Raw genomic sequence first — 61,200 nt, forward strand, 5'->3', positions numbered from 1 at the left:
AAAATTTAAAATAAATTTAAAGTTTATTTTGTACTTCCCTGTGTGTGTTTATGTGTGTATCTCAGCATGCATGTGGAGGTCAGAGGACAGCACGTGGGAGTAAGTTTTCTTCTTCAGAGACAGATCAGGCTGTCTGGGTGTCAGCAGGTGCTTTACTCACTGAGTCATCTCTCCAGCCCCCTATCTATTCTTAATGTTGAACAACCTCTCCATCATTCAGATTAAACACATCTTTCTTCACACCTTCTCCATGTTCTTACATCACTTCCTTTAAAATCAAATTATACAGACTGACTAAGAAGGTGTTATTTGTCTGGTTCTTTATGTCAGATACTTAGAAAAATACTTTAACATAAGAGCTATAAGAATAACATGAGCAATGAATGTTACCTACAGACAAGTCACATTTACAGCAGAAAGACTAGGAAGTGGAGGGATGGTGAAGAGACTTGCTTCTCTTTCAGAGAACCCTGCTTCATTTCCCAATATCTACATTATAGGACACAAGTAGCTCAAGCTTCTTGGGACCTAAAAATCTCTTCAGGCCTGTATGGGTGCCTGTACAAATGAGCCATACATTCACACAGACACATACTCATACTCATATTCATAAATAAAATTAAATCTTCATATTGGCAAAACAAGCTTTTTAGTAAGCTAAAGCACAATACAATATACATCGCTTAAATATTTTGTAAATACAGTGCAACCATTCAAAAATAAATACCTATTAATCGTAGTAAAATAGATCCATGATGGAACCAAAATGTTATAGGGGTTTCAGTTTCAGTCATGTATGAAATATGTTTTTTTTTGTAATTGTATAAATCTATCTCTAACAATTCAACAATGTCATATTCAGTGATTATATCATAAGTAGTTTTCAGAATATACCCATCAGATTCTCAGAATCATGTCAATAGCTTACTGTACGGAACAAATATAAGAAATTAAGCACTGAATCCTTTATTGAACTGAATGTAGAGGCAGATCCTTTTGCTGTTCTTTGGTGACACAGAGCTGCACGGTGCTGTGCAGAGCACCTGGCAGTAACAAAGGGCAGCTGCAAACAATCCTTGCTCGGCTTCAGTCATACTTATTGATTCATTTTGGAAAAGACAAATGCACATTTCAAAATCAACCTAGACATACAAACAGATATAAAATAGAACTTTACTGTGTGCTTCTTATCTAGTTTATGCTATATTTCCAGTCTACTCCTGCAGAGAACATTCATGAATATAACACCAATGAAATGTTTCCAGGCATTTAAGTTCTGTGACTGCTGCATTGGGCTTCTGTTGACTAACTACATGGTACATATCATTCTTTCACAATTCTAGAAATTCTTTTCCATAGATTAATTCTTACAGACACTTTGAATAACCACAAAACAGCCTCATGGTGCTAACTTTTAGCAAAGACAGTGTCAGTACAAATAAGGACTTCTTGGAATACGATGATCAAACCAGTATGAATTTTGAAAAATTTACGAAATTCCTTTGCATGTTTCCAGTCATGGTAGTAATAAAACTAGTCTTACAAATTGTAATTAAAGCGTATTTCTCAGAGCTGGAGTGGTACCTCAGTGATTACAATTACTTTTAGTGGTCTAAGATTTGATTTCTAGGAACCATATTCTGGTTTAGAACCATCTGTCTAACTTCACTCAGTGACAGGGAATTTGATGGTCTCTTCCATCATCCACAGGCTTCAGGCATGCACATGCTAAACAGTACAGGCAAAGTCTTCATAAACAATAAATCTATGCAAATATAAAAAATTGTTAAGTTCCTTCAAAAGAGTGACTGTAATTAGGTATGGTTTCTCTTGCTCACGGCTGTAAGTCACCAAGATTATTCTCTAAAAATAAACACACAATGAAGCTGCAGTGTGGGATTTTTTTCTTACCTACACATTGCCAAACTGAGTTCTTTCTTGCTTATTGAAAAGATAGACGAGAGAGAGAGAGAGAGACATTTTCTCAATGTCTCCCACTGAGCATGCCAACGTTCAGTTAGAAGCCCATCCCTGTGAATCAGCACAAGGGGGCTGAAGACTGCATAAGCAATGGTCAGAAACTCTTGAATATTTACCATCAAGAAACTGTTTCCTAATGACAGACTTAAAAACAAAGAAAAAGCACAATCAGTCCAGTAGAAGAAAACAAAACAGAGCATCAGAAGGAGGACACTTTGAGCAGCTCTCAGCTCAGGGGGAGTTCTGTAGAGAAGTTTGGAGTTCTGAAGGTAGAGGACATGCTGGCAATGCTTGTGGAGAAGAAATACCATGTAGACACTGGTCCCTCCCATGGCACCCTGGAACACTGTATCTCTCAGGACCATGAGAGGGAGAACAATCCATTTTACTTTCTGACTTTCTAGTGTAAAATAGCAAAAGTAGTTGCTATTCTTAAGCTGTGACATATTTAATCCTTTACTTTTGATGGAATGGATTAAGTTCACACTTATTAAAGCATTGAATATCCAAAAGAATGAGAAGATTGGAAGGATGTGCCATGCAGATTTTGGTCTGAGCCTCCTCCACCCAGATGATCTGGGACTGATGATGATGACCTGGACCACAGTGAGGAGACTGCTGGTGCAGATGGAGAGGCCCCGGGACACCCTCTCCAGGTAAACAATGATCTTACAGACTGTGTCATCCAGGAAGTTTCTCAAACCAAAAGCTACTATTGTCTTTTGCAATCTTTTTGTAAGAAGGATTATGATGTTTGTAAAAGCCAAGTGGATGAGAATAAGGTGTATGGGTTTCTTCTCAGGGCCTCCCCACCAACTGAACATATAATTCACAGAAACAGATATGTTCCCCAGAATGCCAAGCACAGTCATGAAGAGAAAAATTGTTTCCTTAACAAACTGCAAAACCATTTTTACTTCTTAGGTAGAAAAACTTGTTTCGAGGATGCAAACACATTTTCAAGAAAGTATTAGTAATGCCAGACATGGATCTGAAAAACACATTTTGCATAATAACATTTTCTGGAATTCATGAAGCAGCCATGGACACATGTAATGTGGCAGGTGAGGTCCTGAAACTCCTCCTTTCCCTGTGGACTCTGGGATATTGTGTATGCTCTGACAGGTGAGTTTTATAATGGCTATTTAAATCTCAAATTTTAAAAAAGATTTTTATATTTTAGCTCTACACTAGGGCAATTGACTTGTTCAAATGTGTGTGTGTGTGTGTGTGTGTGTGTGTGTGTGTGTGTCTGTGTATCATTGTCCTTGTTAACTGTCAGAATAGTTGAATTGAACTCCAAATTTCCCCAACCAAAATTTCTTCCTCTGTGTCTCACTGGACTTCATCATATTTCCCCACACAATTTCCTAAGCCCAAGGCTCATGCTGAGCCTGTCTGCCTTCCCCACATCACACACAGACACTGGGAAACCCTGCTGCTCAGCACCTGTAACACCTGTCAGAATTAGTAATACCTTTCATACTATCTCCTCTTTTGTTGAATATTTCTTTCTTTCTTGCCTTTTGATTGGAATAATAATTTCTAGATTTGTATTTGGCTTCAAATCTTCAATTTCTACATCTTTTTAAAAAGGTTTATTTATTTATGTATATGGGTGCTCTGTTTTTCTGTATATGTCTGCATGACAGAAGAGGGCATCTGATCCCATTATAGATGGCTCTGAGCTACTATTTCAGTGATGGAAAATGAACTGGAGATCTCTCGAAGATAGCCTGGGAGGATGTTTAGAGAACCCATGGTACTTTCTTGGATGATGGTTAGCAGAGAGATATGATACCAGTGGAAGATTCAGGGCATCTGTGACCTTCCAGGACTGACCTCAGGGCACTTAAGGAAGTATGAGGTGTTAGCTGTTGCCATTTGATGAGTGTAGTTTATTAGTGAAAGATTCTTAATATGGCTGCATGCAGCACAGTAGGTTAGAGCACACTGTTGTGAGCAAGGACTCTCCCATCTAAGAGGTCATGGTGGCATTTGCCTCTGTGGGGCCCGTGAGCAGCAGTTATGTCAGTTTGTATACAGCCTGCTTCTCCTGTTTCTTTTCCAACCTGTTTGTCAGGCAGGCTGCTTTGTTATACATCATTCTGAGCTGATTCCAGGACTCAGACCTCGGTAGGATGTTTTCCATGTTCATGAGTTTTATTATCATCACTTAGAGGTTTATGGTAAGCTTTGGACACTTTCTAAAATAAGAGACATCTGGACATTCAGTGTCTCTATGTGTTTGTGTGTACTGAGTACTTGGAATGCCTCTGTTCCCTGATCTACTTCCTGTTAAATTCACAGGATTACTTTTAATATCTATGTCTTGGTGATCTATAACGTGACTCTCATGACCTATTCTTGATCCTATATTTGGGTCTTGGTGGCCTCATGACATTAGAAATGTCATTTACTGCCTTTCAAGTGTTCTAACAAAGAGGTAATTATCACTTGTATCAGTGCATCCTAGAAATCACAATACTATCTTACATATGTGCACATAATGAAATATGCCTTATACATTAATACCAAGCATATCACCACTCATTAACATATCTAGTGTAAGTATTTAGCATTTAGTAAGAGAGTAGAATCTGTCAAAATCCCTATAATAATTTACCCTAAGTCCTGAGAGAAAATATTAACATTTTCTTGCTCGTTTAATGAATGCTTTTCCTTTTTCCAAACTTTAAATTGTATTTGAGAGCAGATTCTGATATTCTAATACATGATTCCTTTCTACTGAAGTGGACTGTGAGAGATGGGAGAGGAGACTCTCATCTTCCACCTTATCTTGGGAAATACTACAGGAAATTAATTTAAAAGACAGGATAGACTTGTGTTTAGATACATAGATGATACCAGAAACAGTGTGACTCCCCAGGAGCCTTAGGCAGGCTATATCCTTTCATTCTGTTTTTCTAAAAACAAGCAAGCAAGCAAGGAAGCAAACAAAACAAAAAAGAGAGTATTGCTATTCGCGGTTTAGCACTGGGATAAAGTTAAGATGAGCTGTTTTAGGATATATTAGTTCACAGCCTGCATCCTTATAGCAGGAATTATCAAGATGGTGATAATAACTGTACACTTAGTGGCTTATACTTTTCTATATCCACTAGGCAGACTAAGCTAAATGTATATAATATTATGTGACATAATTGAGAGACTTTAAGGATAGGTATAAAAGGAAAACTACCAGCTTAGGAATTATAATGTTGTAAAAGAAAACATGGCTGTATTTCAAAAGTGGAAATTCATCAGAAGGGAGAAGTACAACTTTATAAACACCAATGACATGGTCGTAGTCACAATGCTGACAAACATGAGGGTAATAATAAGAGTTTTTGTTTTCTTTTGTCATCATTTTTGAGATAGAGTCTCCCTGTGTTAAGCAGTCTAGCCTTGAAGAGTGATCATGCCTCAGTCTCTCTACTGCTGATCTTATAGGAGTGTGTCATGTTTTCTCCAGTGTTTGATAGAAATATGAAAATATCTTACTGAATCCTTTAGGATAAGGAGGTAACCTCAGACAAAGACCCACCCAGAGCTTTGTCCTGACTCCAGCCTGAGGATTGATAGCAATGACTCAGCATTTCTGTCTGTTTCTGTATCTCCAGGAACTTGTCTCTTTTGATCTTTCTAAACCCAGGGATCAGCCTTGTCAGGGTCAGAAGGAATGTGGAGTGGCTTGGTCAGAGAGAGACTTCAGCTTTAATCTCTCCATGGCACAACTGAGGGGATCTAAGATCTTACCTCCATGTACTCACCTGGACCTCTGTGGTGCAGACAGGCTCTGGGGCAGCTCTGAATAGGTGACACTTGCCAGGTCATATTTGTACTGACTGGATCTGTGGGGTTTTTGGCTGCCCTCAGGAACTACAGACTTTAGGTTTCATATTGTCACAGTTTAAGGGGAAAAGGAAGGCCACTAGAGGGCCTCAGTCCCTGAAGTACAGCTTCCCTCTCTCCCACAGTTACAACATATGTTTTCCTCAGAAGTTAGTTCCAGGTTAATTAGGGCTTAATTGCTTTCAGAAGAAGGATGTGAGTGAGAAAATGACAACTAACCAAGTTCTGTGTACTGAGCTTCCCACATCTCCTGACTTGCTTTTACCTTCCCAGGGTGTCAGCCTGTGGCCTGGCTAGAGACCTACTTCTGTCACATACACACCAAGTTACTTGCTTCTCTTTCTTATATACCTTGAGACTGTGGTTGACATCAGGAGTTTTCCATTTAGAGCACTAGAATGAATGATACTCAGCACCCTGGATTCTGTTTCCTAAGCAAGCTCCATACATGGACCAGGATAAGTTTAGTGTTCCTTGTCTAATTGTGCCTTTTGGTAGTGAAGATCCTTGCTATAGTTAATTCTTTCAGTCCTGCACAGTAAATATAATATGGCACTTGAATTATGAATGCCTTTTCAATGTTGGCATTATTCAAAAAACAAGGCTTGCTTATTATAAAATGTATTTTTTAAAATTGGGTATTATATTTACATTTCAGATTTTATCCCCTTATTTCACTTCCCCCCACCACCCAGAAACTTCCTATCCCATTCCCCCTCCTCATGCTTCTATGAGACTGTGCCCCCATCTACCTCCTGTCCCCACTCCCCCTCCCCACCCTCACATTCACCCACACTCTGTGTTTGTCCTTCATGGGACCAAGAATTTCCTCTCCCACCTATGCCCGACAAGGCCATCCTCCCCTACATATACAGCTGGAGTCATGGGTCCCTCCCTATGTGCTCCCAGGCTGGTGGTTTAGACCCTGGGGAGCTCTGGTTGATTGGTATTGTTGCTCTCCTCATGGAGTCACAAACCTTTTCTGTTCCTTCAGTCTTCTCTCTACCTTCTCCATTGGGAAACCCTTGATCATATCAGTGGTTAGCTGTGAGCATCGTCCTCTGAATGTGTCAGTTTCTGGCAGACCTCTAAGGAGACAGCTATAACATGTTCTTGTCAGCATGCACTTCCAGCCATCCACATCAGTGTCTAGCTTAGGTGACTGTACATGAGATGGATACCCAGGTGGAATGGTCTCCTGATGCCTCCTCCTTCAGTTTCTGTCCCACATTTTGTTTCCATATTTGCTCCCTTGAGTATTTTTGTTACTCCTTCTAAGTAGGACTGAGGCATCCCCACTTGGTCTTCCTTCTTCATGAGCTTCATGTGGTCTGTGAGTTGAGTCTTGGTTATTCCAAGCTTTTGGGCTAACATCCGCTTATCAGTGAGTAAATACCATGTGTGTTCTTTTGTGATTGGGTTAACTCACTCAGGATGATATTTTCTAGTTCCATCCATTTACCTAAGAATTTCTTGAATTTATTATTTTTAATAGCTGAGTAATATTCCATTGTGTAAATGTACCACATTTTTTGTATCCATTCCTCTGTTGAGGAACATCTGGTTATAGCTATGATAAATAAGGCTGCTATTAACATAGTGGAGCATATGTCCTTGGTATATGTTGGAGCATTTTCTGGGTATATGCCCAGGAGTGGTATAGCTGGATCCTCAGGTAATTCTATGTCCACTTTTCTGAGGAATCGCCAGACTGATTTCCAGAGTGGTTGTACCAGCTTGCAATCCCACCAACAATGGAGGAGTGTTCCTCTTTCTCCGCATCCTTGCCAGCATCTACCATCCCATGAGTTTTTGATCTTAGCCATTCTGACTGGTGTGAGGTAGTATCTCAGGGTTGTTTTGATTTGCATTTCCCTGATGACTAAGGATGTTGAGCATTTCTTAAGATGCTTCATGGCCATTCGAGTTTCCTCTGTTGAGAATTCTTTGTTTAGCTCTGTACCCTATTTTTTAATAGGGTTATTTGGTTGTCTGGAGTATAATTTCTTGAGTTCTTTGTATATATTCGATATTAGCCCTCTATTGGATCCTGGATTGGTAATGATCTTTTCCCAATATGTTGGTTGCCGTTTTGTCTTACTGACAGTGTCCTTTGCCTTATAGAAGCTTTGCAATTTGATGAGGTCCCATTTGTTGATTCTTGATCTTAGAGCATAAGCCATTGGTGTTCTGTTCAGGAACTTTTCCCCTGTGCCTAGGTATTCGAGTGTCTTCCCCAACTTCTCTTCTATTAGTTTCAGTGTATCTGGCTTTATGTGAAGGTCCTTTATCCACTTGGACTTGAGCTTTGTACAAGGGGATTAGAATGGATTAATTTGCATTCTTCTACATGCTGACCTCCAGTTGAGCCAGCACCATTTGTTGAAAATGCTGACCTTTTTCCACTGGATGGTTTTAGCTTCCTTGTCAAAGATCAAGTGACCATAGGTGTGCAGGTTCATTTCTGGGTCTTCAATTCTATTCCATTGATCTTCCTGCCTGTCTCTGTACCAATACCATGCTGTTTTTTTTATCACTACTGCTCTATAGTACAGGTTGAGGTCAGGGATGGTGATTCCCCCAGAAGTTCTTTTATTGTTGAGAATAGTTCTCGCTATCCTAGGTTTTTTGTTATTCCAAATCAATTGTAAATTGCTCTTTCTATCTCTATGAAGAATTGATTTGGAATTTTGATGGGGATTACATTGAATCTGTAGATTGCTTTTGGCAGGATGGCCATTTTTACTAAGTTAATCCTGCCAATCCAGGAGCATGGGAGATCTTCCCATCTGCTGAGATCTTCTTCAATTTCTTTCTTCAGAGACTTGAAGTTCTTGTCATACAGATCTTTCACTTGCTTGGTTAGATTCACTCCAAGATATTTTATTTTATTTGTGGCTATTGTGAAGGGTGTCATTTCCCTAATTTCTTTCTCAGCCTATTTATCCTTTGAGTAGAGGAAGGCTACTGATTTGATTGAGTTGATTTTATATCCAGCCACTTTACTAAAGTTGTTTATCAGGTTTAGGAGTTCTCTGGTGAAAGTTTTAGGGTCACTTAAGTATACTATCATATCATCTGCAAATAGTGGTATTTTGACTTCTTCCTTTACTATTTGTATCCCTTTGACTTCCTTTTGTTGGCTAATTGCCCTAGCTAGGACTTCCAGTACTATATTAATAGATAAGGTGAGAGTGGGCAGCCTTGTCTAGTCCCTGATCTTAGTGGGATTGCTTCAAGTTTCTCTCCATTTAGTTTGATGTTGGCTACTGGCTTGCTGTATATTGCTTTTACTATATTTAGGAATGGGCCTTGAATTCCTGATCTTTCCAAGACTTTTAACATGAAGGGATGTTGAATTTTGTCAAATGCTTTCTCAGCGTCTAGTGAAATGATCATGTGTTTTTTTTCTTTGAGTTTATTTATGTAGTGCATTACATTGATGGATTTCCAAATATTGAACCATCCCTGCATTCCTGGAATAAAACATACTTGATCATGATGGATAATTGTTTTGATGTGTTCTTGGATTCAGTTTGCGAGAATTTTATTGAGTATTTTTGCATCAATATTTATAAGAGAGATTGGTCTGTAGTTTTCTTTCTTTGTTGGGTCTTTGTGAGGCTTAGGTATGAGTGTAATTGTAGCTTCATAGAACGAATTGGGTAGTGTTCCTTCTGTTTCTATTCTGTGGAATAGTTTGAAGAGAATTGGTATTAGGTCTTCCTGGAAGGTCTGATAGAATTCTGCACTAAAACCATCTGGCCCCAGACTTTTTTTGGTGGGGAGGTTTTTAATGACTGCTTCTATTTCTTTAGGAGTTATGCGACTGTTTAGATGGTTTATCTGCTCCTCGTTTAACTTTGGTACCTGGTATCTATCTAGAAACTTGTCCATTTAATCCAGGTTTTCCAATTTTGTTGAGTATAGGCCTTTGTAGTAGGATCTGACGATTTTTAAAAATTTCCTCTGTTTCTGTTGTTATGTCTCCCTTTTCAGTTCTGATTTTATTAATTTGAGTACTGTCTCTGCGCCCTTTGGTTAGTCTGGCTAAGGGTTTGTCTATCTTGTTGATTTTCTCAAAGAACCAGCTCCTGGTTTTGTTGATATTTTGTATAGTTCTTTCTGTTTCTACTTGGTTGATTTCAGCTCTGAGTTTGATTATTTCCTGCCATCTACTCCTCTTGGGTATATTAGCTTCTTTTTGTTCTAACGATTTCAGGTGTGCTGTCAAGTTGTTAGTGTATGCTCTTTCCATTTTTTTTTTTTTTTGTGGGCACTTGGAGCTATGAGTTTTCCTCTTAGTACTGCTTTCAGTGAGTCCCACAAGTTTTTATACGATGTATCCTCATTTTCATTAAATTCCAAAAAGTCTTTAATATCTTTCTTTATTTCTTTCTTGACCAAGTCATCATTGAGTAGAGCATTTTTCAGTTTCCACATGTATGTGGGCTTTCCGTTGTTTTTGTCCATATTAAAGATGAGTCTTAGTCCATGGTGGTCTGATAGGGTACAAGGGATTATTTCAATCTTTTTTGTATCTGTTGAGGCCTGTTTTGTGAGCAATTATATGGTCTATTTTGGAGAAGGTACCATGAGGTGCTGAGAAAAAAGGTATATTCTTTGGTTTTAGGATAAAATGTTCTATAGATGTCAGTTAAGTCCAATTGGTTCATAAGTTCTGTTAGTTTCATTGTGTCTCAGTTTAGTTTTTGTTTCTATGATCTGTCCATTGCTGTGAGTGGGGTGTTGAAATCTCCCATTATTATTGTGTGAGGTGAAATGTATGCTTTAAGCTTTAGTAAAGTTTCTTTTATGTATGTGGGTGCCCTTGCATTTGGGGCATAAATGTTCAGAATTGCGAGTTCCTCTTGGTACATTTTTCCTTTGATGAATATGAAGTGTCTTTCCTCATTTTTTTGGATTACTTTTGGTTGCAAAACGATTTTATTTGATATTAGAATCACTACTTCAGCTTGTTTCTTGAGACCATTTGCTTGGAAGATTGTTTTCCATCCTTTTACTCTGAGGTAGTTTCTGTCTTTTTCACAGAGGTGCGTTTCCTGTATGCAGCAAAATACTGGGTCATGTTTATGTATCCAGTGTGATAGTCTATGTCTTTTTATTGGAGAATTGAGTTGACTGATATTAAGAGATATTAAGAGCTATTAAGGAAAAATGAATGTTCTTTCCTGTTATTTTTGTTATTGGCGGTGGAGTTATGTTTGTGTAGCTATCTTCTTTTAGGGTTGTTGGAAGATTACTTTCTTGTTTTTCTAGGTTGTAGTTTCCCTCCTTGTGTTGGAGTTTTCCACCAATTATCCTTTGTAGTGCTGAATTTGTGGTAAGATTTTGTGTAAATTTGGTTTTGTCATGGAGTATTTTGGTTTCTCCATCAATATTGATTGAGAGTTTTGCTGAGTATAGTAGTCTGGGCTGGCATTTGTGTTCTCTTAGGGTCTGTATGGTATCATTCCAGGATCTTCTGGCTTTTATAGTCTCTGGTGAGAAGTCTGGTGTAATTCTTATAGGTATGCCTTTATATGTTACTTTACCCTTTTCCCTTACTGCTTTTAGTATTTTTTCTGTTTTGTACATTTGATGTTTTGATTATTATGTGGTGGGAGGTATTTCTTTTCTGGTCTAAATTATTTGGAGTTCTGTAGGCTTCTTGTATTTTTATGGACATCTCTTTCTGTAGGCTAGGAAAGTTTTCCTCTATAATTTTGTTGAAGATATTTACTGGTCCTTTAAGTTGGGAGTCTTCCCCCTCATCTATACCTAGTATCCTTAGGTTTGGCCTTCTCATTGTGTCTTGGATTTCCTGTATGTTTTGGGTTAGTAGCTTATTGTATTTTGCATTTTCTTTGACAGTTGTGTCAATGTTTTCCATGGTCTCTTCTGCACATGAGATTCTCTCTTCTATCTCTTGTATTCTGTTGGTGATACTTGTGTCTATGACTCTTGATCTTTTTCCTAGGTTTTCTATCTCCAGGGTAGTCTCCGTTTGTGATTTATTTATTGTTTCTACTTCCATTTTTAGATCTTGGATGGTTTTGTTTAATTCCTTCACCTGTTTGGTTGTGTTTTCTTCCAATTCATTAAGGGATTTTTGTGTTTCCTTTTTAAGGGCTTTTATCTGTCTACCTGTGTTCTCCTTAAATTCTTTGAGAGCGTTATTTATGTCCTTCTTAAAGTTCTCTATCATCATCATGAGAAGTGATTTTAATTCTGAATCCTGCTTTTCTGGTGTGATGGGGTGTTCAGGGGTTGCTATGATGGGGGAACTGGGTTCTGATGATGCCATGTAACTTTGGATTCTGTTGCTTACGTTCTTGCACTTGCCTTTTGCCATCAGGTTAACTCTAGTGCTGCTTGTACTTGCTGTCTCTGACTGAAGCCTGCCTTTCTAGTTATCTTGCTTGTGTTTGATCTCCTTGGGGTCCAGATGTCTCTGTGATATTCTCCAGCTGTTCTGAGTACAGTGGTACCTCTAGGATGACTCAAGATATGGTGTCTTCAAGGTAACAGACCAGCTAGGTGTCCTCTGTTCTGGGTGCAGTGTCTCCTCTAGGATGTCTCAGGATAAGGTGTCCACTGCTCTGAGTGCAGTGGCTTCTCTAGGATGTCTCGGGATATGTTGTCTGTCGCTCTGAATTCAGTTGTTCGTCTGCTGCTCTGGGTTCAGTGGACCCTCTAGGATGTCTCTGGAGGAATCCGGTGTCCACACAGGAGCAGACCAGGTGGGGGTCTCTATAAAATGTATTAAGGAGACATCTGAAACTTATGTGTGGCCAAGTGTGGTCATTCCTGATATTTCCATTCTAGAGCCCAGGAGGCAAGTTCCTTACCTGGATGCAAAATGATGTAAATAAATGTGTGTGCAGGAGAGTAGAAGTGATGACATCATTAGTTTGTTCTTGAAAAGAAGCACCACTAGGTTTCCTTGGGAGATGAATTGTAGGGTTGTGGGTCCTGCGTCTGCTGTGCCAGAGGGATCAGCAGCTTGGGGAGGCAGGAAGTGGGAAATTGACCACACTTACCCCATACTGTCATCTGGCAGGTGTTGGGCTGTAGGAAAGCCCAGGGACACCGCTCTGGGAGTGGGCAAGTGCAGTTTGAGGTGCGGGACAGCCTGAGCTGGCTTAGGGGTTCCCAGGGCCTGAAACAAGGCGGGTCTGTCTGCTTCTCAGACTAGCAGACATCTAGGCAGTACTGGAAGCCAAGGAAGAGCTAAAAGCACAGTGGGGGCCTTCGGACTGCATCTGGCCTGGGGCTAGGGTGAAAAGGGGAGCACCAGCTGGTCTTACGTGGGGGACTCCTTGGCTTGACAGATGGCAGTGGGCTTGACTTGGCTTGGTCATGGCTGGGAGCACAGAGAGGCCTTCTATGGGAGATTAGATGGCGACTCTGTAAGTGTAGGCCTGCTCCATGGCTCCCCATGGCAGATACTGATGAAAAGAGGCAGTCCATGATTTTAAGGCATTTATTGTCATGGTGGAAAGTGGATGGGTAAAACCATACCCTGCTTCTCAGGGTGGACCTGAGCTTAAATACCTTTTGCAGGGAGGAATGCCTGGGAAGGAAAGCTTATTGGCTAAGCCCTCCAGGCCTTTAGATACCTCATTAAAATGGAGATCTGTCTTGAGCCTACTTCACCACAGGTCATGTCTTCTACAAGTGGATGGGCTTGTTGCCCTATGTGACTGATAGCCACAAATATATGGGGGACTGCAGCTAGTGACAGAGGTCTAGTGCTCAGGAACAGGCAAAGCGCCTATAGTCCCTTCAAAGTTTCCAGGGCTTCAAGCCTTCGCTCAACCAGGGACCGAGCTACCTTTTATGGTCCCACAATGACTGACTGACTGATCTTCCTCTGGGTCCTGTATGATGGTGTCTCCATATGTGTATGTTCAGCTGACACATGAAAGAATCTGAAAATGCCTTTTCTGTAACTGAAATGAGAGCTTTTGAGAAAACAAGGATCTCTACACTGTCTGTTGAATGGGGAAATCCAGGTGCAGTGAAACTAACTTGTACATTATATATATCAGGATAGACAGAAATTCAAAAAATAAAATGATTTTTTTGTTCGTCCAATAAGGACTATTTCTTTCTGATGTCTATTTCTTTTCTTTTTTCTTGCTCCCCACCCCAACCCCTTTTTTCTGAGTCAGTGTTTCTTTGGGTAGTGCTTGTTCTCCATGAACTCACTTTGTAGATCAGGCTGACCTCAACTTGGAGATCTGCCTGCTTCTATCTCCTGAATGCTGGGATTAAAGGCCAAATTGCAACTTAGTGGGTCTGTGTTGTCTGTGCTATTTTGTTTAGAAAACTAAGTTTCTTCTTTGTCTGTGAAATATAAATAAAAACCATCAATTAAAGTTTGTAGTGCTCTGACTAGTTTGTTCAATCAAAGATAAAATATTAGAAAGAAAGCCCTTTATGCAGATTTCATCTGGGAGATCTGAAGAGAAAACTGGCCACTCTCAGACAGAGGACATTCTGGGGGATCATTGGGGACCTCCATTTTGTCTCAGAGCTGACCTCTTATAAAGGATATACTCTTGTAACAGACTGGCATTTGATGTGAGTAGACACAGGCCAGGGAGATGGCTCAGTGCTTAAAGTGCTTTGATTCCAAGTGTGAGTGCCACCCACTTAAATGCCTGGTGGGGTGGCAGCCTGCAAGTAATACCAACCTCAGAAGCTAGGACAGGCTCTCCCAGGAGGAACTGGGAAAAAGGATGAGTCATTTTGCTGTGCTCTGTGTTTGACTGAAGGAAAGTGGATGATGAAGGATTCTTGACATCATCCTAAGTCTCGGGTCTGCAGATGAGGAGCATAAATGTGCAGATGTGTAGACATACACACGGGAACACGCACAGACACATGCCAACCCATTCACAAATATGCACACACATGAAAATAGAAATTGCAAAGAATTTCATAAGACCACTGCTTTCTTTAGAAAATTAGGAAAGATATATAGTGTACCCTGACCTGGAAGAAGGAGCAGCGGCCACTTAGAAATGAACAGAACTTGCAGGACTTGAGCCAGAGCTGACACTTGCATGACACCTGCACAAGAAGGAAGGACTCGGGAGCACTGAAGGCTTTCAAAAGCAAGCCCTTCAGCTGCTTTTGTGGACAGAGTTCTGAGACTGGGAGTGCTCTAGACATCTCCATCAATTTGAGTAGAGAGGGGCCTGTGTTGAGCCTACCTTATCATGGAACTGGACGGCTTTGATCCTGAAGACAAAGAGATACTGAGCTGGGACATCAACGACACGAAACTGCCTCAGAATGTGAAAAGGACTGACTGGTTCCAGGAGTGGCCAGACTCCTACGTGAAACACATCTACAGCTCAGACGACAGGAACGCACAGCGCCACCTGAGCAGCTGGGCGATGCGTAATATCAACAACCACAATTCATGGATCCTCAAGAAATCGTGCCTGGGGGTAGTGGTGTGCAGCAGGGACTGCTCCACGGAGGAAGGCCGCAAGATTTACCTGAGACCCGCCATCTGTGACAAAGCCAGGCAGAAGCAGCAAAAGAAAAGCTGTCCTAACTGCAATGGGCCCCTGAAGCTCATTCCTTGTCGAGGTCACAGCGGCTTTCCAGTCACCAACTTCTGGAGGCATGAGGACGCTTCATCTTTTTCCAGTCCAAAGGAGAGCGTGATCATCCCAGGCCAGAGACAAAGCTAGAAGCAGAGGCAAGAAGAGCCATGAAGAAAGTGCACATGGCATCCGCCTCCAGCTCCTTACGGATAAGGGGGAGACCAGAAACGAAGGCTCTTCCAGGTGGAATCCCAAGTCAGGGAAGTTTACCTTTAACTTGGTCATTTCAGGAAGGCGTCCAACTGCCCAGCAGTTACAGCGCACCTTTAATAGCTAACATCCCCCAGCAGAACTCCCTGAATGATTGCCTGTCCTTCCCCAAGAGTTATGATTTGGGGGAAACCACTGAGCCGGAAGATCCAACTTCCACCTTAGACTCTACAAAGCTCTATGAGAGATACAGATTCTCCAGCAGTAGGATCTACAGCAGTGAAGACCAGTTTCAGCCTCCTGTCCCTGGGGTGTACGGAGATTATGATGACCTGCAAGCTTGGAATAAAAATGCTGCCTTAGGGAGAAGTCCTACTGATGACACCTACTATCCATCCTACCCTCTGCCTGTGACCAGCTGGCCCTATGACTACTTTCCCTCTCAGAATTCTTTGGAGCACCTTCCCCAACAGGTTCCATCAGAACCACCTGCAGCCCAACCCAACAGTCATCCCTCGTGGCCCAATCCCGGAGGTGAGCCTTACGAAGAGAAAGTGCCTGTGGATTTCAACAGCTATGTGCCTTCCCTCACATACCACTCACCTCAGCAGGACCCCTTTCTGCTTACCTATGGCTCTCATCCTCAGCAGCAATATGCAGTGCCTGGCAAGAGCAACAAGTGGAATTTTGACGAAGAGATGGCATGCGTGGGCTTGGATAACTTCAACAACGAGATGCTCCTGAACCTCTGCTCTTTGAGATAACTCAAAGCTCCCCAACCCCTTCTCCCAGTTGTGATTTGTTAAAGGGCTTGGCAGGATTATTTTAGAAGATAGGTTTCAAGGCATAGCCTGAGAGGAATGTAGGGATCAACTGTAACAAACAGTAGACAAGGCCAGTGTGTTTATCCTTAGTAAGGAATAGAAACTCACCATGCCAGGTGTAATGGCAAACGCTTCAAATCCCAGCACTCGGGAGACAGAGGCAGTTGGATCTTTGTGAGTTCAAGGCCAGTCTAGTCTATATAGTGAGTTCCAGGAGAGCTAGGACTATGTAGAAAGACCCTGTCTCAACACCTACCCCCACCAAAATAAAAAAAAAAAAAGAAGAAGAAGAAGAAAAGAAAGAAGAGAAAGAAAAAGGGAAAGGGAAAAAAGGAAAAAAAGAAAAAAATTTTTTAAAAAGCACTTGGTTTGGGAGCAAAATAGTCTCTGATGCCTCTGTTCAAGTGCTAACTCAGCCCCTCAGCAGGGCTGTCTGGAGGGTCTTATTGTGGCTTATGCCTGTCGGTTTAGTATTTCATCTATACCTTTTTGGGAGCTGAAAAGGAAGGAACAGAAAGAAGACAGAAGGGTTGTGGACATGTGAAGTTGAATACTTTACCAAAGAAGTGTTTAATACTTTGTTTAGTTTTATTTTTTTAAAATGGGTTTCTAGATCTGTGACTTGTAAAAACAAGAGGCCCGACCTTTTCCTATTTATAAAGAACAGAAAACAGACACAGGATGAGAGTGGGATCCACTGCTCCTTCTTCTCCTCCTGACTTCCCCTTACACAAGGGCTAAGATGCTGTTCTATTCATTTTTATCCCTTATGGTGTCTCCATGTCAGATTCGTCTGTGAGAACTTGTTTAAAAGTCTTTGTGAAGGGCTGGAGGTGTAGCTCAATGGTTGGCAGTGTGCTTAAGATGTTGAAGGCCCTGGATTCAATCCTCAGCAACAAATTTCAACATCAAAGCTTTGTTGGGCACAGCAATGCACACCTGTAATCCCAGAACTCAGGAGGCTGAGGCAGACAGATTGTGAGTTCGAGGTCAGCCCAGGGGACGTAGTGCAACCCTTTCTCAAACAAACTTAGAATATTCTTTGTGGACACTAGGATGCATGGCTACAAGGTAGAACATAAACTCAGTGTGTGGTGCTGATCTGGGCCTCAATACCAAAACCCCGAACAGCTAAATAAGGAACTTCTGTTTCTTAGTTAGCTACTCAGTCCCTGTTTGAACTAGTTTGAACTAGTTTGCAGTAAAGTAGTCCAGCACAAAATCTGGAATGAACCTTGCCATAAGCAAGTGTTTTCAAAATAATCTTTGCCATTTGATTAGTAACTAATGTTTGATACAAGATTCAAAAATAAATGATGTCTCTTGTTGCTCTGCCATTCTGCAGTACCCAAGCTTCCTTGTCTATTCCATAGATTAATGGCATTTTCTAGAGACATATATATTATTATACATAAGATATAAAATATATTGTTTTCTAAAAAAAAAAAAAAAGAAAGAAAATTAGGAAACAAAATGCTTAAGCAAATGGGTTGATTTGTGGTTTGGCGAAACCAGAAAGTAAAAAAATCATTTTTCCTAGCAATGTTACTGAAGGAACCCTTTGGCAGGGCACTCACCTCTGCACTTCAAATTGTGTATGCCCAAATACTTATTTTTAAGTACAAACCAAACACAAAGAGATCCTTTATTAAACACGAAAAAGAGACAAGGTAGATAAATCTGAATTAGGCAGAAACAGCAGCAAAAAGCTTAAGTGTCAATTTTAAGACATAAAAAGGGGAGGTCTGTGTGAGAATGAGCTAGGACCTGTTGGTGAGTTCTTATTGGATATTTTAATCAGGTTAGTCAAAATAATGCATTTTGATGGCTGGACCTTGGTGTGTTGAAAGTTTGACTCAGGAATGAGTCGGGCATAACAAAGGGAACAGATAAGGGAATAAACCTTGGAGGCTAGCTTTAGGAATGCAATCTACTGGTTTGGCAAGGGAGAGGGGAGTGGAGAAGGCAAACCCTACAGGTGCCATGTTTGCCATACTTGGGCCTGTGTCTGCAATGCTCAGGTCAGGCCTGCTAGAGCCTTTTAGTTACAATTTTGTAATAGAGAGGAAATCAAGAGAAGGTACCTGGGTGTGAAGTTTCTCTGAGGATGCAATTTTCTCCTCTGACAGTGTCAGGGCTTCAGTTTTTCTCTTCCCCAGGCGTGAGACTGACTCCTGGGCAAATATTAATTCTTTGCATCTATTGCATTGTTGTTCCTTGTTCTAGAGTCCCTAAAGAACACCAAGAAACCAACTTTGATGCAATCGCACTAGGATCTTTACTCAAGTTTGAACTGGGGCAACAATCCTGTCTCTGCCACAGCAGAAAGATGTAGGACCCTGAAGTGTCAGGGGCAGCCCTGCTTATACACTGAAGGCCTAAAGTCAGCCATAGGCCTGACTTATATGCCTGCTAACAAAAAGTCTTGGGTCTGTGTGGAAAAACACTGAAACAGGTGGCTATAAGCTATTGTAAACAAGCAGCTTTGGTGGAAATTTGCCAGCCTGAATAGTCATAGACCTTGGGTAGCCTTGGTGGATAGTACCAACTTAGATAAGGACAAGTGAACCATAGGCAGAGTCATAGTGAACTGTCCCTCGAACCTTCACCCAGCTGACACTCTGTTCTGGAAGATATCTGTACTCCCCCTGAATACCTACACTCCTGCATCATCCCCTTCCCCACATCCTGCCTTTTTGTGTATATAACCCCAGTGTGAAAAAATAAAAATTACAATTTGATCAGACTATAGACAAATTGTCATTCTTTGCGTCCGCCTGTTTCCCCCATTTTCTCTTTCAGGTGACTTCCCCGGACCCTTGTTTAATACCCTGCTGGACAGGACACTGAAGGGCTGCCATGCCCTGGCTGAAACTTTCTGTGTGCTGCTGTCTGACAAGTAACATTCTGCTGTTTCTAAGATCAAAACATCCTGATGTAGGCATGGTGCCCCAGAAAGGGAATTTACACTTGACAGTCCATTGCCCCCCAGTTGAGTTCCTGTTTGTGTTTTTCCTTCCCTGGCTTGGTGTATATATTGAACCTGCTCAGTAAAAGCTTTGGCATTCTCTTGTAATGAATGATCTGAGTCTGTTTCTTCCTTTAATCCCCTAGGCCTACACCGGAGCTTGGTACCATGGCAGCGCTGGTGCTGTCAGAAAGGGAGGATGATAGCTCAGCTCTCAGCTGGACAAGGCTTTATAGGAAATGAGGAGCAAGCAAGGGGGTTTCTCCTGGTAAGCATTTAATTGTATGACTATTGTAAGCTGACAGGTGGGTGCTCTGACGCAAAACCATGAGTAATCACAAACAATCTGAAAGTACAACTGAAACAACCAGACTAATCTTTTTAGCTAAGGAGTAACTCTGATGTATGAGCCAAGGACAATCCATGGAGTCCTTCTGGGTATTTTGGTGCACCTTGGGTTCAGCTATAGGTCAAATTTCTTTTAAGATGGAGACCAGTGACGAGATGGAGTAGGTTTGGTCTCTCAGTATCAATACTCTAATTGTGAAAAGGAAAGGACAATGTCTCTCTTTAGAATATATGCTCTCCCTCCAGGACAGTTACACCCTGACACCTCTTTTCCTGTTGGTCTCATGCTCATGGCTCCTGGGGAAGCCCATGGCAAATAGGAGGTGCTGGGAACTTTGTTGACCTGATAACCATGGAAGCTCATTGAGAAGATATGAATGTGGAAAATTATTAGTCATTCCTTCTTTATTTCTTTATGTTATTTATTTACTTATTTATTTATGTCTAGCTCCCTGACAATGTGGTGATCTTCAGTCTTTTTTCTAAGTAAGCAAGATATCCAAAGTCACATGATGGGTGGATTATCTTTTGAGGGTAAGAAGTTTATTAGAAGTACTGTTAATACCAGGCACAGACAGCAGCATGTTGGGTCTCTGAAGAGAGATCTGGCCCAAAGGGGAGAGTGCTGCCCTTATTAGATTTTTCCTCAGGGAGGTGGATAGAATGGAGACTGAGAAATTTCCTCTTTTTGTTGCAGTTGGGTGTTTTTAGAGTTAAATAGGGTTAGTCATTACTTGGGGTCCACAGAGAAGGGACATAACAATGTAAAAAATAATTTTCTTTATTTTTAAAACTTGACTATGGGAATTGTCGCCAAAATGGAAAAGCTTGAATAAATGGGATAGCCATGGTGAAAAGTTAGAACCCATGTAAGAGAATGAAATGAAATGTACTTGATTAAAAAGAAAAGGAAACAGATTGTGAGAATGAGAACACTGTGTAGCTCTGATGTCTGAACTGCAACTGTTTGTTAATGCACTGCTGTGAAGGTAGAGGACATACATTGGATGTCTGTACAGAAAGAGAACCATTGACCTTCATATGAACCAGTACACAGTACCAATGACCCACTGTGCAAACCCATGAGACTCTGAAAGATTATATCACAAAGAGAAGAGAGAGGGAGGGAGAAGAGAGAGAAGGTTGAAGGGAAGAAGAATTGTTGGGAAAATAGAGAGGAGAGAGGAGTGAAGAGAAAGAAGATAAACTCCTTACCTCACTATTTGTCATGATGGCACTGAGGAGTGTCAGTTTGGTTCCTGGTAGGCAGACAGATAAGGGCCAGTAATAGATAATAAAGCAAACATACAGTCCAGCTACAAAGGCTTTAAGACCTGTCAGGCTTTTTCTTGTGCCAGGAGGGCCTCCAGCCTGTGCCTGGTCTCAGAAGCTAAAGGCTAGATCAAGACTTGTTTACACCACAGTTGTGGGCCCATCAACCTCTCTTTCTTTGTTCAACCTGAACAAGCTTAAAGTAGGGGACTAGGACCCCTCAAAGATCTTTAGAATAGTCAGCTCTCAAGCAGACACTGGGCTTCAACTTTCCAAGTCCCCCTTTGCTTTGCAGAGTCTCTCTCTCTCTCTCTCTCTCTCTCTCTCTCTCTCTCTCTCTCTCTCTCTGTCCTCACAGTATGTGTGTCTTCACTGTATGTGACCTCAAACCTAATAAAAGCCTTTTTCATTCTGTCCAGTGTTTCTTTCTTCTGTGTTGGATATTCTTTTCCCTGGGAAGATGCTCAAGATCTTCTTGCATTTTTGCCTTTAAATATCTTTCCCTCACCTGCCTTCCCATCATAGTCTCATATTTGGTTCAAAGACTGTTGGTCTGGTAGTAGCTTTAATAAATTGTAGTCCATACTGCATCTGTGGCCTTTTCCCATGGGTCACAAACTCTATAACAGTAACAGTAGCATAGTTCAATATCCATAATGCATTGCAACTGCAGATCTGATCATGCTACCGACTTCTGTGATAAAATAGACCTTATTAGAAAGTTAGAGTTTGAAAAGAGGAATAAATAGGCAAGACTACATTGTCATGTAGTCTGTGGTTGAAGCTTTCTCCAAGGGGTGGTTCTGGGACTGATGGTGACAGCAGGGACCATACTGAGGTGACAGGCAGAACAGGTGGGAAGGTTCAGAGACATATTTTCCAGGTAAACTATGCTTTCACAAACATTTCCTAGAATTTTCTGAAAGAAAAAGAAACTGTAGTCACATCTCTGATCCACTGAGCACAGAGAGAGAAAGAGAACAAAAGCAAGAGGGTAGTGGGCTTAATTATTGCTGCTATAACAGCTTTAATTACATTAATTGCTAGCATCACTGCTTCTGCAATTGCTTTGACACAAAAGCAATTGTTAAGACAGCTACTTAGGTTAATCATTTAGCAAAATATGTTACTAATATGTTGAATATTCAAGAGGATTTATATAGACATTTGGAAGAATGGATTGATGATATTTATCTTATTCAAATTGTTGGAAGGAGGTTCAGAATTTAAGGGTAAGGAGCCATCTTGAGTGTCATGCCAAATACCATTGAATTCATGTTAGTTCTAAAATTTACAGTGGTAGTCATTATAATTAGGAAAAAGTTTAAAGACACTTACTGTGTATTTGGCATAATTCTAACACCTCTCTGGATGTTTTAACTTTACATAGTGAGCTTATGAATTTAAAGAATGATGCTCTGCTGAACATTGATACAGTAGATACTGGTGATAAAATTACCCATGGCCAGAGGTAAATATTTCTATTTTGGTTAAGCTTCAAGAATGGCATATATAGCTTGATTGTGCTAGCCCTTTTTGTCCTGGGAATACTTTTATTCCTGCCCATCGAGTTAAAGCTTGTCTTTAACAACATCAACATGTTGGCAGCCAAAGTACATGGCTTGAATCTGAAAATCTGCACAGAGCCTTACCAACTTAAGACTGATGTGCATTGCTTTTGAAAATACATATTCCATGATGTGTAAGGAAGGCATTCTTATCAGAATGACCTAAGATAGACTCAGTCTTGTTAAGGAAATAAAAATGGGGAGAGGCAGAGGGCTTTTGGGGGTGCTTGGCAAGAATCTAACATGGACCAAGGACAAGGAAATGTGCTGCTTGGCAGAAATATGACATTGGCCAAGGACAAGGAAATGGGCTTCTGGCAGGAATCTGACATTAGACTAGAACAAAGAAGTAATTTCAGGCAGGAATCTAAATGTTAGGTTAGAACAAGGAAGTAGGCTTCAGACATGAAAATGACTTTGGGCTAGGTTAGAGAAGTAGGCTCAGATATTTTGGTCATTCTGATAAGCCCTTAGAAACAGTGATCCTGGGAGTGTTCACAGAATTTTGTTTATTGCCTTGCTTGTTTTTTGTCTATTTGTGTTTATTGTCTTGCTTGTTCCTTGACCATTTGCATCTATTGTATTGCTAGTCCCTCAACCTAGAACTGACCTTAATAATTGCAAGTAATTAAAATGGTATAAAAGCAAAAAGGAGGAAGAGGAATGGGATAGGGGGGGTTCTAGGGAAGGGAAATGGGGAAAGTGGATGACATCTGAAATGTAAATAAATAAAATATTCAATAAAAAAAGAAAGATGTTAGAACACACTCTGTAAACACAGGGCATTTGAGAGCTAGCCCCCTTCCCCAGTCATGTATCTAGCTCAGAACACTCTGGATAAACTATCTGTTTAAGTTTTAGGATTCTCTAGAGAAACAGAATCAAGGGGATAAAAATATTATATATATGATATGATATATATGAGCATATGTAATATTATTTATTAAGTCAGCTTTAATTTAGTAACAAGAGGTAAATCACACAGGAGATGGTGAGTCTCAGTATTTTTCTTGGTTCTTGAGCCTGTAACTTCACCTGATGGAGTAGACTCACCGTAGCTATCTCTCACTGGAGAACATAACTGGTAGGTAGTCCACAGGCATATGCCTCAGTAGTCCCAATGTTCTTCTAGAAGCCTGGAAGTTTCCTAGAGAGCCACTGGTTCTGATCTCAGCAAAGGAATCAACCTTAGCAGCAGGAACAGAACAAATCAACCCAGAGACAGCAGGGAATGCAATTAAGCATGAGGCAGGATGGTCTTCCCTCTGACCCACACTTTTAACTTGGATTCTTACCATTAGAGGCCACCCACAGTCAGGTGGGTCTTCGCATATCAATCAAGATAGACAAATCTTCAGTTGAGGTGTCCCACTCAGGTGATTCTAATTCGTGACATGTTGCCAGAGAATCCAACCACAATAGTGGTCTCTAATCTATGTTATAAAACATTAAGAATCTAGTTTATCTTAGCAAAAAGTAGCATTTCAGAGTCCCACTGCCTGGCCTATCTCTCGCTTTAGTCTACTGAGTTTTACTCTTGAACCAGGGAAGGATCTCAGGCAGCCTTGGGTCCTCTCTAGGCACAGCTCAGGTGCAGAGAGAGCAGTTTAACCCCACTCCCTGCAAGTTGTGTTTGAGTTTTTCTGTTTATCCTGGGGAGGAACTGCAGTGAGCTGATGGGCAGCTTTTACCAAAGCTGTGGGTGAACAGACCTTCATGGCTCTGCATCCCTTCAGGAATGCCACTCACACAGCTCAGAGCATTCAGGAGTCTCCCTGTGATGCAGTGCAGTGCAGTGTCTTGAGGATGTGGAGTTGATGCAATTTCTGGACTCTCTGGGTCCTCCATGGCTCGATGCTGTGAGTTCTTTGCAGCACAAATGTCCTGTTGCTTAACAAGGCTGTACCCCTTTGCTTAAACAGCAGATCCCCCATGCTCCCTTGTCACTGTGGTTCCCTTGTCCGTGGGCCAACAAAGTATACCTGCACAGCATAAGGGAAGATGGAATCTGGGATTCTGGAACAAGGAGGCTTAGCAAACACTGGGATGTTCAGTACAGGCCATAGTGACCCAGAGCTGAAAGCTCCAGTGCTAACAGTCTGACAGTGAGGTGTTTACACATCAGTGTACCAGTGAGGCCTGGACAGGAGCATGGTCTCCAGACCTGCCAATGGCAGCACGTGAGAAAGGCTATTTCCCAGGCTCTATTGTGTTTCTTTAAGGTCTAACCTGGTTATAATTGTCCTTCTGCATCAACACTAGGGTTCTCAGCAGTTTTGGAACCCAGCTGTATAATATAGTTATTGACCCCAAGTGTCCTGCTCTGGTGACTTTACTTGTCTCACTGCCATCTTCACTCTGCCCTGCAAGCTCAGCTCTGATAAGTCACCTCCTAACCTCCACCTACCCTATCTTTCTTTCATGCTCTAACTTTGGAATTAAAACTGAAATACTGATTTCTGACAGTAGCATTACCTAAAGTAATATTTCCAGTGCAAATGTCAAGCTAAAAGTCACATGGCAGGAATGGTGGAATGGGAAAATGGTAAGAATCTGCTGTCTACCTTACTAGAAATCTGAACTTAGGAGTATGCAGTGCCAGACTTCTGACAAAAATGAAATGCATTATTATAGTGTTTAATTTAATGTTGTGATACACTAGAACGTTATGACAAATGTCAGTTTGGAGGGGAATGCCTGTAATCCCAGCATTTGGCATCCCAAAGTATCTCAGTTCAGACTGTTCTGCCTACAGGCCACCATGTCAGCCTATGCTACATAGAAAACATGTTCCCAACTCTAAAATTTATCAAGGTAAAACAGTTTACAATGCACATACCTTTAGCTCATAGAGAATAGCTATAGAATGTATTTTCTATACTTCTCAGTGAGCATGCAAGACACTAGGAACATGGACATCTCTGCTGATCAGAACATAGGGACTGAAACTTGCATAACCAAGTTCTAAAAATACTTTAATATTGAGTAAAATAGAATCATGTGTCACTGTGAAACCTGTGTAGAAAGAGAGAATAAAATCTACCCAATAGAAGAAAAGAAAACAGGTCATAAGAATGAGAACACTCCATGTAGCTCTGATTTCTGGAGGGGAGTTCTTTGCAAACCTGGAGCTGTAAAGGTAGAGGACACGCTTGTGGTGCTTATACAGATGGAGAGCCATGGATCCACTGCTCCAGCCCATGAGACTCTGAAAGATGACATCACGAAGAGTCATGAGAGAGAGGAAAAGCCACTTGATGATATGTCTAGATTGGAGCATATAGCAGTGGCCAATGATCTTTGCAGCTACAGACCTGTTCAAGCTACTGCCTGCTTTGATGTAGGAGAGCAAGTTGGAGCTTATGAGAACATTGACAATCCAAAAGACAAGGAGAAAGGGAAGAACTTGGCATGATGTCTGTGGTTTGAGCTTTGTCCAAAGGGTGGTCCTGGGACTGATGGTGACTGCCTGGACCACACTGAGGAGACAGGTGGTGCAGATGGAGAGACCCCGTGCCATCCTTGCCAGATAAACCATAGCTTTACAACCAACATCTCCTAGGAAGTTTCTGAAATAAAACACTGTGACTATATCTGTGATTCCTGTGCTACAAATAATGATGAGATTAGAAAATGCCAAATGGATGAGAATAAGGTCTATCGGCCTTTTCTCAGTCCCCAAGGCAGAAGTGTACACATATCTCACAAATACTAGGATATTTCCTACAATTCCAGGACCAGCTAGAGAAAGGAAGACTATGGCCTGTGTAATGTTACTCCACTTCATCTTCTGATTTTATGTACATCACTAGAAAAAATCATCTAAGAAACACACATAATACTTTCTTTGCTTATGCTGTTGAAAAGAATGGTCTCAATTGTGTAAACATGCATGGTTTTTACTTTATGATGCGTGATCACAGTTTGTTGTTCTTTTTTGTTTTTTCTTTTCTTTGATTTTTTTTTTTTTTGGTTTTGTTCTGTTTTCAGGTTGTCATTCTTTTCCTCACTCCTATGGCAACGATGATGGCTACAATCAGGGCATAAACCTGTTAGTTTCCTGTGTTTTACGATGATCCTTCATCCCTTAAGTTCATATGACCATGCTCTTCCCAGACAAAAGCTAAATGCATGACATCATTTTGGCACTTTTCACGCCAATACAGTTCTGAACATTGGGCTGGTGGGTTCCTTCCTCTTCCTTCTTCTTACCCAGTGTGAGTTCAGTCTACTGGACTGTGTTTCTGTTTCATCCTGATCCTCTTCAGTGCTCTGTATACAATCATATGATTGTTGATATTGAACTAGTAAAATGTTGCTCACTAATAAAAAGCTTACAGCTTCTCAGAAAGTTGCACTTGGTCAAGTGGATCAGGTTCCCAGGTGAGATGTTATGGTATCTTCTTCTTCCTAAGCCCTTTGACCATAAATTATACAAAGGTTAGTGACTTAGTCAAAGTATGAACATCTAGATTAATGGCCTCAAGGGGATACTAAGTGTGGTAAAAATTGCATTCCCAATATTCATGGGTAGAATTATACTGAAAGTTATTTCCTTTTGACTTCTATTAACCTTATTATTACCCTTTCTCGTGGAATACTTTCCCTAAAATACTTCAGCAAAGCTGTTCTTATAGAGTCTTAACAAACATATGTCCTCCCAATTGTTTCAATGTTGGTTCAATCTATTGAAGCTTTCTATCAGAAATGCCCCAGCCTCCTCCAAGTCCTTCCCAATATCTCACACTATGATTGTCATCTTTTATGAATGATATCTCTTTTCTTTCTTTCTTTCTTTCTTTCTTTCTTTCTTTCTTTCTTTCTTTCTTTCTTTCTTCCTTCCTTCCTTCCTTCCTTCCTTCCTTTTTTTACTTTCTATATTGAAGGCAAAATGAGCCTTTGAAACAGAAACATATTCCATTTGCTTCATCCCTCACAAAACAGTGCTTCACACGACAACCTTAATTTCAGTTTGTCCTCTACAATTTGGTGTCTTCTCCACATCAAAATTATTTCCGAATTACTTTGAACTTCATCTTATAATGTAACATTGGAGCTTACCTTTCCACAGGAATATGTAATATACAAGGCTGATCTTTGCTCAACTACTCTCCCTTATAGCATCTGCTTAGAATTTTATCTCTTTGCTTTCCTTACCTTTAGAAGACTATGCTGCCCCTATAATTGCTCTTTTACTCCACTGGACAGTGCGCAGGCCTCAGAGACATTGGTTTGAATGTCTCATGTAAATATTAGCATAGTGCCTGTTCAAAAAGTTTACATGTTTCTCAAGGAGGCTGTTGGTTTTAAAATGTCACATTAATCACAGGGATGAACTAACAAACCAATTTTGAGAAACATTTGAGTTGGGCTCTTTCCTGAATATTGATAAAGCTCAGTATCCTGGAGAAATCAATTTACTTTGGATGCACAGTTGCGAAGTATTTAGCACTTCCTTACTTGTGCAATAATGTGAGCTTTCAGGCTTCAACCAACTTATTGAAGGGCATGGGTTATTCTTCATGAAACTTACTCACAAGCCTTCATTTTCTCTCAGGATCTCTTTGCTTACAATTTGGTAACTTTTCAGATGTTCCTATGTAATTGGTGAGTTGTCAATAGCAAAACATGTAGATAAAATTGCCTTTGATATCCCAAAGAGTGTGACATTTATGTTGAAAAGCTACACACACACACACACTCATGCACATACACACACTCATGCACATACAGACACTCATGCACACACACACACTCATGCACACACACACACTCATGCACACACATACACATGCACACACACATACACACACATGCGCACGCTCACACACACACACACACACACACACACACACACACACACACACACGCACACACCTATGTATCTTTTCCAGGGTGATTGGGAAGACACATTTACATACATACTTAATAAGCTTTCTCAACCCCCGTTTTTCTGGCATGTAAGAAATAACAAAGAGCAATTTCTGTGAAACTAATCAAGTCAGAGTGTTCTTTTAGAAATTACTCATTGACTGTAGGGGTAGAGTATGACATCTAGATACATGAGAGAGAAAAATCAGTAAACTAGAGAAGGACAGATTGTAAAATCGAAAGCTCAAGCTTTGTAACCTGTCTCCCAAATGCTGTATTTCCTAACTGCTGTATGCTGGGCTTTGAACATTTTTTAGACCCCTTTAAGACTCACTAATGTAGGGAAGGCACTTTGTACCATTCAGGTGTATTGTGGGAATTTAGTGGAGCAGAGGCACATAGTGCTTAGAACAGACTCTGCCCAGTGTTAACCTGCTCTAATATCCATTGTTATAGGATTTTGTGTCATGTTGGTGTCTCCCACAATTCTCTGTAACTGCACATTGTGCTACATTTTGACTTGGACAGGGAAACTTCAGAAACAGTAAAACAAGAAGAAAGAATGGTAAAGTCCTCCTTTCTGAGAAAGCTAAAGGGCATCTGATATAAGATCCTATTGAGTAGAACCTCTCACCCCTGTGAGGACAAACACACAAACTGGAGAAACAGCAAAGGAAAGCTTCCCTACACTCAAGCTGAAATTTCAGCCCACGTCCCTGTACCTGCCTCAGCTGTGCTGAGCATCTCTGACTCAGTGCACCACACACAGCTGCACTCTGCTCCCTCATGGACATGGAAACAATTCCGGAGGGCAGGTGGGAAATGAGAGACTGCTTTCTTCCTGGATCTTGTCACCTTAGAGGAACCCAGACCCTCTCTTCAACCACCTTCTTTAACCATCCCTACCTCACAGAGTCTCTGTGAAGGAGAAAAAGGCAACTTCAATCCTCTGTGACAAGATGGAACACTCACCTGCAGAGTCTGTGCAGGGCTCAGAGGTGGCCTCAGAGCATATCCAGGCCCTGTTTTTTTTTTATCATTCTCAAGCTCTGTGCTCACAACTGTCACTGCTAATAGGATGTCACTAGCAGGAGTTTGGCTTCTCCTGAGGAAAGGGCTCCTTATGCAATCTCCATCCTGGATGTCAGCTTTCTGCTCTCCCTGGTGCCCTGTCTTTTGCTGAGCCAGAAACTTTCTGGTCCTAATTACAGTCCCTGTGGTGACAAGGAGGGCTATGAAGATGAATAGTACCTTGAGTTTCCTTGCGAATGTCACTTTTTTCTCTTCTCTCTCCCAAAGCCAGAAACTTAAATGGGAAAATTCTGAGAAACTGAAGGAGTTTCTTTATAAACATTTCAAAGTTGGGCAACACCAGGGCTGGAGAGATGAATCAGTGGTTAAGCACTTGTTGCTCCTGCAGAGGACCCAGGTTCAATTCCAAGCACCCATATGGTGGTTCACAACCATAAATAACTCCAGGGGACCTAATGCTGTCTTCTGACCTCCATGGGCATCAAGTGCACACATGATGCACAGAAATATATTCAGGAAAAATGTATATAAGTAAAATGTACATAAAGAGGAACAAATCTAGTAAAAATAAAGTATATTTATTTAATTTTAAAAGCTCACTGTGCTCAGAACAAAAGATGTTCAAGGGGCAGAATCAGTGTCTGATCTTGTGGTGTGGTATCCAGGACAGAGCAGCAGGGAAACTTTTGGAAATTGTTTCTGGTTTTTGCTCTGACCATTGCTTTTATGCAGAGGAGTCAACTGCCCTCCTGGCGGAGCTTTTCATTTATCCTTTAACTTGTTTCTTTCTTCAAAATTTCAGGGTTTTTTTTCTGTATGTCTAATATGGACTGCTGACGTTCTGGTCTCTGTCCTGAAGTTACTAAATTTTCTTTCATTGTGTTTACCTGAATTCTCTTTAAGGTCACTGGTTATTTGAAAAACAATTAAACAATTATTTTTTTGTCCAGCTTTTTAAATTTTCTTGTTTAATATAATAATATGAACACAGGAAAATTCCCTGGGTGGATTCATAAAGGAATGTAATCATTTAAATTCAGTCCACATGGGATGAAGCAATATAATAATACAGCAGAAGATGACCTGTATTTATTCATCCCTTATAAGATATTCATAGCTACCTGTGGCTATTTAAAGCCATGCAGAATCTGAATTGTCTTTCTCTTCCTCCATCTTCCTTCCTTCTCTTCTCTTCTTTTGTCTCTGTTCTTGAAACTCTTAGCACTGCCTCCCTTTTCCCTGTCCAATCAAAGGTTTCTTGTTGTATTAATATTTAAATTAACAGGGAAAATTCTGCTACACAAGGATAGCCATCATCTTTGCACATAACCAATATAGTGCTTAGATTATTTGCCTAAGTAATAAAGACAAAGTGAAGAGATAAAACAGGAAAGGAAGAGATAAAATTACCCTCCTTTGAGCATCTGTCATTCAAGAAATATCTCATTGTTTGATGACTTAGAAGTATGTTTTAAAAATTGGTGTGTTTTTCTGGGTGGTGGGAGGAAGTGGGGTAAGGGGATAAAATCTGAAATGTAAATATTACAACCAATTTTAAAAAGGAAAAAAAAAGAAAAGTTGTTAGAACCAACATCTTTAAAAAAATGTCAGCCCCCTAGGGGGGAAATTTTTTTTTTCTTGATACTAAAACTTGTTCTGAGAATTGTATATTGCAGAATACACAGCCTTGGTGTATCTACTCATCAAACATACTGAGCAGACCTGCCCAAACTTCCGATGTCCTGGAATTCCATCTGGATTCAGTGAAGACACAGCATCAGAGGCTTATCAACTTACTCTTCCCCCCACCCCTCTTCTAATATCTCAACGCCCTTAATCAGCTTGAAGAAGTTAAAGAAGAGTTGGCACCCCTATTTTCTGGGCTTGGGGACTAATGTGGTTAATAATGGTCTGTCTTTCTAGGGAAAAGTAGTGGTTTTGTTGGAACAGGGGGGATTAGCTAGGACTTATTGCATAGCCATAACCTATTGGTAGAAATCTGTATAATTATTATCAAGATGAAGTTATAATTTCTTAAATGGTATAAAATTTACTTTGATTTCAAATTTAAGGTTTTCATTGGCACGAGCCCCTTATTAATATAGAAGTGAGATGAATATTGATACTCTCATGGGCATTGTACCTGTATAACACATTTAGGAATACAAGGCCTAGACCCAGTCCTTCTTTAACTTTTTTAACTGATTTGGGAAGGTTAACCTATGAGTTAAGGAACTATAGCAATTTCATGGCTTTGAGTTTATTGTTAGGAGGTTTCCCATATTTTATTTAAAAATAGCTGAGAGGAGTGAACAGACAACAGTCCAGGTTACCTTACATGCATAGTTGGTTTTCAAAACATCAGAAGTCCATAGAATTGACGTTACAAATATTTATATATTAATGTCCATTCTGATTAGAGACCTGTCTGCTCCTGACAGCTTCCTGTCTTGGATTCTAAGAAGAAATTGAGCATCCTTGGAGTTACTCCAGTTGTGTGGTGACAGTCACTAGGCAAGAATTGCCTCTTTCCATCTATAGACAAATTACTGTCCAGAAAAGGACACACATGCAGAATAGTCGACTGATTATATCTGCCTAGACAGAGTAATCAGCCCTTAATAATCCTGCATCACTAAGGTCTGTCAGATGACTCTGGGCCAGAAGGCTGAAGATTTGATGATCCAACGTTCGGTAGTATAGGGGCTTTTCAGGTGTTCAGCGGTCTCTATAAATTGGCTAAGTTTTAGAAGCTATGCTTAGTGCTTCCCATAACTTCAGTTAACTCAGTCATTCTGGATTTCTGACGGGGTTGAAGACCTATAGTCTCAAAGCCAATCCTGGCTATTTACTTTGAGAGAAAAGATCTGAGTAGATGGTTTTCAGCTGACATTCATTCATTCTAAAGCCAAAAAAAGCCAGGATCAAAAGTAAGTGTTTTAGTTAGAAGAGATGACAGAGGTTCTGGTTAGTCAACAAAATGATGGACTGGGTATTAGGACTATCTTGTATCTCACTGGTACAATTAGGAATAAGTATGCTCTAACTGTATTTTGAGAGAAAAGTTTTACCTTAACAGGAAGAGTGATATGTAGGAGGAGCTAAGTGGGAAGGAGTACTGAGAGGAAGAGATGGAGTAAGGAGAGAAGATGAAGGAGAGGAGAAGCTAGGTGATGAGAGAGAGAAAGAGAGAGGGGGCATGGAGGCAGATGTTCACATGTCTCCACCAGTCAAAGATAGTTTATATATCTAGGTTGGGTATTGGGTTACGCTTCTGATTGAGCATTACCAAACTTATAAAGCCTTTGATTAACATTTTAAAAAAAGTTGTATAAAAGCAAAAAGGAAAGGGGGGTATGGGACAGGGGTTTCCTAGGGAGGGGAAATGGGGAAAGGGGATGGCATCTTAAATGTAAATAAAATATAAAATAAAAATAATTGCTGTGTTTCCTGAAAACTTGTTCTTTTTCTAAGACTGAATTTCTCCTTGGTTCCTTTTGAATTTTATATTGTAGCTTTCTATTTTCCCCTAAGACATAATAGGGTATATGAAAGGCTTGCATTAAATCTATAGCATTCACATCATAACAATATTGTCTAGTAATCTATGGACATGAGGTATAATTTTGTTAGGGTCAAAATAGCTCTGATGAAACACCATGACCAAAAGTAACTTGGGGAGGAAAGGGTTTATTTCACTTACACTTTTACATCACAGTTCGTCATTGAAACCAAGTAGAGCAGGAACCCAAGTAGTCAAGAAACTGGAGGCAGGATCTGATTCAGAGGCTATGGAGGGATGCTTACTGGCTTGCTTTTCATGGCTTGTTCAGCCTGATTTCTTACAGAATCCACGACTACCATCCAAGTGTAGCACCACTCACAATGGGCTACGCCAATGCACATCAATCATTAATTATGAAAATCCCCAAAGGCTTGCTTAAGTCTAATCATATGGAGGCATTTCCTTAATAGAGAGTCCTTCTTTGCCAGCACAAGGTCTCTTTCCATATTTTTTCTTCCTCAATTAAAAAAAAAATCAATGTAGTATAGTTTCAGCATAAGTTTTTCTTCCCTTTGCATCAGTTTATTTCCACCTATTCTGTTGAGAGCCGCTCTACTCTGCCCCATGCTTGGGGGCCAAAATGTTGAGGACGGCTCTATCAATGTTGGAACCCGCACTGCCAAAAGCCTTGGGGGCTAAATTGTTTGTTAGAGCCGTACTGCCCCAAGTTGCTCTGGTCCATGGGTCGGGGTTCAACAAAAGAGAAAGTGAGGATGGACTCAAGGAATGGGGACCAGACAGAGTGTGATTCAATCCCGTTTATTCTTCAGTCTCTCTTCCTAGTCCAAGTCCCAAGTCTTGAGTTCCTAGTCCCTAGTTCCTAGTCCCTGGTGCCTCCAAGTTCCAAGTTACTTCTTCTAAGTGCTAAGTGCCTAATGTCTAATTCCAATTTCTTCCTCCAAGTGCCAAGTGCCTAATACCTAATAATCCTTCTTCCAAGATCTCTAGTCCAAGTGTCTTGTTCCTCAATGCCTAATTCCTACTCCAAGGTGTACTGAACTCTTCTGTCTGCCTCTCGACTTTTATATGTATCACTTCTAAGCCACGCCTTTAAGTCATGCCTTTAAGTCATGCCTTTAGGTCTAATCTCTAAATCTGATCTCTAAGTCACACACCTTTAAGTCTCACACACCCAAGGGAAGATCCTGGGTATCTAATGCAAGATGTTATCAGAGTGTGCTCAGCTGTTGCAGGCTGATGTAATCAAGTCTCTTTTCAGGGTATATGGCTCAAGATGGCTGCAAGGATGATAGCTGCCTTCTGCCCTACACTATTCTATTTTTAAAATTGCAATAATTTATGTATATATGTTTGTATGTATGCATGTGGGATTTATGCAGGTGTATTTGTGGTTGTTAGTGACTGTGTATACACATGTGGACATTAGAGTAGCATGCCAAGTGTCTTCTCTATCACTCTCCACCTTATGGTTTAGAGAAAAGGTTTCTCACTTATCTGAAGCTTGCTATTTCAGCTAAGTGGCTGGCCAGGAAGCTCCTGGGATTTGTTTTTCTTTGCCTGTCAATGCTGGGGTCCAGACATGCATGACCAATTTTGGCTTTTTATATGGGTGCTAGGAGTTTGACCCAGATTCTTCATGTTCACAACAATCACTCTAAGCCACTGAGAAACTTCCATAGCCCTTGTGTATTTTTGATGGAATTATTTCTCTTAATTGTCTTTTCAGAGTTTTCATTACTGATGTGTAGACACCTGAGTGATTCTTACATGTTGGTTTTGTATCTTAACTTTTATAGAATTTGTTTCTTAGTTGTGTTTTGATTTGAGATCCTTAGGTTTATAATATTGTATCTTGTTTCCTGATCTGATGACTCTTTGTTGCTTGATCACTCAGCTGAGACTCCAGTGATGCATCCCAGACACTCTTCTCAGGGTTTTAACTTTACAGAGGAAGGTTCAGTTCACTTTGACCATCAAGGATGATGTCATAACCACTCTGGCAGGTAAGAGATCATCTACAGAAAGACTTGTGTGCTTCTCCCTGTGAATCTTAGATTATTGAAACACAGATCTCAAATAATTATAACCTCCTCAAAACATCATGTCGTGAAGCAAACAGGCTGATGCCCTGGCTCTAACAGAGGAGGAAGTTGGCTCCCACTGAAAGATTGAATACAGCCCTGGCAGTTTATAGAAACAACTGAGTTTAGACAATGATGGACAAGGGATGAGTGAGGCTGGTTCATTCTGCACACTGTTTGTTGTCTATTTGTGCAGAAAGTCCAAAACATGACTTTGCAAGTAGGTTTGGTTGTCGTTGGACCCTTTTATTTGTCTCTATTCCCATTGTAGCCCAAACAAATCTTTTTCCTGTGGTTTTGCACACACACACACACACACACACACACACACACACCACCACCACCACCATCATCATCATCAGGCTAGTATATTGTCTGGTTGTAGTGTACCTTTCAGGTTGTCAAAAACTCGCATACAAAACATCTACATGAATTATAAATTGTTTTCACTCAAGGTTTTATTACTTTTGTTAACTATTAACATATATACCCTAATTTATTTTATAAACTAACCTGGGGGAGATGTTGATGCCTTCAGAGTTCGTGTCCTTACAAAGTAGTCATGCCTTACCCTTCAGTAAATCTTTCCAAGCTATCTCATTCCAAAATTACAAGCATATATAATAAGAAAAATTTTTAGCAACAACAAATTGTGCAAAGAATCCAAAGAAAGAGAAAAAAGCCCCAAAGTTCATACCATGAAAAAACTTGAAACTTAACATAATCCAAGAGGACATGCTTCTATAAGTTGATTTTTACATAAATAAATAAACAACAAATGTAATAGAAAACTTTGAAATAATCATGTAGACAGTCTTCCCTCCAAGAGGTGGACCATCATTCTTCATTTTTCTATATGAGGGTTAAGTTAAGCCACCTATTTACAAAAAAAAATAAAGAAACTCTAAAATATAATGAATTTGTACAAAAGAGGGAAATCTGGCAAACACTCTTTGTCATTAGTGATCAGGTTTAAAATCACCAGTGGTCTGTTGTGTTAACAGAGTCCACCCCACAGATGACTCTTACCTCAAGTCCAAACTTATCCAACTATCTCTCGTTAGTTCACAAGACCCTCAAGAGACCACTAGGGACCACAACTCCTATGCAAGCACACGAGAGGTTTTCTTCAAGCTTGAGCTAGGGCTACAGACCTACCTGATGAAACAGGAAGGAGAGTGACCCCCCAGCTTAGGTGAAGGGGATGATTTATAAAGGAAAAAACGCTGCAAGTGGGGGTTTCTAAGCCTTGGCATTGCATGAGAGGGTAAGGAAATGTTGGTATTTTTCCCAGAACCCAAGGGTAGAGGCCACATCACTTCAAGGACAGCAGACAGTAGCTTTCTCCAAGGACAGAAGTTTAGAATAAAATTTGGAGGACAAGATGGAATCTGTCCTGATGTTTTTTTTCCCCTCTTCATTGGCCATGCTTCTCTAAGGGCAAGTTAACTTAGAACAGAGTCTTAAGAACAAAATGGAGTTCATTCTGCTACCTCAGTCCTTTTATTTCCCCATCTACTAGTTGCTTTAGAGGCCAATCTTGGGCTCCTTGAGGTCCAGAGTGTTAATTTGTTGATAGTGAGATCTCATCACCATTAATTGGATAGCCCCCAATCCCTGTTTTATATATTGTAAAAGCTTGTTTATGATAAATAATGCAAAGGTAAGGAGAAGTAAACAACCAACTAATGGTCCCATGAGGGTGGAAATAAGAATTGTTAACCAGGGGAAGGAATCAGTGAATGGTACCAACTTTTAGATTTTTTTCATTCTCACCAGCACCTGTCTAGGCTTTCCCTGACCTTAGCCAATGACTTATGAATGACTCCAGAGTGGTTAACATAGAAACAGCATTTCTCATGTAAGGTGCAATAGCCATCCTTGTTGCAGGAAGACTAAGTCTAATCCCTGCCTGTTTTGTAACATCACTTAAGCTAGAGGATATACATTGTGAGATGTCTTCATCTGTATCCCCCTTTAAACTGTTATATAATTTTTTTCTTGTAATGCTGGCACAGCTATCCCAGTGCCAGTCCTGTCTAGTCCTGCCCCTAGAATTAATGTTAAAGTCAAAGAGATAAGTTTTCTTCTTTGTCTCATAATGTTGTACTCAATTTGTCTTACTAAGGCTCTCAATACCATTTTCTCTGAATAATAGGTTATATGGGCACTAATTGAACCAAAATATAGAACCCTTCGAAGGATTAAGAGCTACCCCATTCATGCAAGGGGTCAGTCCTGTTGAACAGGCCCACCATGCCTGTTCTGGGGGAATAATCCATTTGGAATGAACTATGGGAACAGTCTGATTGCAGAGGTGTTGATGTGACAAAAGGACTTTCTCAGTCAAATACCCTGTCCTGATATAGTCTGGAGGGATAGAGCTAGACCTTCCTGTGACCATCTACATGTAGAGTCACTTTCAGAAACATATTCAGCTTTTAACCCAATGTCTTCACAAAAGTGGGGGGAAATTTAATACACACAGTACATACAGTTAGCAGGGACAACAGACTCAGGACTGAGACTGAGTGAACTTTAACTTAAGGAGGTTGGTGGTGTCCTTTTGAACCTTCCAGTTCTTCCTTCTGCTGTTAGGAGCCCTTGTTCTTGGTAAATGGCTCCATGCACATGAGCAGTTGCAAATGTCTGTCTGTCTGTCTATCTAAATGCTAACAACCAGTCCTTTTCCCATGATGTGGGCCTGTGTTAGTGCTATTATCTTGGTCCTTTGAGCTAACTTGCCTGGAGGAAGAGACTGAGTCCAGATCACCTCCATTTCTGTAGTCAGCACTGCCCCTCCTCTCTTCTGATCCTCATGGATGAAGCTTTTCCTGTCCATAAACCAGGTCCGCTCTGCCTCCAACAGAGGAGAGTCTCTCAAGTCAGGTCAGGTACTGTGTACCTGGGCCAGAACCTCAATACATTGATGGTGTAGACAGTCTCAGTCAGGATGAGGTAGGAGAGTTGCAGCATTCAGCAAACAGGCGACTGGCAAATAACTCAGCTAACTCATTAGTAAAGTCTGCTAATGAATCAAGTAAGCACAATGAGCCATCTCTCAGAAGGCTGCGTGAGTGGCCCTTCAACTGTATTCACAATCGCATTCTGTCCCAAAGTTAATCTGTCTGCATCTTTGACCAACAGTGTTGTGGCTACAATAATATGCAGGCAAGGTGGTCATCCTGCTGCCACTGGGTACAGTTTCTTTGACAAACAAGTCTTTGGCCATTTCCATGTTCCTAGGGTTTGGGTCAAGACCCCTTTAGCTCCTCCTCCAGTAATCTGTTGAAGCTTGGCATTTCTTTTCTCTTAGACCTGAGGCTTTGTTGGCTAGAAGGACTCCAACCAAATCTCCATTTAATGTCTTTCTTTTCTTAATCTGCACTCTTCTGTACTTTCTCTCTCCAACTTCCATTAGATCCCTCAATGACCTTTCTCTTAATCTTTCATGCCTTTAACTTCTTCCTAATGTCCAGCACTTATTAATGAAAGCCGGAGCTACTGTGCTAGAATTCTCTGTTTTGTTAGAGTTTATGTGTGTATAGCCTTACACATATAGTCTTCATGACCCATTCAAGAAATGCCACTGGACGTTGTTTATCAATTTTCTGTCTAATATCATATCTAAACCTTGGCCAAATAATTATTGAGACCTGCTGAAAGAGCCTGGTGGTAAATCTGGAGACAATCCCTACCTTCCACCATGTTGAAGCCCCAGTCTGGGTGGGTTCCCTATAAGCCTGGAGCGTTTCTTGGCCTCTGTCTGTGGTGAAGAGAGCCTGCAAGAGCTTTGGGTAAGTGATTGCGCTAAGTGCCCTAAGGTGCATGGAAGGGAGTGGTTGTTGCTTCTCACTGGGCTGAGTGTGGCAGGACAGTGTCAGTGAAGACCCTCTCTTTAACATGAAGCCTGTCCTGAGGAAAAAAAAGGACTCCCCAAGTGATTGCTGGGAATCAAACCCAGGAACTCTGGAAGAAAAGTCAGTGCTCTTAATCTCTGAGCCATCTCCACGGGCTAGTATTAAGGGACATAGTGTATTTACTTCTTGTGCCCTAAACCTGATGCCACTGGAAAGGGTGGCAAGGCTGGAGCTGGCTGCTGGGCTGGATCTGGCTCCTATTTTTCCTTGTCACTATGTGTCTGTTCGGACTGATACAGAAGCATTAACAGGGGGAAAGAGGGAAGACTTTTGAAACACTTTCTCTTTTACTGCTGACACTAAGTTCCCCCTGCCGTAGCCATCCCACATCAAAAGTCAGATACTCTGAGCTGATCATTTTCCCTTTCCTCACGTCTACTGAGAGGTTGGGAGCTCTGGCCCTAACGTCCTTAAAATGAGCTAAAACAATATTGAGAGGGTGAGAGTCAGTCTGTTCCACAGTGTCCATCAAAATACAGTACAGACAGAAACCAGATACCACAAGGAACACAGTAGACCAACAAACACGCTCGCTCGAAGTAGAGAGACTGTAACAAGAAGTAAATCCAAACACTCAGACTCACAGATTCCTGCCTCCGAAATCGAAGGTGGCACAGGGAGGAAAGTAACAGATGATGAGGCTCCTCTTCCTCTACCAAACGTTCCTCCCCCCATGGGTGGTCCATTCACCCTGGGAGGGGGCGGGGCAGGAAGGGCTGTGGCCCTCTAGCACATTGACTCTTAGCCACTCTTTGCTGCTTATACAAACATCTCAAGGCTTTTTTCAAGAAACTCAAGAGAGAACAGAGACACGAAGACAATACAGAAATAGTGAACACTCACCGACCAGCACTAGACTCTCTGGGTCGGGGATCCTGAGGATCTGCTAGGGAATCCCGGTGGATGAGCCCCCACAATGTGGCCAGTTCATGAGACACCCCCCAGGGACCACAACTCCTATGCAAGCATAGGAGAGTCTTTGTTTAAGCTCGAGCTTGGGCTACAAACCTTTCTGATGGAACAGGAAGGAGAGTGACCCCCAGCTCTAGGTGAAGGGGGTTTATGAAGGACAAAAACCACAAATCGGGGTTTCTAAGCCTTGGCATTACATAAGAGGGTAAAGGAATGTTGTTCTCTTTCCCAGAGCCCAAGGGGGCCATATCACTTCAAGGACAGCAGACAGTAGCTTTCTCCAAGGACAGCAGCTTAGAACAGAGTTTGGAGGAAAGATGGAATCTGTTCTGCTGGCTTTTTTTTTTTTTTTTTTTTTTTTTTTTTTTTTTTTTTTTTTTTGCCTCTTCATTCATTGGTCATGTCTCTCTAAACACAAGTTAACTTAGAACGGAGTCTTAAGAACAAAATGGAGTTTATTCTGCTACCTCAGCTCCTTCACTCCTAAATGTTGATCTCCAAAGTAGTATCCCAATGCAGGTTAGAATTTCAGCATATGAATTCAATTGGAAGGCTGAGAAAGAAGCATCCAGTCTATAATGGAGTGGAGGAGAAGGATACTTTATCTCTCTTGCATTGACTCCCTAAACTCATAATCCTCATAATTCCAGTTTATCCACAAATAAAACAACCAACAAGTTCCAAATGACAGATATCAGCAAAGGATTTGACAGATTCCTCCAAATGACTAATGCACAAACACAGACTGGCTGAAGAACATTTTAGGTTCAATAAACCAATCATTTATCCCCGATGGTTGGTGAAAGTTGACTTGTTTGTCTTCATATGATTAGAGGAAGCACACTGGGAGCTGTGGGAGAGCTGTTTGGGTTCCATCTTATCACCTTTGACCTCAAGAATGTTTTACCATTTGGTCTTTAGGGAACTGGGTGAGCTTCAAGTTCTCTCAGGTCCCAGAAGGTTTGAGTGGGCTGGAGAATCCTCTTTTGTTCCAGGTTTCCTCAGCTTGTGTCTTGAGACATTTATGTAGTGATGAATTATGTGAAATATGCATGTCTACACAGCAGAATCTTACCCAAAGGGATTGAGAGTCTGCACCTAACCGCCATCTGTTGCCTCTTTGAGATTATGTTTTAGGTTATCTGTCTAATTTTCTCCTTACTACCCTAGAATATTTTAAAGAAAATTGTATTCTCTAACTTTACCACTAAAACTTGAGGAAATAACAAAATAAGTGGTGTTAAACAATCACAAATATGGGAATACCACACAATTTCATAATACTAATTCTTTATTAAATATGACATTTACCAATTTTCTCACAGTATTTTTTCAATTATCAGTTATTCAATCACATATTTACATTAATTTCCCTTAATTTCATTGAAGCAATACTCCAATGAAAACAAAACACTGCGCTTTCTTTTTTTTTAAATTTGATATTTTATTTACATTTCAGATGCCATCCCCTTTCTCCATTTCCCCTCCCTAGAAAATTCCTATCCCATACCCCCTTCTTCTTTTTGCTTTTATACGATTTTTAAAATGTTAACCAATGGCTTTATAAATTTGATAATGCTTGATATCAATCAGAAGTGTAATCTAATACCCAACCAAGATATATCAACTATCTTTTACTGGTGGAGACATGTGAACATCTGCCTCCATGTCTGACCCCCTCTCTCTTTCTCTCTCATCACCTAGCTCCTCCTCTCCTTTTCCTCCTCCTCTCCTTACTCCTCCTCTCCTTACTCCTCCCACCCTAACTCCTCCTACATATCACCCTTCCTGTTAAAATAAAACTTTTCTCTCAAAATACAATTAGAGCATAATTATTCCTAATTGTGCCAGTGAGGTACAAGATAGTCCTAATACTCAGTCCATCATTTTGTTCACTAACCAGAACCTCTGTCATCTCTCCTAACTAAAACACTTAGTTTTGAATCTGGCTTTTTTCTTGGCTTTAGAATGAATGTCAGCTGAAAACCATCCACTCGGATCTTTTCTCTCAAAGTAAATAGCTAGGATTGGCTATGAGACTATAAGTTTTCAGCCCTGTCAGAAATACAGAATGACTGAGTTAACTGAAATTATGGGAAGCACAAAGCATAGCTTCTAAAACATAGCCAATTTATAGAGACCGCTGAACACCTGGACAGTCCCTATACTACAGAACGTTGGAGCATCCGATCTTCAGCCTTCTGGCCCAGAAACATCTGACAGACCTTAGTGATGAAGAATTATTAAGGGCTGATTACTCCGTCTTGGCAGATATAATCAGTTGACTATTCTGCAAGTGTGTCTTTTTCTGGACAGTAATTTGTCTGTAGAGTCTGTAGATGGAAAGAGGCAATTCTTGCCTAGTGGCTGACTCACCACAATTGGAATAACTCCAAAGATGCTCAATTTCTTCTTAGAATCCAAGACAGGAAGCTGTCATGAGCAGACAGGTCTCTAATCAAAGTGAACATTAATACAGAAATGTTTGTAACGTCAATTCTGTGGATTTCTGATGTTTTGAAAACCAACTATTTATGTAAGGCTATCTGGACTGTTGTCTGTTCACTCCTCTCAGCTATTTCTAAATAAAACATAGAAAACACCCTAACAATAAACTCCAAGCCATGAATTTGCTATAGGCCCTTAACTCAGAGGCTAACCATCTCAAATAAGTTAAAAAAGTTAAAGAAGGACTGGGTCTAAGCCTTGTATTTCTAAATGTGTTATACAGGCGAAATGCCTATGATAGTAACAATATTCATCTCACTTTTATATTAATAAGAAGCTCATACCAATGAAAACCTTAAATTTGAAATCAAAGTAAATTTTGTACCATTTAAGAAATTATAACTTCATCTTAGTAACAATTATACATATTTCTACCAAGCTTATGGCTATGCAATAAATTCTAGGTAATCCTTCCTGCTCCACCAAAACCACTATTTTTCCCTAGAAAGACAGCACAATATTAACCACCTCAGTCCCCAAGCCCAGGCAATAGGGGCACTGACTCTTCATTAACTTCTTCAAGCTGATTATGGGTGTTGAGATATTAGGAGAGGGGTTGGGGGAAGAGTAAATTGATAAGCGTCTGACACTGAGTCGTCACTGCATTCAGCTGGAATTCCAGGACATCAGAGGTTCGAGCAGGTCCGCTCAGCTTGCCTGATGAGTAGATACATCAAGGATATGTATTCTGCAATATACAATTCTCAAAACAAATTTTAGTATCAAGATAATTGTTTGTTTGAATTCTGGAATCTAGTCTTCTGGCGGTCTGCCTCTGTCATGTCTAATCCATATAATTCTGGAAGTTTCTATGAGGGTGTGTTCCCACCATCCTCCCATTTTTGCCTTCCTGCTCTCAGATTTCCCAACATCAGGGAATCCAAACTTTCGGGCACCTAGGCCCTCTATTTCCACTGATGCCTGATCCCTTACCCTATTCCCCCCTCCAATTACTGTTGGGAGCCGACTTTAGCAGAAAGCGGCTAGATCAACTTTGCAGCCATCTGGAACCATATACCCTGACGAAAGATTTGGTTTTCAATAGCCTACAACAGCTAAAGCACACTCTGATATCCCACATATTTTGTGTTGCTGTTTACTGCCCCCAGCTGCAAGGTGCACGTGGTGGCCACGCCTGCAAGGTATTGCAGTTCACGTGCTGTCCACGTGCTATCTACGCCATACATGCCTTTAAGGCACGCGTGCTATCCACGCCTGCAAGGCATTGCGGTGCACGTGCTGTCCACGCTATAGACGCCTGTAAGGCTTACGTCATATCAACACCTGCAAGGCACGTGGTATCCACGCGCCTACAAGGCACGTGGCAAAAGCCTATAAATAGCTCCGAATTCCCTTCAATAAACGAGACTTGATCAGAATCTCTGTCTTGTCTCCATTCTTCGCGTCTCTTCCCCTTTATCTCCACTCTCTCTCTCGCTAGACCCTGACCCTCGGACCGGAACGGGCAGTACGGGCTGCAACAGTTTGGCGTCCAACATCGGGCTCCAGTAAGCGCAACAGTTTGGTGCCCAAGCGTGGGGGGTTCGCAACAGTTTGGCGTCCAACATCGGGCTCCAGTAGAGCAACAGTTTGGCACTCAACGAGAGGCAGCGGGAACGAGAGACCCAGTGAGGGACTTTACGGAAGAAGGATCTGTTGGTTGCCGCAGGAATCTGCCGCATTGAGAAAGGTAAGGAAAATGGGACAAGAAATTAGTCAACCTGAATCCAAAATTAGTCAGCTTGAATTCAACTCTCTGTTTCGGTTTTGTTTGCTGCTCACATGTGTTAATTTTCTGCTTTTGTTCTTGAATGCTGTCATTTTGGTTCAAAATAAAAAGAAGCGTAAGTTAGAATCCAAAATACAACCAAAGGTTGATGACAATTTGTCAGAGCCAGATTGTGCTGACCGAGAGGAAGAGGAAGTTAAATTTTATGACGCTGAAATGCCCTCTTTCTATGTGCCTCCACCTCCAAGTGCTCCCCCAATGGAGACAATGGTTGTAGATCCTAAAAAGGAGTTACAGGACAAAATTACTATCCTTAAACAACTGATAGAGTTAGAAAAAGAGTATCAGGGCTTAAGTAACCAGTTACAGAAATTAAGGACAGGGAAGAGGTCTCAAGAGACTAACTGCGAAAATCCCCCGGATTTTCATGTTCCTCAACCTGGTGTCCAAAGGCAGTCCCTATCCTCTAGCTTTAGTTCAGCTACAGATCAGCCAGAGGAGGGAGACGCTAAGGCTTTCCCTGTATCAGAGACCAGAGACGCTCAAGGGGTTGCTTGGAGACATCACACAGGGTTTAATTTTCAAATTATTAAAGAATTAAAAAATGCAGTATCTCAATATGGTGCCACTGCTCCCTTTACTCTTGCAATTTTAGAATCTGTTGCAGAGGAGTGGCTAACTCCTAGTGATTGGAATATGTTAGTGAGGGCAGTTCTTAGTGGTGGAGACTATCTTATTTGGAAATCAGTGTATCATGAGAATTGTAAAGAGACAGCTAGGAGAAACATTCAGGCAGGCAATGGTTGGTCCTTTGATGCCTTAGTAGGAGAAGGGCAATTTGCTTCTAGTGATAACCAGATGCAATATGACCCAGGTTTATATGCTCAAATTCAAAATGCAGCCATGAAGGCTTGGCGTAAACTCCCGGTAAAGGGAGACCCTGGTGCATCTTTAACAGCAGTCAGGCAAGGGCCTGATGAACAATTTTCTGACTTTGCTCATCGATTAATGACAACAGCAGGGAGGATTTTTGGCAATGCAGAGGCAGGTGTAGATTATGTGAAACAACTTGCATATGAAAATGCTAATCCTGCCTGCCAAGCGGCCATTAGACCTTATAGGAAAAAGACAGACCTTACGGGATATATCAGACTCTGTTCTGACATAGGTCCCTCTTATCAACAGGGCTTAGCTATGGCAGCTGCTATGCAAGGAAAATCTGTAAGAGATTTTTTGGCAAATAAAGACAGAAAGGCATGTTTTAAATATGGTAAGCCTGGACACTTTGCAAGAGATTGCAAAGTAGAAAATGAGTTAAGCCAGAGACAGCCCAGAAAACAGCCTGGGCTCTGCCCACGTTGCAAACGTGGAAGGCATTGGGCTAGTCATTGTATGTCTAAAAGAGACGCACAAGGTAACACCCTTTTCTATGATCAGGGAAACGGGAACAGGGGCCAGCTCCAGGCCCCGAACCGACACAAGCCAAAACAGGCTTATGGAGCAGTCAGTGTCCTACCAGCAAATACCAATCCCTTTCTGAACTTAGTCGAGCAACACCAGGAAGCGCAGGACTGGACCTCAGTTCTGCCACCCACACAGTATTAACCCCAGAAATGGGACCTCAGGCTTTACCCACTGGAGTGTTTGGACCACTCTATCCAAATGTGTTTGGCCTGATAGTGGGAAGAAGCAGTACTACTCTGCAGGGATTACAAATTTTTCCTGGAGTTATAGATAATGATTATCAGGGTGAGATTAAGGTAATGGCGCAGGCAATTCAGAACATAGTCACCATTCCTACAGGAAGGAGGATAGCTCAACTATTGTTACTTCCATTGTACCCTACTAATCACAAATATAAGAATCCTAAAAGAGGGGATCAAGGTTTTGGTTCCTCTGATGCATACTGGGTACAGCCTATAGTTAAACAAAAACCTATGATGACAATCTGGCTAGATGGAAAGGCATTCCAAGGCTTGGTTGACACAGGAGCTGATGTGACTATCCTAAAACAAAGTGATTGGCCTGCTACCTGGCCTCTGACCCCAACCTTAACCAATTTAAGGGGTATTGGCCAAAGTCAAAATCCACTACAAAGCTCTAAGGTGCTAACCTGGAAAGATAAAGAAGGAAATACAGGAAATATACAACCCTATGTCATCTCAGGCCTTCCCATTAATCTCTGGGGCAGAGATCTGTTATCCCAGTTGGGATTGATTATGTGCAGCCCTAATGAAGTAATCATGGCTCAAATGGTAAACTCTGAGCTTTCCCCAGACAAAGGATTAGGAAAAGGTGAAGATGAAATTATTCATCCTACTGAAGTTTATGGTAACAATGAAAGAAGAGGCTTGGGGTATTTTTGATGGGGGCTACTGATTCAGCTGCACCCCTAGGACGTTGTGCGGATCCCATCACCTGGAAAGGGGACTCGCCCGTCTGGGTGGATCAGTGGTCCCTAACCACCGAAAAATTACAAGCTGCCCAGTTGCTAGTGCAGGAGCAATTACAGGCAGGGCATTTGGAAGAGAGTAACTCTCCCTGGAACACCCCAATATTTGTCATTAAGAAAAAATCAGGAAAGTGGAGATTGTTGCAAGACTTGAGGGCTGTTAATGCAACCATGATTAAAATGGGAGCCTTACAACCTGGGCTGCCCACACCGGTGGCCATACCTTTAGGTTATTTTAAAATAGTTATAGATTTAAAAGACTGTTTTTTTACTACCCCCTTACATCCTAATGATAGAAAACGTTTTGCTTTCAGTATTCCCTCTATAAACTTTAGAGAACCTATGAAAAGATATCAATGGAAGGTATTGCCTCAGGGTATGGCTAACAGTCCTACCTTGTGCCAAAAGTTTGTGGCTTCTGCCATAGAGGGTGTTAGAACTATGTGGAAGCAAATTTACATGATTCATTTCATGGATGATATTTTGATAGCTGGAAAAGATGGAAAACAGGTACTCCAGTGCTTTGATGATCTTAGAACAGCTTTACAGACTGCAGGGTTACAAATAGCACCAGAAAAGGTGCAATTACAAGACCCATATACCTATTTAGGATTTCAGATTAATGGTCCAAGTATTATTAATAGTAAAGCCACACTGAGGACTGATTCCCTTAAGACACTTAATGATTTTCAAAAACTACTGGGAGACATTAATTGGCTAAGACCATATTTGAAACTTACAACAGGAGAATTGAAGCCTCTGTTTGATATTCTCAAGGGAGATCCTGACCCTAAATCTGGCAGGGCTCTAACAGAGGAGGGTAGAAAAGCCTTACAGAAGGTAGAGAATGCTATTTCATCCCAATTTGTAACTCATATTAATTATTCTAAGCCTTTATATTTTCTTATTTTTAACACTAAACTGACTCCTACTGCAGTTTTTTGGCAAACTGTACCCATATTATGGGTTCATCTTCCCTCATCCCCCAAGAAGGTTCTTAATCCATACTATGCAGCTGTAGCAGATATGATTATGTTAGGCAGAGATAACAGTCAAAAATATTTTGGAAAAGATCCTGATGTCATAGTACAACCTTATACAAGGCATCAGGTTGATTGGCTTATGCAGAATTCTGAAGTCTGGCCTATTGCATGTGCCTCATTTGCTGGTCAGATAGATAATCATTACCCACCAGATAAATTGGTTCAGTTTTGTAATCATCATGAATTTGTTTTTCCATCTCGTACTGCACATGAACCTATCAAGGAAGCATTGCTAGTTTTCACTGATGGTTCCTCATCAGGAACAGCTGCTTATGCCTTTAAAGATCAAGTAATCTCCTTTGCTACATCATCTGTGTCAGCTCAATTGGTTGAATTACATGCTGTTATTGCTGTGTTTCAAGCATTTCCAAATCAACCCATTAACATTTATACAGATAGCTCATACATAGCTCAGTCTATCCCTCTGCTAGAAACTGCTGCACAAATAAAGCATTCCTCAGAAGCAGCTGATTTGTTTTTACAGTGCCAACAATTAATTTTGAGGAGAAAGTGTAAATTCTTTATAGGACATCTGAGAGCCCACACTGGGCTACCAGGTCCTCTCTCTGAAGGAAATACCAAGGCAGACCTAGCTACTCGAATAGCTGCAGTGACTTTATCAGATCAAAAATCTAATTTGGATCAGGCCATAAAGGCTCATGAGTTACATCACCTTAATTCTAAAACCTTAAGAGTTATGTTTAAAATTACCAGAGAACAAGCTAGACAAATTGTCAAACAATGTCAATCATGTGTTAAACTTTTACCAGTTCCTCATTTGGGTGTAAATCCAAAGGGACTGATACCAAACAGTATCTGGCAAATGGATGTTACTCATTATAATGAATTTGGCAAGCAAAAATATATACATGTATGTGTAGACACATACAGTGGTTTCATCTATGCAACATTACAAACTGGAGAAGCAAGCAAGCATGTGATTGCTCATATGCTTGCTACAATCGCTGTAATGGGTGTGCCTAAACAGATAAAAACTGACAATGGCCCAGGTTATACAAGCTCCAGTTTCCACCAATTTTGTGAAAGATTGGGAATACTACATAAAACGGGTATTCCATATAATCCACAGGGCCAAGGTATAGTAGAAAGGGCACATCAAACCATTAAATGTCAATTTGAAAAAATTAAAAAGGGGGAATGGTACCCTACCAAGGGATCCCCCAGAAATATCCTTCATCATGCACTCTTCATTTTAAATTTTTTAAATTTGAATTCTGAAGGAAAATCTGCTGCAGATAGATTCTGGCATCCTGATACAAAAAAAATTTTGCAACAGTCCTCTGGAAAGACCCATTAACTGGAACCTGGAATGGGCCAGATCCAGTGCTTATCTGGGGAAGAGGTTCTGTTTGCATATATTCCCAAACTGCAGATGCTGCACGTTGGCTGCCAGAGAGACTGATTAAACAAATAGACAACAATAACAAATCCAGGGAGGAGAAACCCCCTGAGAAGCATATTTTTTCTTCACAGGAAACATAAAGATGCTTCACAATTGCCTTCAAATTGGAACAGATCAACAAGTAAACCTGACTTGGGAAGTTATCAGTGCTGAAGAAGACATCACCACCCATATCTCCAGGGTGGCTCTATTGGACTCTTGATTCCCTGACTTATGATTTAGTGGGGAACTAGATTGTTTTAGATTTAGTGGGAATTTAGATTAGGAGAAAACCCACTACCACAGTTACTATAGTTGTTTTTTGGGTTTGAGATTGACTAGAGCAGGAACAGGGATTTCCTTAGTTTTCTTTAGATCAAAGCTATGATCAGTTTTGTATTTATATAGATTTAGATTCTGATATAAGACATTTATAAACAGAATAGAAGAGGCTTACACTTTTTACTCCTCTGATAGAGGGAGTTATGTGTTACCCTTAAAAAAGAGTGTTGCTTTTTTACTGACTGTTCAGGCATTGCTAAGTCTCTTGTCTCTTGGGTTAATAAGGTTCAACAAACTGATGGCTTTTGTACGAGATACTATTCAAATGAAACCCATACAGGTCCACTATTACAGGCTGGAAGTAGGGGACTCTGAAACCTCTGTCATCAAGACTGATGAGGATTAACCCCTAACTTACGCGCTAAGCCGGATAGTCAGTGACGGGTAAGAGAGCATACCGAGACCCTTGCCCCTAAAAGAAGGGAGGCCTCACCATCCTAAGACAGGAGCTCAACCAATGGCTGTTGAGTATCCAAGGACGGGAAAGGGAGGCTGGGGTCCTTTGTTCCAATCTAGGACAGGCACGGTTTCCGTAAGTTTTCCCAGCCTTCCCTTTTGAAAAAAATTTAAAAAGGGGGACCTGTTGGGAGCCGACTTTAGCAGAAAGCGGCTAGATCAACTTTGCAGCCATCTGGAACCATATACCCTGACGAAAGATTTGGTTTTCAATAGCCTACAACAGCTAAAGCACACTCTGATATCCCACATATTTTGTGTTGCTGTTTACTGCCCCCAGCTGCAAGGTGCACGTGGTGGCCACGCCTGCAAGGTATTGCAGTTCACGTGCTGTCCACGTGCTATCTACGCCATACATGCCTTTAAGGCACACGTGCTATCCACGCCTGCAAGGCATTGCGGTGCACGTGCTGTCCACGCTATAGACGCCTGTAAGGCTTACGTCATATCAACACCTGCAAGGCACGTGGTATCCACGCGCCTACAAGGCACGTGGCAAAAGCCTATAAATAGCTCCGAATTCCCTTCAATAAACGAGACTTGATCAGAATCTCTGTCTTGTCTCCATTCTTCGCGTCTCTTCCCCTTTATCCCCACTCTCTCTCTCGCTAGACCCTGACCCTCGGACCGGAACGGGCAGTACGGGCTGCAACAGTTTGGCGTCCAACATCGGGCTCCAGTAAGCGCAACAGTTTGGTGCCCAAGCGTGGGGGGTTCGCAACAGTTTGGCGTCCAACATCGGGCTCCAGTAGAGCAACAAATTACTATGAGGGTGTGCTCCCACCATCATCTCATTCCCGCTTCCCTGCTCTTGCAATTCCCTAACACTAGGGAATCTAAACTTTCAGGTACCAAGGCTGTCCACTTCCACTGATGCCTGGCAAGGTCACCCTCAACTACCTATACAGGTGGAGCCATGAGTTCCCCCCTTTGTGTTCTCGGGCTGGAGATTTTAGAATGGCTACTCCAGCTTGTTTCTTAGGACCATTTGCTTGAAAAATTGTTTTCCAGCCTTTTACTCTAAGGTAGAGTCTGTCTTTGCACTGAGATGGGTTTCCTGTATGCAGAAAAATGCTGGGTCCCGTTTATGTATCCAGTCCATTAGCCTATGTCTTTTAATTGGGGAACTGAATCCATTGATATTGAGAGATATTAAGGAACAGTGATTGTTGTCTCCTGTTATTTTTGTTATTAGAGGTGAAGTTATCTTTGTGTGGCTATCTTCTTTTGGATTTGTTGGGAGAGGGTTACTTTCTTGCTCTTTCTAGGGCATAATTTCCCTCCTTGTATTGGAGCTTTGCTGCTATTATCCTTTGTAATGCTGGGTTTGTGGAAAGATATTGTGTAAATTTGGTTTTGTCATGGAATATCTTGATTTTTCCATCTATGGTAATTGAGAGATTTGCTGGGTATAGTAGCCTGGGCTGGCATTTGTGTTCTCTTAGGGTCTCTGTATGACATCTGTACAGCATCTTCTAGCTTTTATAGTATCTGGTGAGAAGTCTGGTGTAATTCTGATAGGTCTGCCTTTATATGTTAGTTGGCCTTTCTCCCTTACTGCATTTAATATTCTTTCTTTGTTTTGTGCACTTGGTGTTTTGATTATTATGTGACAGGAGGTATTTCCTTTCTGGTCTAGTCTATTTGGCGTTCTATAGGCTTCTTGTATGTTTATGGACATCTTTTTCTTTATATTAGGGAAGTTTTCTTCTATAATTTTGTTGAAGATATTTATTGGCCCTTTAAGTTGGGAATCTTCACTCTCATCTATACCCATTATCCTTAGGTTTGGTCTCCTTATTGTGTCCTGGATTTCCTGGATAATTTGTGTTAAGAACTTTTTTCATTTTGCATTTTCTTTGACAGTTGTGTTGACATTTTCTATGGTATCTTCTGCACCTGAGATTCTCTCTTCTATCTCTTGTATTCTGTTGGTGATGCTTGTGTCTATGACTCCTGATTTCTTTCCTAGGTTTTCTATCTTCAGGGTAGTCTCCCTTTGTGATTTCTTTATTGTTTCTACTTCCGTTTTTATGTCCTGGATGGTTTTGTTCAATTTCTTCACCTGTTTGTTTGTGTTCTCCTGTAATTCTTTAAGGGATTTTTGTGTTTCCTCTTTAAGGGCTTCTACCTGTTTACCTGTGTTCTCCTCAAATTCTTTTAGAGTGTTTTTATGTCCTTCTTAAAGTCCTCTATCATCATCATTAGAAATGATTTTAAATCTGAATTTTGCTTTCCTGGTGATATGGGGAATTGAGGACTTTATAGTGTGGGAGAACTAGGTTCTAATGATGCCAAGTACCCTGGGTTACTGATGCTTATGTTCTTGTGCTTGCCTTTTGTCATCTGTATCTCCTTAGTGTTACCTGCCCTGTCCCTGACTGGAGCCTGTCTTTCCTATTATCTTGGTTGTATCAGAACTTTGTGGGGTGGGTGTAACTACTGGGGTAAGTGCTGGGGCCCCAAATCTGCTCAGTGCTCAAGCGCAGATGGGATGCTGTCCAGGTTAGAGCTCTGGGAGCCCCGCTTCCTCTGGGTTCTTAGAGATTGGGGGCAGAGCTGCCACCCAAGATCTGCTCACTGCTCTGGCCCAGACTGGAAGGAGCCAGTGCTCTGGGCTGGGAGTGACTTCCAGGGTCCTCGTGGGTCCCAGTTACTCCCTGTTTGGCGTGAGCGTTGCTGTCTGCTTACCTAAGATATTGCCCGGGTTAGAGTTCCTGGGATCCACGCTTCCTCTGGGTTCTGTGTGATTGGGGGCAGAGCTGCCGTCTTGGATCTGCTCAGTTCCTGGGCCCAGACTGGAAGGACAACACTGTGCTTTCTTTAAAAGTTTTTTTTTTTCTTTTTCTTTTTCTCTCTTTCTATTTACTAGATTCTTGGCAGAACACAGTGGCACTCTTTGCACTTGAAAGGCAGATCTCTGTGACTTCCATGCCAGACAAGGCTACACTGTGAGAGCCTGGGCAAGTTATTAGTGAGAGCAATGACTTAATCAGGATGAACAGCTCCTTCTTCTAAACTTAGTGGCAGATTTTCCCTGTCTACATGGAATCCCTAAAAACAAATGAGATGATCTGAGTATGAGGGGACAGGTATCTTCGTGGTTATGGTAATAGACAGTGCTCACAATAGCTCAACTCACAGCACTCTTTGGAATTGACTGGTTGACTACCATTATGTATCCATGAAACTGAAGTAGGAGAGAACTGTGTTCGTGGGTTTATGTCAATTTGACATAAACCTGACATCTGGGAAGAGAGACTCTTAACTGAGAATATACCTCTATGAGATAGGTATGTAGGGAAATTTGTAGGGTATTGTCTTGATTAATGGTTGATGATTGATGACCCTTGGCAAGTGGTCTTGAGTCTATAAGAAGGTATATTTAGCAAACCATGGGTCATGAGCTAGTAGGCAGTATTCCTCTATGACCTCTGCTTCAGTTCCTGCCTTCTGGTTGGTTCCTGCCTTGAGTCCCTGTCCTATGATAGAGTGTGACTTGAGAATACAGGCTGAAATAAACCATTCCCTTCACGAATTGCTTTTGGTCATGGTGTCTTATCACAGCAATAAAACCCTAAGAGAGAGCTACATGTTACTCTTACTTGATAACTACAAGGAGAAAAAACACAGGATTTAGTGAAATTAATATTATTTGAGACTCTAAGGTCCCAGGTTTAAGTCAATGCTCAGTCATATTATACCTCATCTATCCTGGGAAACATGAATCCCTGTGTGAGCTCTGCTACTCTCTATATACACTAATCTGTCAGCCAGACTGGCACAAAAACTTCTAAAGTAATTTAGTCAGGATAGAAACTTAATTTGGACTTTTAGGGATGGGTGAATATTTGGCACAAATGACACTAATTTCTGAAGACCGAACTTGCCATTCTGCACCACCAGTCAAAGGAGGCATTTCTGAAAAAGAGATGATCAAGTGAGTTCTGTCTCAGTTTCATGGTGTCTTTATGAGTGTTATTTAGAAACCATTGTTTTCTTACAGATAGTCTCTTGTTTCTCCCAGAGCACTTTCAAGATTTTGCTCATTATTTTTGATTTTAAAAATTTTCTTTATATATGCTTGGATGCAAAAATACTGAGATATAGTCTGCATGAGGTTTCTGGGTTTTTTTCTTTAAAGGTTCATTATGTCAAGCTGCAATCTCTTTTCAATTATTCTTCAAAACAAACTTCAGAATTTACAGGTAAAATGTGGATTTCATGTTTCTAGGTCTATCTTACTAGAAAGAAAACTGTAAACACCTGAAAGATGAGAGATATGTGACTTCTAGTTAGACATTGTGTACTCATGCTTTGAGAACAGAGAGTAGATTAGAGCATCCAATGGGGGAGAAACATGAGCCAAACACCTGGCCTATGTGTGTGGAGATATCATGAGGCAACCTACTAATTTGTTCCCTGAGTACTTGCAAATAAATATGGTTTCCAGATTCAATTCTCAAGAGCCTAACCATCAATATTTGAAATTGTTTAAAATTTGTGTTTCTTCAGTTTTAGTTACTGTCTTTGGCTTTTGTCTTACGATAAATAGCATAACCAAGGAACAGGGAGGATTAGCTAGAACTTATTACATAGCCATAACCTACTGGTAGAAATCTGTATAATTAATATCAAGATGAAGTCATAATTTCTTAAATGGTACAAAATTTACTTTGATTTAAAATTTAAGATTTAAAATTTAAGATTTGATTAAAATTTAAGTTTTAGTTAGGAGAGATGACAGAGGTTCTGGTTAGTGAACAAAATGATGGACTGAGTATTAGGACTATCTTGTACCTCACTGGCACAATTAGGAATAATTATGCTCTAATTGTATTTTGAGAGAAAAGTTTTATTTTAACAGGAAGGGTGATATTTTCATTGGTACGAGCTTCTTATTGATATAAAAGTGAGATGAATATTGATACTCTCATGGGCATTGTACCTGTATAACACATTTAGGACTACAAGGCTTAGACCCAGTCCTTCTTTAACTTTTTTAAACTGATTTGGGACGGTTAGCCTCTGAGTTAAGGGACTATAGCAAATTCATGGCTTTGAGTTTATTGTTAGGGTGTTTTCCATATTTTATTTAGAAATAGCTGAAAGGAGTTAACAGACAACAATCCAGGTTACCTTACATGGATAGTTGGTTTTCAAAATGTCAGAAGTCCATAGAATTGACGTTACAAATATTTATATATTAATGTTCATTTTGATTAGAGACCTGTCTGCTCATGACAGCTTCCTGTCTTGGATTCTAAGAAGAAATTGAGCATCTTTGGAGTTATTCCAATTGTGGTGAGTCAGCTACTAGACAAGAATTGCCTCTTTCCATCTACAGACTCTACAGACAAATTACTGTCCAGAAAAGGACACACTTGTAGAATAGTCAACTGATTATATCTGCCAAGACAGAGTAATCAGCCCTTAATAATTCTTCATCACTAAGGTCTGTCAGATGTTTTTGGGCCAGAAGGCTGAAGATCGGATGCTCCAACGTTCTGTAGTATAGGGACTGTCCAGGTATTCAGCGGTCTCTATAAATTGGCTATGTTTTAGAAGCTATGCTTTGTGCTTCCCATAATTTCAGTTAACTCAGTCATTCTGTATTTCTGACAGGGTTGAAAACTTATAGCCTCATAGCCAATCCTGGCTATTTACTTTGAGAGAAAAGATCCGAGTGGATGGTTTTCAGCTGACATTCATTCTAAAGCCAAGAAAAAAGCCAGATTCAAAACTAAGTGTTTTAGTTAGGAGAGATGACAGAGGTTCTGGTTAGTGAACAAAATGATGGACTGAGTATTAGGACTATCTTGTACCTCACTGGCACAATTAGGAATAATTATGCTCTAATTGTATTTTGAGAGAAAAGTTTTATTTTAACAGGAAGGGTGATATGTAGGAGGAGCTAAGGGGGAAGGAGTACTGAGAGGAAGAGATGGAGTAAGGAGAGGAGAAGATGAAAGAGAGGAGAAGCTAGGTGATGAGAGAGAGAGAAAGAGAGAGAAAGAGGGGGGCATGGAGGCAGATGTTCACGTGTCTCCAACAGTCAAAGATAGTTTATATATCTAGGTTGGGTATTGGGTTATACTTCTGATTGAGCATTACCGAACTTATAACGCCTTTGATTAACATTTTAAAAAATTGTATAAAAGCAAAAAGGAAAAGGGGGCATGAGATAGGGGTTTTCTAGGAAGGGGAAATGGAGAAAGGGGATGGCATCTGACAGGTAAATAAAATATAAAATAAAAAAACAAAAACAAAAAATAGCATAACCAAAAGTAGATTTTGAGCTTTGGTATGAAAATAGCATCATAGATAACTATTTGTCTCTTTTGCCAGAGAAGAAGGGAAGTGACTCCTTTGGTAAATGAAACTAATTTCCTTTGGATCTAACATTCTAGATTTTTTTTCTTTTGATGATAAGAGGCAGTGTACTCTCTTTTGTAACTCAGCAGAAATTAATTAGGATGTCATTTTCAGGGCCCAAGAGGACTGGATTGATGGTCAAAGGCTGGGAGTGGGCAGGGAACATGACTTCTCCTGTCCAGGTTCTGTTAGACCACCTGGGGTTAGCAGGTAATTTTGGAGCCGTCTGGAATGCTGGTTCAAAACTGGGACTCAAGCGTGTAGGAATTTTCTTCAGTCGATATGGGTTACATTGGCCTTTAGTAAGTTCTGGGCTTGCTAGTTTTGAAGGACCACTTAAGGCTTGTGTGTTTTGAAGTTTGCAGTCTTTAGTTGCTTGGAAATCTGCTGGAACAAATACAGGCTTGGAACCAATGCTAAAGTTTAAAATCTTACAGTTAAATTTAAACTCTATTAATGTTAAAACTCTGAACATTTGAGGTTTTAATATAACAATAACAGCAAGAGAAAAAAATCTGAAACATTTGAAAATGTTTTAATATATACCTTAGATAATTTTTTAAACCTTTACAACTTGTCTTTATATATTTTAAATTACCTTTTCAGACTCTCACAATTTACTTAGGCTTTTGTATCCTCAGACCTTCACAACTTGAATTTATGTACATTAAATTACTTTCTTAGACCCTCATAACTTATTTACATTTTTATATATTTAGACATTCATAACTTCCATTTTAAATTATTTTCCTAGTCCCTCAAAATCTTTAGAAACTCTTCTTTAATATGAAGCCTGTTTGCAGGATAAAGTGTATGAGTCTGCTTTTTTATTTTTTTTTTTGGAGGGGACCTTAGCTTCTTCTTTCTTTATTGGACACTTGGTAGATGACACATAGATCTACACTGTTAAATAATTATTAAAATACTGACCAAGATTAAGGCCCTGGCCCAGAGCTCCAAACCAGAAGCAATAAAGAATGGGAGTGATAAACTGGTGGTATTTCTCCAACTTCATGAAACCCATAAACACAAAACCCATAAAAGGAGGCACTTGAATCCTTCCAGAGCCAGACCAGGGCTTGGGTTAATTCAGGCGCCCCTTGCTGTATCTTTCAGGGCAAAGTAACCAGCAAGAGTCTAGAGAGAACAGTCAGTTGAATCCAGACAGACAGATGGACCCAAATGGAAAGAAGATGGGACAAGGACAGGTGCTGTCCAGCTGGAGATAAGATGCAGCAAAGTTAGGCTAAGGGAGAAGGCTGGGGGCAGCAATGTAGGAGTGCAGCTTCAGGGTCCTGCCCTGAGTGGCTGGTCAGGTGTCAGCTGGCAGTTTCCAGGTGGCATTCCTGACCAAAACCTGGCTGAGGGCTCACACATTGTATGTCCTCTTGGTGAGCTGGATCTCTTCATCTACCAGCTTGGGCTTGAGCTGTCCCTTGTAGACTAGGCTGTCTCCAGGCCTATGGTGATTGTCTGCTTTTCACAGACCCAAATCTCCTGTGAAACCTACTAGATAAGTCTGAAGTCATGGCTGACTAGCATCGTGCCACCCTCAAACTCATTGATGGCATCTGTCTGAGCATCAGTGGTCTTGATGTCCAGGTGATTAGTAGGCTGGTCCAGAAAGAGCATGTGAGGGTTCTTCCAGGCCAGCCAGGCCAGACACTCTTGGTACTTCTGCCCATCTGACAGGTTCCAGATTGGCCTCACCTACTGTTCTCAGTGAGGCCATATCTCCCAATGATTTTCCTTATTCCTTCTCTTTGATCTCTGGGTAGCACTTCATCATGTACTCCAACAGTGAAAGGTCCTGGTCCAGCTGCTTCTGTAGGTGCAGATAGCAACACCGTATCTTGACATGAGAATGCATCCCGATCATTCCATCTGTGTGCAGAAGATCTCCAGTTATCAGCTTCCACAGAGTGGACTTCTTTGCACTGTTGGGTCCTACCTGAGCCACTTGTGTCAAGGTCAATGCAAAGTTCTAAATTATTGTGGATGCAAGGCTCATCTTTTGCATACTTGAAGCTCAGGTTCTGCACCATAATGACAGGTGGTGGGATCTTCCACATGGTAAGAAATAAAACATAAGCATCTTGTCACTCAAAACACTTTCTGTCCTGCTGCCATTATTTTTGAAGTGTTTTATCTTTGCTTTGAGAGTATCTGACTAGTTTGGGACTGCTGTGGCCAAACCTGGCAATGTAGTTCTTCATGTGTAGTATCTGGTCCTTCTCCCAGTAAAACCTCATCTGGTTGTCTTCCAGCTCCAGCTGTGTCTTCACATACTGATCATAGTTACTGTGCAATACTTAGTTTCTGTTGTGGATGTGGATGATTTTGGTACAGACCTCATTCAGGAAGTCCTGGAAATGGGACAGAAGGACTAGGATGCACCTGAAAGTCTTTAGCCACATGTATGCATCCAGGTCCTGGTGGTTGGTAGGCTTGTCCAGATGCAGCATGAAGGAATGAATAAAGAAGGCTCTAGCAGACCCAACTCTCATCTGTCAGCCACCACTGACTTGTTTCAGCTTCTTGCACTGCATGGCGAGTGTGAAACCTGATTGGTGTAAGATGCTTGAGACCCTCATCTTGGGGTTTTTAGCATCCAGCTCTTCCAGCTGTTCATAGAGTTCCATGAGCTTCTCACACTCCACATTCTCATGAGCTAACCGCTCAGCCTCTCTCTCCAGCATGGCCCACTTGGTTTCCATCGCCACTGCACACTACAAGGATGTTTTTTAGTTAGGAGACATCTCGTGGGTCAGATGGTTGATCTCCATTTGCTCTGGCATTGGCACCTCAAGTTTCCCAATATCAGGCAGCAGCATGGACTTTCCAATTCCATCTAAGCTAATGAGGTCATAACACCAGTCTGAATTTAATTTCAGTTTGTTGTAGCTGAGCAGCTCTTGACCATGAAAGCTGAGTGAGGGGTTGATGATGTGGATGTCATTACTGTTGGGGTGAGAGGCCAGGATGCTCGTGACAGCTTGAGCAGCAGCTTTCTTCATCTCAAATCCTCCAGCTCCTTGGTCACCAAATCCACTTCTCTATCACCTGTGGTCTCTCTGCCATTGGCCTCCTTATGGTTTTTCCCCTCTGCCACCTGAGATTCTATGATAGCATTGCCATTTTCTTCATGTCCTATTCTGGGCTGCTATGGTGTTTTGTTAACTTCCTTCTTTTTGACTGCCTTCTTTTTGGCCAGGTCAGAAGCCATGGTAATGAGTCGTAGGGGTAGTTACTATTCTTTAAGGAGTGGGGGCCTCTCCACTCAGCCTCTTGAGACTACCTTTTTAAGCACAAGACAATAGCTCTAGACAAAGCAAAACCTAATTTTTAAAAACATATGTAATAGACTGACCAGGCATCTGTATCTGTGCTTGCTGTTGTCAAACTAAAAAAGCTACAGCTAGCCATTAACACCATCAGAAATCTGAGAGGATGAATTTGGGCAAGAATCATAATCCAAAAGCCTCTGTATCCATTAAAATGACAGAGACTTACCTAGGTGGTTACCCTAGGCTCATCCACAATGGTCTTTGGGGCAGAGGTCATTGGTCTTTGACACAGGACAGCATTCAGTCTTCTGTTGCCACCTAGGGCTTTATTAGCTTTAGCTGCCAGACTCAGAAGATCTGAGAGACTTCCTGTGGATGAAGGACTTGAAAGACTGGCCTACCTTGGTGAGGCAAAGAGGGGCAGTCAATTCTCCAGTGTCCTGCTTGTCCACAGTTTCAGCAGAGTCCTGGTGTTTACATTTAAGTTTACATTTCTGTAAGAGTTTGAATATACATAAACTTGAACTTTTTTATGTAAAGATTGAAAAATGTGGAAGAAGTCAAAGAACAAAAGGTCTATAAATATATTTCTCATCCCAATTCTATATAAATCTTTTTGATTAAAAGGTTAGATAACATGCAATATAGAGATAACAAATTAATTTACCATTGACTGTAAGAAAATTTTCCTTAGGGGATGTTAGACAATATCTGGAACATTTACCCTGCATAAATATAACAGCTTTTCCATTGATGCATAAATTAACCCCGCCTTGTTCTTCCATTTTAGCTTGTATACCATAGGGTTTTTTTTTTTTTTTTTTTTTCCAGAAAATCTTTAGGCTTCATGAAACTCAGGCCAAACCAGCTGTGATGGGTGACTGGATACTTAGGTGAAGTTAAATGACCTTGACTATCTTCTTCTTTTTGTAGGAATATTAACATTTAACAAGTCTAGCTCATATTACTTTAGACTAGCAGATCTGGAATGATTACTGAGAGATTTAAAACAGAGGGTTTTATTTTATTTCATAACCAGTTTGTGCATGTCTGCAGATGTAGGCAGACAACCTGAAAAGTTTAGGGTTTTTTTTTGTTTTTGTTTTGTTTTTGTTTTTTGTAAAGTCAGTCAGTTGCAGAATACTGTAAGTATTATTAATCTAGAGGCCATCAAACAGAAAACTTTAAAAACAGACAGACATCTGCAGGAATTCAGAAAATGTTAACATCAGGTTATTTCTGTTTTATTTACAGATTTTAAAACTCTGTTTAATAAATTTAGAAATCTTAATGTAGAGAAATTTTGTTTTTGCTTTTTTAAAGCACATAGTGTCTTTTCAGCAGGGGTTGTTTTGTTTTCCCTTTGTCCTACAATCAGATGGCTTTCTGACCCAAGACAGTGATTTTAGAAGAAATTTTTAAACAAACATGCTTGGATCTGGAAAAGGAGGGACTCATATTCCTGCTCCACAGCCAGCTTTTAAGCAAAGTAGAATAGCTTTAAACAATTGCCCCAGTGCAGTGGTGCTGGGTGGCCACAGCTGTAGCTCCATGGTCAGAGACAGAAACCAGCCAGGAGATAAAGTAAGCAGGGAAAAAGACATCCTTCAGAAGCAGAATGAAGGAAAAGGATTTCAAATGGATGGGCATAGAGAAGTTCCTGATGTGCCAGG

General features: G+C 40.9%; 1 protein-coding gene and 3 pseudogenes across 1 annotated transcript; 1 reads left to right on the forward strand and 3 right to left on the reverse strand.

Annotated features, from left to right (window-relative positions):
• Positions 1–1,984: 1,984 nt before the first annotated feature.
• LOC117714045 (vomeronasal type-1 receptor 4-like) lies at positions 1,985–2,911 on the reverse strand (annotated as a pseudogene).
• Positions 2,912–15,065: 12,154 nt separating this feature from the next.
• Positions 15,066–16,375, forward strand: LOC117713477 (chorion-specific transcription factor GCMa pseudogene; annotated as a pseudogene).
• A 9,100-nt stretch (positions 16,376–25,475) lies between these two features.
• LOC117714167 (vomeronasal type-1 receptor 4-like) lies at positions 25,476–26,378 on the reverse strand. Its single transcript, XM_034510832.1, has one exon. The coding sequence runs from the start codon at positions 26,376–26,378 to the stop codon at positions 25,476–25,478; it is 903 nt and encodes a 300-aa protein (XP_034366723.1).
• A 31,231-nt stretch (positions 26,379–57,609) lies between these two features.
• LOC117714066 (ATP-binding cassette sub-family F member 2 pseudogene) lies at positions 57,610–59,466 on the reverse strand (annotated as a pseudogene).
• Positions 59,467–61,200: the final 1,734 nt, after the last annotated feature.

Source organism: Arvicanthis niloticus, chromosome 8 (genome assembly GCF_011762505.2).
Source record: "Arvicanthis niloticus isolate mArvNil1 chromosome 8, mArvNil1.pat.X, whole genome shotgun sequence".
Taxonomy (NCBI): Eukaryota; Metazoa; Chordata; class Mammalia; order Rodentia; family Muridae; genus Arvicanthis; species Arvicanthis niloticus.

What these genes read in the sequence shown, in the direction of transcription:
- LOC117714167 (XM_034510832.1), bottom strand. Translation starts at nt 26,378, where the DNA reads ATGAAGTGGAGTAACATTACACAGGCCATAGTCTTCCTTTCTCTAGCT.